This window comes from Mesocricetus auratus, unplaced genomic scaffold (assembly GCF_017639785.1).
Source record: "Mesocricetus auratus isolate SY011 unplaced genomic scaffold, BCM_Maur_2.0 Super-Scaffold_100024, whole genome shotgun sequence".
Lineage (NCBI taxonomy): Eukaryota > Metazoa > Chordata > Mammalia > Rodentia > Cricetidae > Mesocricetus > Mesocricetus auratus.
In genome coordinates, this window is record NW_024429205.1 from 2,427,194 (window position 1) to 2,499,282 (window position 72,089).

Genomic DNA, 72,089 nt, shown 5'->3' on the forward strand with positions numbered 1-72,089 from the left:
TGTGCTGTGCAGGCTGCTGGGGGAGGGGAAGAAAAGTCATCAATAGTCTTAAACAGCTAGAGACCATGCATGCTGCAATACTGACCCACCAAGCAAGACATGCTCACTGATGCAACAGTGGCATGACTGTTTTAAGGTAACCAATCACTCTGTGATTGGATCAGAGACCTGCTCCATGGGAGGGAATGCATATCTGGTACTATAAGCCTGATCAAAAGCCTATGCCTGGAATACACTACTGTTGTTTCCCCAAGTGAACATGTTGTCATGCTCCCTTCTAATTATTTGTTTTACAGACTAGTTCTGCTCTCAGCCTTTACAGAGAGTGATTACTAACACAAAGACTCACACCTGGTCAAAGTGGTGAAAAAAAACGTGAGTGTTGAGCACATGTCTGTAAACAGGGCATCTATCTCACCTCTTCAAGCCCAGGAAACATCAAGGAAGATGGGAGAAAAGAATCAAGAGCTGGAAGAATGCCATGAAGCGCTGCCAACCAGATTATGGTAAAGCCTCTGCAACCACGAACATGCAGCAGCAATGGACAGCTGCCTATGACTGAACCCTTTGACATCCCATTATACAGATGTGTCCATATGCCTCACAGAACTGAACATTCAATAATCTATGATGAGTAGAGAAATTATCCCTGAGGCCCCAGATTTTCTGAGGAGCTATTAACTACTAATGGTTGCTGGGGATGTGGGGGATCCAGGGTAGAGGTAGGGGTGCTGTTATTTTCTTCAATGGTATAGCTACTAGGGGCTGGAGGTGTGGTGCTATCTTTCTTGTACAAATAAAGCCTGTTTGGAGGATCAGAGAATGGAACTTGCCACTAGCTAACCATAGAGGTCAGGAGGTCTGCACAGACAGGCAGGAAGTGACATAGCTGGGCAGAATCAGGGTATAGGCAGGGACAAACAGGGAATTGTTCTCTTCTCTGCAGAGATGCTGAGCAGTCATCATGCAACAGGCAAAGGAGTTGCAGGTCCAGCATTCTCCAGTAAGATAAGACCACTTGGAAATACATGGATAAGCAGTTATGGATTAATAATTAAGACAGAGTTAGCCAATAAGAAACCCAAGCCAACAGCCAACAGCTGTATAACTAATATAGTGTCCTGTGTTTCTTTGGGGCTGAGAAGGCGGCAGGACCTACCAGGCCAGAAAGCTCACATCACACTGAGGTTGTGAAGAAGAGGTTCAAAGGGAAAGGAAGTGGGCTAATAGAAGGTAAAGAGAGTGAATATACTCAGAGTGCACTGCGTATATGTATGAGACTGCCCAAAAGTAAAGAATTAAAAGATTCAAAGAAAAGATTTGAACTCTTAGGAACAGACTAAACGCAATTAGCACTAATGGAAGTGGTCATTAGACTTTGGAGACCAGAGGCAAAATGTTAGAGTATGAAAATGAAAGTCTTTTGTAGATTCATGTATTGAACACTCAGTCTCAGCTGGTGGGGCTCTGGAGACTTTAGGATATGGGACCTCATTGGAGGAAGCAGGCAGAAGAGTAGGCGTGCCTTGAATCAGCCCCTCCTCTGTCTATGGTTCCTGTCTGCTGTGTGGTAAAGGGGCTCCTTTATCACATGCTCACCAACATGATGTTCTGCTCTAGGGAGCGGAGCCAAGCACCAATGGGCTGAACCTCCCAAAAGTACTACATAAAATGAGTCCTTTGTTTGTTTTCTCTGTACAGATAAAAGAACAACTAACCCCACACTTGAAGACAGAACTCACTGGAACGAGTGCTTACAGTGACCTCATCTCTCTAGGATAAGATGACACACACGGTGATTTGTGTTGTTTTTAAAACCGTGTCCTGTGTTTTCAAAATGTCAACCTGACTGGGTGGGTGCTTAATGTGGAAAAATAAATACATAAATAAACATATAAAAGGGCTTTGAATTCTCCCGACTAAGCAACTTGTAAGTATGCTTGATAGGACCTGATAAAGACCTAGCCGGGAAGCCAGACATGGCCAGAGCTGGGGAGCAGGCAGAGGTCTTCACTGGTGTACAAAATGGTTGCTGTGGCGATCTCTGGGTGTCGTTCAAGAAAACTGACTCAAATCTAGAAGTCTTGGCTGTGTGGGGATCTATGGTCACAAGTGGGACCTAAAGATCCTCTGTGCACCTAGTATTTTATCCTCATGCTAATGTCTGTGCCTCAGCTCAGGTCCATAAACTCCAAAAATCACCCACTACCTGGTTATTGAGAGCACACCATTTTAGACTCAAATGAAAGGGGAAAAAAACAAACTATAAAAAAAATGTGTTCACTGAGAGGACTGGTTTCAAAGAGCAAGCATATACACAGGAGCAGTCTAGCTATAAGAGAGGACATTACACTCCAAAAAGGCAGCATGCATATTACCTTGATCGCCCAGATTGCTTCCATTTATAAACTGTACACAGCACTCAAATCACATCTGTCTTACACACATCTCCAAGTGGAGCGGGGGGCAGCTCTTATCTGCCCTTGACAGGAGTGGAAAGTGACCCACAGAGCGGCCACGGCCCACCAGGGGCCCTGACTTTTGTGTCTTCCAGGTGGCAAGGTGATAAACCCAAAGCCCTTGCTCTGTGCGGCTGCTGGTGCTGGGTTAACAACTAACAGATAAGCAGAGCTGTGGTGTGCTCCTCCCAACGCCAGACCAGAGAGCAGTTCATCTTGTGCTCTCCATCCCCCAGGATTGGATTTGGCATTTTTAAACCCTCAGATTATAGCCTTTCACGGCTGAGTCTGGGCTTTATGAGAAAATGGATCTGAAGCCAGCAGCCTGTGCATGGGAGAAACCTCTCCAGAAAGGCCAACCTTTTCCTCTGTGTCTCCATCGACCGGGGTTGCAAATGTCTCCCCTGGTGGGGCCAGCCGGCTTGCTCGCCCGCCTGCAGCCTCAGTGCCTTGGAAGTCTGCCAGGCCCCTCTGCTGTTTAACACTTTGCAGGAGGCAGTGCCTAACACTGGCTCAGACATTTTGGAAGAAAGGAAAGGATCGATGAGTCTGTAAAGCCAGGAGGGGAAATGTGAAACACATTTGGAGTTAGCAGCAAGGAAAGGTGTGTTTTAAAGATAGGCATGATACTCTGTAGATATGAGAAATTAAAATTCAGAGACCTGGAGAGAGGTTTAAGAACCCTTGCAGGTGAGTGGGCTAGTCTGTGCCTCTAAGCAGACAACTCCACCAGGCCCTACCCCTCAGATGCTCCAGTATTACTCTCTAGTCCTCCCTCTCTCTTTGGGTTCTGGTCCTCCCTCTCTCTTTGGGTTTGACTATTCAGAGCTGCTTTATCTTCCAGGACTCTGATTCTTCATGTTTTGTTTCTGCACCTAGCATGAGGGTAAGCTCGAGGCTCCTGAAGTTAGCAGAAAGTCCATGCACTGACCTTTGTCCACAGACAGTCCATGGAGACTCTGCAGATGTCCTGGGATGCCTACATCTGCATTTGATGCAAACTCCGTCCATAAGGAGCTGGACGGTTGCCCTTTTTCACCCAGTCTGCCTCCCTTCATAAGGTCTGGCACCTGCAGGACTCCACACTACCTAGAGTCCCATCCATCCATTTTCTCCTGAGTGATAGCCAAGTCCTAGATGCTGTTTTTAAATCCCCATAGGCTCCCGATGGATGACAAAGATTGTGGAGCTCATGGTGACATACTACCCAAGGAAACAGCAAATAGCCCATTATTGCTGTGCTCTGCCTTTCTATGTGCCTTGCAAGGCCCCTCTCAGCCTCAGTCTCCTATACCCTCCACCCTTATGCCAACCCAGCATAAGTTGCTCCTCCTTCCATAAGACTAACGCAGCCATAGCCTCCTCCCTCCATTACTTTGAAGCTGGGGATGACCCTGGAGCTATGCTGTACCCCATCACCCTCCTGAGGCATCCCCTAGGCCTCCTCAGACCTTAATAATTTCTTCTGGTGTTTTTTCTGTCTGAGAAACCCCATGTGCTTCCAGTATGTCCAGTCCATGCGAAGATAAAAAACATAGCAATTTGAGGACAGACAGGCCTGACTCCCAGCCAGACATGCTGACATCCAACAAGCTGCTCCATCTTCCATGTCTCAAAGGGAAGAGGCCGTAAACTACCTCAAAGGGTCTTTAGAATAGACCATTATCCTGCACCGGAAAACACATGTGGTGGTTGTCATGGTGACAGCCATTGTCACAATAAACACGTGTTTCCAGGGTATCTGCCCTCTAGGTCTCTTTAGCATCCCTGACTGACCTTCTACATGAAGCCATGGTCCCTTGTGACCAGTGAATGGCCACTCAGACTCCCCTTTCCTAAGGCCTCTTATACCACGCCCATTTGAGAGATCCCTAACAACTTCATCATTCTGCTAGCTGTGGGGCAGTGTGTGGGGGAGATGACTTCAGTGGTGCTGCAGCCTGGAGAAGATCAGGCTCTGCGGCTTCTCCAAAGCACTGGCTGCACAGCATGGAGTAAGACTTCAGTCGCCTGTGGGACCTTGCATGTTATGGGGTTAAGATATTTGTTGGGAACAGAAGCAGCAGCCATGGTAACTAGCTTGGAAGCCCACAACTTTATAGGCGAAGAGCAAAGAGAGGTTTATGCCTGGCATTGTTAGCAGAGTGAATCCAAATAGTCATTTCAAAACAGACCAAGTCAATAATCTTAGAGAATATATGTGGTGATATATATTTCTTGCACAGATACTGTCTGGGGGTCAGAGAATAGAACTTGCCACTAGTTAACCATAGAAGGTTGGAGGTCTATACAGACAGATAGAAGTGATGTAGTTAACCATAGAGGTCTGGAGGTCTGTACTAACAGGCAGGAAGTGACATAGCTGGGCAGTAACAGGATATAAGCAGGGACAAACAGGAAATAGCTCTCTTCTCTGTGGAGACGCTTAGGAGGTAAGGTTACTGTGGCTTGCTCCTCTCTGATCTCTCAGCATTTCCCTCTGTATCTGACTCCAGCCTTTTATTATCTAGACCAATTAAGACCTCATTTTACAATTATATGCTTGTATTAGAAAAATATCTAAAGTCTAAAAAACAAAAATGGTGATGGTAATGACGTCCTTGTCGGCAACTCATTCTATGATGCCTCAGAAGTAGGAAGCCGTGGTGCTGAACTAGGTCAGGAGACAGAGTCAGGTGCTCCAGGGATGCTAGAATGGCTCTGAATTTCCAACAGGGTAGGGACCTGTGGTCAGCATTGTATGTCTGTTTGATTTTCCCTGTTACTGTGGTAAAACATCGGACAAATGTAACCTAAGTGAGAAGGGGATGTATTTAGCTCACAGTTCAAGATGCATTCAGTCCTGTTGAAAGTGTCAAGTCCACAAGAGCATCTTATCACATTAAATCCACAGTCTCGGATCATTTGACCAAGAGAATGGGCCTACCCACAATAAGGATGGGTCTTCCCATATCCATTGATATCATCAAGATAATACCTCACAGGCATGTTGAGAGGTACATCTCTCATTTAAGTCTAGATCCCATCAAGTCAGAAATTAACATTAACCATAGCAAGGCAGGAAGCAAAGCCTACATGCCCATGTGAGACTCATACCCTGGTGGTACTAGCCTGGAGTGGGGCTAGTGGCCTGAAGGTATACTATGTTGGAACAGCACAGAAAATAAGAGTTCCTAACAAAGATGGGCTCATTGCTAGGGCTGATAAATCAACACAGCAGAGACTGAAACGATAGGCTGTTGTGGTTACTTTTCAAAACCACAGTGAAGGTGTCGTATAGCAATTTTCTCTGAGTTGAAACCTTCCATTCTGAATGTAAACAACTTACAAGTCTCAGTAAGTCCCTAAAACTTAGGAGATCCACAAGGCTCTTCCATTTCCAAATGTCTTAGTTAGTGCTACTATTGCTGTAATGAAACAGCATTACCAAAAGCAACTTTGGAGGAAAAGGTTTATTTCAGCTTACACCTTCATTATCACAGTCCACCAATGAGATAAGTTAGGGCAGGAATTTAAACAAGATAAAAACCTGGAGGTAGGAACTGATTCAGAGGCAATGGGGGAATGCTACTTACTGTCTTGTTCTTTAAGGCTTGGGCAGCCTGCTTTCTTATAAAATCCCATGAAGAGTGCCACACTACAAAAGAACAGATGATGTTGTGATCAGAGGGAGCATATAGCACAAGGTACAATATACCTGCCTGTCTGTCCTTGGTCTATATAGCACACGTACTTTTGTTGTTTGTGGTGGTTCCATTTAGGTAGACCATCCTGGTTACTGCCCAGATTCTCAAACTTACAAGGCTAATTAATCTTATCCACTAAAGCTCAACTCTGCTATATAGTGACCGTGTCTCCAAAGGGCCTGTCCAGTCAAAATCCCCAGATCCCTGGATGCTTCCTTGTCTGAAAAGTCTTTGCATATGTGATCAACTTGTGAGTCTCATACCCATGTACCCAAGTGTCTTTAAAGACAGTCACATAGGCATGCCTAGAGGGAAGACAGCAATTTGACAGTGGAAGCAAAGGTTGAGGAGGTGAGGCCATGAACCAAGGACACTTGGAATAAATAGGAGTCACGACTAGATTCATTAGATTAGCACCATAAAGAAATAAATGCCTGAAGAACACTAAAGGAAGGAATGGTTCTGTGGTTCAGCTTCTGAGGCTTCACTCCCTTACAGCAGGAGGGCCCGGCACAGAAACCCAGGATCAGAGTGCAGCCATAATGTATGAGGCCAGACCTTCAAGGACACCTCCGACCAGTGCACAGCTTCCTCCCAACAAGCCCCACCTTCCACCCTCCCACCAGAGTCCTGCTAGTCCCCTCCCATGTGGTTCCATCAGATGGATTGAACCGTTCATCACGTCTGAGCCCTCAAGATCTGCCTCGTCTCTGATACACCCTCACAGACAGACAACACCCGGATGCACTTCACTAATCTGCGCTCTCTCGGTCCAATCAAATTGACAGTAGGATTCACCATCTTGCTCTCAGAGGCTTCAGGGGGATCACTGTATTGCCAACACCTGGCTTTGGGATTTCCAGCCAGATCTGTGAACGAATCAGTCTTGGCTGCCTTAAGCCTCTGCATGCTAATGTACATAGCAGCCTCTACAAGAGCTCTCACTCTGGGGACCTCAGCTAGGTCCCTGGTCCCACTCAAGGGCCAATCTCCACTTCCACTCTGAAGACTCTTACTCCAAACTTGAAATCTTCTTTGCATGTCATTTATAGCCCCAGTAGTCAGAGCCAGGCATGGGGACTCGGGATCGGGCTGGGCCCGGTTCTGCCACAGCAGCTCTCTGGAGAGGTCAAGATGACATTACATCTGCCAGGACCCGCTTCCTAAGCACTCCTGTGGTCCACCCAGACTCAGCACTCCATTCTGTCCCTGGCAGTTTCAGTAGTAACTGTGACGGTTGAATAGGATGAACAATGGACAGGATCAAGCACTCTTGCAGTGAGCTCCCAAACAGCAAATTTCTTCTCCATTCTCCATCATTCTAATACATATATTCCTTAAAGCTTACTTTTTCCAAGGGTTTCCCCCATATCAAGTTATTTCAGCATTGTGGGTACAGTTTCAAAGCACACAAAACCTTCAAAATGGGACAGAAGTGGGCAAAAGGCAGGTGTGCTTTGTCTTAGAAAATCTATTTGTGTCTCTAGTCCCTTGCTCTACCTCGAAGTCCTTGAGGATAAGCCCAAGCCTCCTGCAAGATCTTAATAACAGAGAGTGAGCCTGGTTCCACCAAGGGCAATGCTGAGCTTTCAGGAGTTGGGGGAAGCACACCCAGACTGCAGCAAATCCAGGCATCCACCACTCCCTCCGGCAGGGGGCAGGAAGGGCAATTCTATGTGATTCTCAGATGTTGGTGGGCCTCTGGACATCCAAGGCTTTGTACCACTGTCCACTGGCATACTCAGGAAGGTCCCTCTGAACTCTTGTAGCCCAATGCACTGGCTCTTTCACACACCGGGCACACTACTCAGATGCCTGCCACTCCCTGAACAACAAACACAGCCTGCCTTCTCCAGGAAGTTCCCGGCTCTGGTTCCCTTACTGGGCTGAAGATGATAGCTTCCCTGGAGAATCTGATCTCGACAGAGAACTGACTGCTACAGAGCCTCGGGGCACCTGTGAGGAGAAGGGGCTGTCTTTAATCTGCTCCGACTGAGTCAGAACTTCCCCACTAAAGCCCTCCCCTCACACTGAAAGACCCATCTTCCCACCTCAGAGTACACATGCGGTGCCCCTCCCCCACAACCCGGCTGATGGGCTCTGCACTATGGCAACCTAATTCCCTGGTGTTTCACTAGCATTGTGCCCAACGCATGGGAAATAGACAATAAATATTGGTTATTTGTAAAGTACAATACCGAGCTTTCTTTCACTGGAAATAAAAGGAACACCTCCTCTCCATGGAGCAATAAGATGGAGTATAACTCAAATTCACGCCTGTGACATTTTTAGGAGGGAGAAACCTCCTAAACCTCGTGGTAATGTTCCTCCTTCAGAAACCCCTTCTAAGTGTCTGCTTGAGCTTTTGTGAACATCAGTCATAGATGCTAAATTGTGCTCTCCGGTAAAACCTGGATAAAGATGCTGGGGAAATAAGGACCATCTCTCCCCTTTAAGGAAGCTCTATGTGCAGCCCTGGAGTGTCCCTGAATTTGCTGGCTGCCCTGGAGACCAGGCTAAGGGTACCCATAGGAGAACCTGTTCAAGACCCCAACCTGCATAGGGAGGTTGCTCCTGGGTACTTAGCACAGTCATGCTCTGCAGGGAAAGGGCCAGAGTTTCCTGGGCCTGAGTCCTTACAGACTTTAATACTCATTCTGTAGGGAGGTAGAGGTAGCTCCAGGTACTTAACAGGAGGAAGTGTATGCACAGGCCCTGATCTCGGTGCTTCTTCTTAATGTCTTATATTAGAAACCAATGCAAAGCTTCCGGGATCATCCTTGAGTCCCATGCCTTCTGTGTGGCATCTCCATGTTTGGAACAGCACCCAGGTCTAGGTCATCTTTACAATGTTCTGTGAGCTTACAGCATGACACCTGGACCTGATTATAAAAATCACCACAAGGAGAGGAACCATCTGACCGAGGAGGCCAGCGAGCAGCTGAAGGCTGCTTGCAGTTGCTGCCCATGTAGGTTCAGGCATGAATGTCTTCCCGTAGAGAAGTGGCCTCTAGGTGGCTGGATACCCTGGTGCCACCCCTTTCTGGATGGTGTGACCTGCCTTGATAGTCACATTCTAGGTAAGGTCAAGAGAAGAGAAACCCTGAGTCCTCTTCCAAGTCCCTCTGGATGGATGTGATATAGATCTGCATTCTTCTGGTCTGTACCAAAGTCCATAGTCCAATGCAAAGAAGAATCAGCTATGGATCTGACCTCTAATGGGCTGGGTAGTCACTGGGTTGGGAAGATAATGCTCTCCATGTCACAGATACGTCACAGAGCTGCAGAGGAGTGAAACAGCCCTTCCAGAACATCGCCTCCTGGCATGCTGTGACTGTTCAGTAAATATCAGCTCCAGATTTTAGACACTTGCAGCCAGTGCTTAGGAAGATACTGTTCAATGTAAGCGTCAGGTCTGAGGTCAAAAGGACTTGGGCCTGAAGTATGATGGGCATCTCCTGAGTTTCAGAACCTAGTTTCTCTCTGAACCTCAGTGAAGACAAGAACCTTGCAGGGGCATCATTAAGTTTAACCACACATGGCTTCACAAACAGCATTCCATCAGTGGCTATCCTTCCGTGAATGGTGACACAGTCAGGGGAACTATCCTATAGCCAGTGGTGCTTCTGTCTCAGAGCTCAGACATCCTTAAGTCCCTGCATCAGAAATATGATGGGGTTGTTCTTCTGTGTATATGTTTCCCTTGTTGGTTGATGAATAAAACACCGATTGTCCGGTAGCCAGGCACGAGTTATAGGCGGGGCTACCAGACCAGAAGATGGCTGGGGAGAGGAAGGCAGGGAGGAGCTGTCGGAGAGATGCCATGTAGAGGCAGAAGGAATAACATGCTGGGGTGTCACCGGGTAAGCCAAGAGCACATGGAAATACTTACTTTAATAGAAATGGGCTAAAAATTAAGAGAGAGCTAGCCAGTAAGAAGCCCTAGCCATTGGCCAAGCAGTTTATAAGTTAATATAAGTCTTTGTGTGTTTATTTGCAGGACCAGGCAGGAAAGAAACTCCGTCTACAGAAACATGCTTCTCCCTCTTCCCTCACTTGATGAGTACTAGGCTCATCCAGGTCAGGTCTTATGATTGGGAAGAAACTGGACATGCACTGACACTAGAGAGGGTGCAGGCTCCAAGGCAGCCCATAGTTTACAGATCTGGAAGACAGACCTATAAGAACAAGACTTGTGTGAGCTGGGAGCCACTGTGTTAGTCCTATAGCATGATTCTACAGATGTCCCCAGAGACTGCATGGATCCACCCTGAGGGCCATCTGTCTCAAAGGGCATCTCAGTGTTTGGATAAACACCCAGTCACTAAACCATCTTTGCAATACGCCATCATCACCCAGAATATTACCTGCTCCTGATTAAAATCACCAGCTTGAGAGAAGCCACAAGACAGATGAAGCCAGAGAGAAGCTGAGGGCTGTCTGCGGTCAAGTCGCTGCTCCTGCAGGTTCAGGCAAGTAATACACTTCCAGCAGAGAGGTGGCCCCTGGGTTGTGGCTGGACACTGTGGCAAAGCTATGAGATTCACTAGAGGATCTGTGATATGTTTTAAAGGATAGCATTCTTGCCACTGTGGCCACATAAAACTTTCCTTAGGTCAATGCCCAGTGATCCCAAACAGCCCCAGAGGAAATCTGCCAACCTCTCAGTCTTCAGTGACCAGTGTCTGTCCACGCCCTTGACATCTGATCACAAGTCTGCATTAATGATCAGGGCTAGCTGTAATCAGTGGGCCCTACGCCGGCACTCTTCCCACACATTGCTGATAATTCATGCCTGTAGACTCTGGTTGAAAAATGCCAGGCATTCCTCCTCCTTTACCCAGCAGAAGAGCCCACTGTTCTAAATTCCCACCAGTATTCACAGCCAGTGAGATGTGAACATGCAATGTTAGAATGTCTAGAACACACAGAGTCCCACAGCTAACCTTTCATGCTTCACCACCTGTCCTACCCAGTTCCAACCAAAGCTTAGCTAGTTCCCAACCCAGAGTAGAACAAAGTAGCGGAGGCAACTGGAGGATCTTGGGAATATTGGCTTGAATCTGCCACAGAAGAGCACTGGCCCCTTCCCTTGACCATGGAGATGTGGCACTCAGTTCACCAGAAAAAAGGCGTTCCCTAAGGCCCAGCCTTTCCCTTCCTCTCTTGTGTTTCTGCTCAGTGAAACCAGCTTGGTGAGTAGGAAGCATGAGGCATCATTTCAATTATGTCCATAGACCCGGGAGAGGAAAGAAATCCTCTATATCCTTCAGAGCTGGAGAATGGAATGATAATTCTTCCCAGACCCTTAGTTCCAGTCCTTAGAAAAGAGCTGGGTAAAAGCATCATTCCTTAGGAGCTCCGTCCGTCATGCCATCAGTGCCTCAAGGCTACATACAGCTGGTTCCAGCTAGTCTAGCCACTCATTGGCCAACCTTGGACAGTGACCTGCTTACCTGAGCCTTACCGACCCTAATCAATGAACCTGTATCTGGGAACATGACTGCATGTGCCGGCCATGGTCACCTGGCAGCCACATGATCTGGGGTAAGTCTCTAGTCACCAGGATCCCAGAAATTCCAGAGGAGCTCTCTGGGTGTTTAGGGCAAGGAAACATGACAAATTAGGCCTGGAGAAAGGAGGGCATATTTGAGGAATAAATGAGAGAATGGTACAGAACAAAGAGGGGAAGAAGATGAAGCCTTGAATCAGGGGAAGAAAGATCGAGACTTCGGGTGCAGTCACCTTGGCCTCCACACCTCTGTTCTCGTGCCTCAGAGATGAGGATGGTGGGTTGCACCTTAGGCTCCAGGCAGCTCTGGTGTCTCCTCACAAGGTCTGTGTTTGTCTCCGAGCTGGCTCCGATGTATATCTGCATTACATGGTCTAAGGCAATCACTGGCTATCCGAGGGATAGTTTTCCTCCATGTATGTCATATGTAGAAGCTTTTTATCAAACCCAGCCTCCTGCATTATTTGACTTGATTTTATTATGTGGATTTTTTTAAAAACCCGCAAGTACATTGCATGAGGCCACGTGAACGACAGCCAAAGAGGAAGATGGTGAGTCGGAGGCATTGGGTAGTCCAGGATACAATTTATGCCAAGTCCAAGACAGGCTCCTGATCACTGCATTTTCTGTGCCAGGCCACGGGGAAGAGGCCTAAGACAATGTTTTGCTGGGCCATCCTTAGCTCAACTCTACCTCCCTACTCTTCCCCACCTAGACTTGGTCCAGACTGTTTCACCTCCTATCCCTTAATCTCTACAGCCAGGAACACTCTCCAAGCTGCAAACGCAGCCATGCCATTTCCCCTTTCCTGCTTTGGGCTCCCCCAAAACCAACCCTCAGTCCACATCTGTACTCTCCAAGACTATTAATTACAGACTAACCCCTACCTGTGCATACCACCCCCACCACCCCCAACTCCTGCTTCACAATCCAGCCCTGGTTTCTTTCCCCCACGCCCTATTTTGCTGACATTTGGGTACTGGAAGGGAAAGGCAACGAACAACTAACCAAGCAAAATCAGCAGCTACAGAGTTTGCTAATATTTATGTGTTGTATGAAACGTGGAGAAAAGTGACCTGCAAAACCCCACTGGACAATCCTCTGGCCACCATTGAGAGGTGACATCTGAGGAAAGCTTGGAGGGGGTAGAGAGAGCCGTGGCGCACCACTCTGGAGAGAAAGGTGCAGTCAAGGAAGAATTCAGGCAGGCATGTACCTAATGCATGCAGGTGAGAGCAACAAGGACATGGTGGGTCCTGTGCTGGGCTAGCATAGCGCAGCACAGGAGCTGGAGTTGGCCAGGTGACAGGAGACAACACGAGGGCTTGGCCACTACAACGAGCGTGGCTTTTCTTCAGAGAGGAGTTAGGACCATCTGAGGATTCTGAGCAGTGGCATAACAAAACCTGCTAAACTAAGTAGAGAATTCTGGTCACTGTGGAGACAGGCTGTACAAGGAAAGAATTGTGTCCACATGCTCCTTGAGCTGTTACAGAAACCCAGCAGAGAGAGGACGGCCCTGGAGGAAGTGAGAAAGGGCTGAGATTTGGTGACAGATCTCCACCAGTGTTGGGTCCAGCATGCGAGGCCAAGAAGATGAGTTGGCATTTCTTCACCCCCTTCCTCCGCGTCCTCACCCAGAGTTCCACTGTGTCAGCCTGACGCATTCTGGAGTTATCTGAGAAAAGGGAGCCACAACTGATAAAACTATTCTATCAGACTGGCCAGTAGGGAGACCCGTGGGGGTACTGCTTCCTAATTAGCAGTTGATAGGAGGATAGCCTATTGTGTGTGGCGCCACCCCGGACTGGTGGTCCTGGGGTCTACAGCAAAGCATGGAGAGCAAGCCAGTGAGTAGCACTCCTCCATGGTTTCTACTTCACCTCCTGACTCCAGATTCTTGCTTTGAGTTCCCGCCCTGACTTCCTTTAGATAACGGATTGTGGTGTGGAAGGGCAATCCAAATAAACTTTTCCCTACAAAATTGCTTTTGGACATGGTCTTTTACCACAACAAGAGAAACTCTGACTAAGATACACTAATATGTCTATGTAGCCCAGGGTGCCCTCCAATTGAGATTCTCCTGTATCTACTCCTGGAATCTGAGATTACAGATAGGTGCCACCAGCCCTGCCAATGCTATGGTCCTTTACATGAGAACAATGAAGACAAGGAAGCTATCAGCTGAGACGAGGAGGGTAGAAGGAGGAGATTCAGCAAGAAGGAGGAGACGTGGGGCACTGGGTGTCGAGTCATCGGGATAGAGGTGTCATTTGGACAGGTGGAACAGGCAGAGTCCAGAAACGTTTGTGAGCTAGAGAGGTCAAGCAGTGAATCCTCCTCCATAGAGACATTTACAGCAAAGGGAAGAAAAATAAAACAAGCAAACAAAACCCCAAAAGGTGGAGACTTGTACCCCACCAAAGTGGCAAGGTCAAGACTTTAAAGCCAGGCACGGTGGCACAAGCCTTTAACCCCAGCACTAGCAAGGCTGAGATATATCTCTGTGAGCTGAAGACCACCTGCTCTATATGGTGAGTATCAGGTTAGTCATGGCTACGTAGTAGTGAGATCCTGACTCTCACACACACAAAAAAATGGAAGAAGTAGAAATTGAGAGAAAATAGTGAACTGAGGAAGCTAAGAGGAAATGATAAAAGTGTCCTCTAAGTCAGAAGGAGAGGGCAACAGGAAGACTGGACCTCATCAGTAGAGTCCTAGTCCAGTCAATGACTATGGATTGAACACTGTGAAAAGGCACTGGAAAACCTGGGTGAAAGCCATCCGAGATGTGCAGTGTGTTCATGGCGACTCTACTTCACAATAAGGGGAAGGGCAGAAGATCATCACTGCCTGGGTCTTCATGGGCTGCTACCAACAAGACACCATAGCAGTTTGTAAACACAGGACATTTGCCTTCTGGCTGTGGATGCTGGGATCCAGATTAATGAACCCACAGAATCTCCTCTGGTGAGGGTTGAGCTCTGCCTCTAAAATGGTGTCTGTTGCCACACCCTCTTGTGGTGAAAACCAGGAATGCCGGGTGTCTCTACTTGCCCGAGGACTTTTGTCGGGGTCTTAGACTATGAGTGTGGAGCCCTCATTACCCAGTCATCTATGAACCTTGGAGGGGCACAGGGGCATATGTTATGTGTTCAAGGTACAGGGGGCTGAGAGGCTCTGGGATGAGGGCTGAGAGTAGAGGGGAGGGAAGAGGGGGTATCTAGCTGAGCAGAAGCAGGCAGCTGCAGTGTTGGGCAAAACACTAGGAAGCCTAATTTAATTTCTATATAAGGCAGTGTGAGTATTTCTTCTACAGTACCCTCTTAGCAAGCTTGAGACCACTAGAGGAAACCGGGGTTCTTCTAATACCCAAATCCAGGGGTGAATATACCAGGTGGGCCAGGGGAGGGTGGAAATCCTAAGGACTACATAGCTTAGAACCACTGTAGCCCTGTGAAAGGTTCTTCACTGGGTCCCTGGAATCACTGTACTCCTGTGAAAGATTCTTCACGGGGCACCCCACACTGCTCACTTGGTGAAGGCCGCTCCTACAATCCCCATCACCCCTGCCTGGGAGAGCTCCGTGATCATGCTCCCCTCCCCTATACCATCCTTAGAGAATACCGATACTTACTCTCCTCTCCCTCTCACGTTTGAGTCTTCTTCTTCGCACTGCTGGCACTAAGCACCATCTTCGGGCCCGGGTCAGAAATAGGTTGGGAGAATAATTACACGATGCTATAGTTTGCAAGGATCTCAGCTACTGAGTAGCCTCGCACCCCCATGCCCTTGCAGAGAAGAATGGCATGCCAGGCAGTGAAGGGACTCCAGGGAGTCAACAGCCTGCTTTGAACTCAATATCCAGTTCATTTTCCATCGCTTTCAGGACACCCTGTCCACGTCCGACATGTAGGAGAAGGAGACACCCATTTCACCACTCTCATGAAAGATGGGGGGATCACTTTAAACCCCAGCACTGCTTTTGGTCAAGGGCTTTGAGGCCATCATAGTCCTATGCTTTCTTGGTCAAATGGGACAGAAATGTCCTGCTTCAACTCATCCTGGCACACTTGTCCAGGCCCACCCTGCCAAGAAAATTGAAAGACACAGGCACGGTGGATTCTTCAAATGTTGCAAACACAAACTTTTTCCAAAATTCATTTTCCATTCTGCATCTGTTTCTTCTATTTCTCTGGTCTTCTCGGCAGAGCGCCAGGGCCTCCTTGTTCATTTTTAACTTACTAGAGCGTCTCCCCCTCCCCCTCCCCCTCCCCCTCTCCCTCCCCACACTGCTGCTGGGGAGGCCATTATCTTTTGAGCAATCAATGGTTGGCAAAGGCCCAGGCAGAGGATCGCTGGGTCTGCAGGCTGTTCCTTAGTAGAGAACGCGGGATGCTATTCTAAATAAATGTGCAGGCTTACAAAAAGGACAAATATCAAGTAAATCTTACCCATAATGTCCCATCAAGTAATATTCGTGAAGATTAGCTGCAAGAACCTATGAATTTGGGGACGTATAAATAACCCTGCTTTTGACAAGCAACACATATACTTTTTTTTCTTTAAGAGCGAAATGTCAGGAAATTCATTTCTGGAGGTCCACGGAGACGTGCACATCAACAGGCTGCTACCTTGGTAATAAACTTGGGGATATAAAATACGGCTTTGCGTCTTTGAATTCTCACACCCTCATCAGCAGCCTCGCAGAATGGAAGCTGAGGGAGTCCTGACTTAAATCAGAGGCTGTGACTTTCTCCAGAAGCAATCTCCACCCTGATACTTCCCTCTGAGACTGGACTATAGGGAGAGAGAGAGGGCAGGGAACAGAAAACAGGTCCAGACTTCTCAGGATGAGCTCGAGAGTGGAGGCAGAAGCAGTTTGGCATTGATTGCAGACAGCACTATCAATAGATCCGTCGATGCTCTCCCACTGGGAGAAGCACCTGGGCTCCGTGAAAGGGTTGTGTGGACATTTTTTAATCTATCTTGTCATCAAGTGCATGCAAGGTGACTCTTCCTGGAGCATTTAAAGTGTGAGTCATTTCGCCCAGTACCGTTTTAATTTGCAAGTCCAGATCTGAATCTAAATCCACGAGGATAAAAATATTTCTCAACCTAAGAATTTGGATAATTTCTTATTCTTTTAATTTTAAGGCCTTACAGATCTCTAACATCTACCATTAAAAGCCTTGACCCCGAAATCTCCTCTGGGGCAGCAGAAAAGACGAAGGAGGTCTACAGCAAGGCTTTGGGAGGCCTTCTAATGAGTTAATGCATGAATGCTTTTACTTCCAGTGCGTTTGCTAGTCTGTGGCTTAAGTCGGATGGTAAAAGGAAGCTCAATTGATCGCCTGATTGGCCTTCTCCCTTTTGGGTTTCTTGTTTTGCTTATTTGATTTCATCCATCCCGAGGAATGTCTTCATCCACCCCTGCTTCCCTGCATCTGCGATTCGTGTAGCAGACACAGCCCCAATGACTCTGTATGTGCTAGCTCACCGCTGCATCAGACCCAGCAAATGGGTGCTGTCTCCACATGGAACACAGTCAGCCGAGGGGCAGCCGGGGGCATTAGTTCCTGGGCTGATGAGGGCAGAGAGCCTCATTATGAGGCTCTTGTGGGCCCGAGGATGAATAGCCCCGCACTGCACCACCCTTGGATGCTCACGCAGTTGGCAACCCTGGGATTCAAGGTCAATGTGATAAGCGACATGATGCAGCCCATTAAAAAGGTCAAGGAGAATCAGGGGTAAGGGCAGCATTTCCTGCCAGTGTCAAGGGAGATGCTCTAGGAGGCAAGCAAAGCTGCGGGCAGGGGAGGAGAGCTCAGGGACAGCTACAGATTTTCCCATGACAGGGCTATCAGCGCCTCAGATAGGGACGCATGTGCACGCGAAGTTATGTGCTAGCATACTCATGAGCAACTCAGTCGTCTAATTGTGTGAAAGCATGTACATAAGCCACAGCAGATTCATGGAGAGAGGTTGTCACACTGCTGTGGAAGCCCCTATGGAGGGGAGGGTGTGAAGCTGTGGGGAAAAAATGCAGAGAGCAGAAGGGATAAGAAAATGAGAAGAGCAAGAGGGTGGCAGGAGCAGAGGACATTCCAAGGTCATCCATGTGAAGACTCAAGCAAGGTGAGGATCGGGGTGTGTCTGTGCCCATTATATTCAGGAAATGGCGTCAAAAAGCTTAGCGGAACTTGGGATTGGGGCAATGGCAGAGGAGGAGGGCAGAGTGGAGGAGGAATCCATGGGCAGGGGGGTGAAAGGTCAGGGGGAGAGATGGCTCTCTGGTCGAAGAGCCGTGAACGAAAGACATGAGCTGCCCCTAGGGTGGCTGGACCAAGAACATCCTTGTCATCAACCCTTTGATCATCGTGAGATGAGGTAACATAGTGTGTCCACAGGGAGGACTCCCCCAAGAAGTGTGGGGGAATGTGCAGGGGTCAGGCAGCACCTCATCTTGGAGAAGACAGGAGCTGGGAATGAGGCATGAGGGACAGGGTGCCTGGGGTTAGGAGCACAGCGTGAACGGGGGCTACAGCGAATCCCAGTGGTGGGGTGTGGACAAAGATGCCATCAGGCAGAACTTACATGGGGAGGAAGTCTTACTGGGGAAGGGAAGGGAAGGGAGGAAGGGAGAAAGAGAGGAGAGAGAAGAAAGAGGGAAAGAGGTAGACTGAAAGAAATAGATCTGTCTGTCTGCCTCCTTAGAGAGAGAGAGAGAGAGAGAGAGAGAGAGAGAGAGAGAGAGAGAGAGAGAGAGAGAGAGGAGGTGAGGGGAGCTTTCCTATTAAAGAAAACTTTGCACCTGCATACAGACTTTGTAGTGACACAGCAGCCATAGACCCTGGACTGTCCATGGTACTGCCTGAGCGCATCCTGCCCAGTGACAGGGGGCAGGCCAGCATAATGCCTGAATCCTAGCACCTGGCTGTTCAGTTAGGTGCCTCTGATCTCACCTCAATGTCTGCAGATTTCATCAGTGCAGATTCTATGCCGTTTGCACACATACCTGTGCCACAGACATATGTCCCTTCTCTGGCTGCTCACAAGAAGCTCTTTGAGACAAACAGGGCTTTGGTGTGCAAAGCTCTGCACAAAGCTCACAGCGCCTCCTTATTAGCCCAGCTCAATGTTACACTCAGTTACCTTTCTTCTTCTAGGGCCCACCTCTGAAAGGTCCTGCCACCTTTAATATCACTGATCCTGGGGACCAGACCTTTATCACATGGATCTTTAGCCCGGCCGCCTCCTTACCCTCACACCCTCATGGAATCGCTTTCTGTTCTATCAAATGGAATCTTCCAGAGGCGTGACTATCACGTCGCACATGTCACATGTGCTTGCTCTCTGCTGCCTGAACATATTCCCTTTCTCCCTCCTTCCCTCTTGCTCCCCTGCCCCTCTTCCCCCACCTCTCCTCTCACTCCCCCTTCCCTCCCCCTCTCCTGTCTCTCCTCCTCCTCCGCCTCCTCCTCCTCTGCCTCCTCCTCTGCCTCCTCCTCCTCTGCCTCCTCCTCCTCCTTCTCCTCCTCCTCCTCCTCCTTCTCCTCCTCCTCCTTCTCCTCCTCCTCCGCCTCCTCCTCCTCTTCTCACTCCCCTCTTCCCTTTCCCCTCACCTCTGCTTGTCTTAATGGATGAACTGTGGAAGTCTACTGGGAATGCCTATATGTCAATGAATGGAAGGTGATCTTGAGGAACTACCGCTGACTTTTAGTAGTAAAGGATGACATCCGGGAGCTTAGTGTGACCTCCAGGAGGTAACTGGCTATATAATCAAAAGGAAATGGGTTATGCCTACAGCATGGGCAAGGTTGGGAGTGGACTACACATGGCTTAGCATCCAGATGAGATGCAGACAGCTCCACATCAGAGCAGTGACCTCGTGAGAGACTCAGCCAGGCCCTGGCTGGCCAAGGCATGCTGCACGGTAATGAATGTGGGTTCCTGGAAGCCATGAAGACGGTGGTGATGGCTGCTGGCAGCAGGTGTCTTGCACAGGCAAGAGAAGGACTGACACCAGCTCCCATGGCTGTTTCTTCCTGTGTGGAGGTCTCTCTGGTCCATCTGCCTCTACCTGCCTACATCGTGGACAGGGGCTGATTGGTCACAGGACCCTCCCTAGTTTTGTTTGGGGTTTGACACCCTGCTTTCTCACCTGAAGACCTAGACACATCACAAGACTGTCTGATGAGCCATAGCACATCATGTCACTAGTCCTTATAGTCTCCACATGCTACCCCCCACCCTTGGGGCAGCCATGGGTTCCATCACCAAGCTCCCCACCCTTGGGGCAGCCATGAGCTCCATCACCAAGCTCCCCACCCTTGGGGAAGCTATGGGCTACATCACCGAAATGCCTCTTCTTCTGGATACCCCTGTCCAGATTTCAGAGCTTCTGCTTTCCAAGGAAGCTGTTTTTGTAGGTGGAGCAAGCATATGACTTCATGAAGTCTCTGAAAACTGTTTACTGGCTCCGATGGCTAACTGAAACATGGTGTCCCAGTTGAAAGGAAGAAGGAGGTGCAGACAGCAAGGAGCATCCATCCCTTGAAACATGGTTTCCCGGTCCCCACCTGGGCTGAGTCCTCTGCTGCTCTCTGACTGTGTATCTCGCCATTAAGTCAGAGGTAGGAGAGGCATTCTATCATCAAGACGGCTTCTTTGCAGGGCAGAATTGATCCCTGGGGGATATTATGTCTTTGCCTCATCTGGCCTTCCACATCTCGGGGAGCTCCACAGCTCCTCCGGGGACACCTTCCCTCTGAGCAATAGTGTTCACCACCTGTTCTTCCTGATTTCCCAACTTCTCCTCTCCCAACTCTATAACTTGTGTCTTACCTCACATATCACATATAATGATTCTGCTCACGGCCTCCCGTGAACTAGGGCTGCCAGTTCGCACGACCTCTTCCCCTGTCACCCAATTGTCATTTAATATGACTTATTGTCGTCGCTTTTCTTGAACCCCCTGGTGACTGTGCCAGTCTGGATTCTGTGCACTTGAATGGTCCACTGCCCGTGCTATCTTATGAAACATCCTTTCTGTGGGCAGGGCATGCTATCTAGCTGTGTTCTGCCTCTGCAGCGATGGTCTGGAATATACTCAAGTCCTCTGTACACAGGAACATTATCCAAATTTCTATGAATAGTGAGCAGAGGTCTTACTTGGGCTCCACACTCGATCACAGCAGGGACACAATGCTGCATGGAAACCCTGCAAGCCTGACGAGGACAAGGTGATGCCGTCAAGTTTCTGACCCAGGGCCAGGACCATGGGGGATGAAGTGACAGGGACCTCAGCATGGCACGTTCAGATTTGTCTATATCGACTATTCCAAGTTGCTAGGCTTGGGGAGGAGACACTGTGCCATATCTGTGAATAGGACACAGAGAGAGCCAGCCAGCTAGGCTCTAAGAACCAGCAGCAACCTCTAAGTACCTAAGCCTGCCAAGCTGCTGATACCTGACATGGCTCCAGGAACATTTCCAAAGCCTACACACGACTTCTCAGGTATGGTTTCAAGCTGGCCTCCCCATGCTCAGCTCCAGCCCTTCAGGCAAGGGCTTAGGAATGAAAAACTGGCATGTAAGATTCTGAGGTCCCTTAGTGACCTCATCTGGAAAACAGTGTCTGTGCCAATATGTCTGCTTCTGGAAGGGAGGGGCTCAGATTTGTTTCTCCAGCCTGGATTCCCGCTCGTCCTCTTGCCCCTGCTTCTCCACAGGATATAGTGCCATACATACGAGACACACACACACATGCACACACGCACGTGAGACACAGAGAGAGAGACAGACAGACAGACAGACAGACAGACAGACCGTCACATGTTATTGAACTGAGCCATGTCCACCAGGGGCCAGACTAATGCAGACAGTATCTTGACCATCCTCGATACACCCAGAGCCACACAAGTCCATCCAAGACATGCAGTCCTCCAGAGAATACTGGCTGGTACAGATGAAAGTCTAAGAGGGGAAGGCTGCGGGTCAGGCCCATTCCTTGGGTTTTGTGGTTATCAGACCCCTGAGTACGGCAGCACACGGCTCCACGCTCACAGATTTCTCAGTCTCAGATAGGAAAGACCATGTGAACAGAGAAGGGAAAAATGCCACAGCTTGTCAGACCTTGTGAGGACCACAGAGAAAGAGAGGAGCAATGCTGCCAGGAACAAAGGGCTGAGGCAAGCTCCTTGAAAATCGTAACTTTGAGGGAGCAGCTGGTGAAATGGGGAGTGGATCTGACGTGCTGAGCCTACACGAGGACACCTCTGAAAGCCGGCAGGTAGGATCCTGGGTCTGGAACTGGTTAGTGATGGACAGGTGCAGGAGACAGAGCTTGGTGAAGATGAGTGAGTGCGGGGCCAAAGTACACCAGGTACCAAGAAGCCATGCACACTGCGAGGAGTCAGTGTCCCACCTTAGGGCAATGGACACTCTGGATACACCCTGTAGGGGGTGACAGCCGCATTTACACCTTGTGCCTCTGTGATGGACTTGAGGAGCCAACAGCAGCTACCCCCTTCAGCTAAAGACCATGTCCTAAGCTTACTGAAGACTATGGATGTAAAGGGGAGCAGGGTGGAGTGATACTGCTCCGCACTGAATTGTTGTGCATGGGGTTCTGGGAAGAAATCAAGCGGGAGTTGTGAAGTAGAACAAGAAATCTTGGGTATCATAGGAGGAAGTACCAGGTAGACAGGTGTGACCATGCATCAGTATGAAAATATCTCTTTCATTCCAAGAGATTGGAACTTTTGCTAGACTTCACAGTGACCGTTGATAATACACCTGGAGGTCATGTAAGACTGCTGTCCCACTGTGTGTTCAGCCTGTTAGTTTGGACTGCGTTTAAGAGAACCATGTAACAACTGCCATAATTCCCCTGGGTTTCTCATGTAATTAGTGTTTATGACCTAAGCTAATACATAGCTAAAATCGGAATATATATATATATGTGTGTGTGTGCATATATATATATGTATATATATATATATACCCTAACATAACCACAGACCCACAAGTAATGCAAGTGTATAACAGAAAATAAGCCAAAGCAGCCTTATAAAGTGAATATTCTCCATAAATGTTCAAGATAACATATGGCTATTGTTTGATAGCATTTCTTTGTTTATCTAGGTCAGTTGGAGTCAGTGACTTAATTCCCAGAAAAACCTTGTTTAAGATGTCTATAAAGTATTCCTCCTCCCTTCCTGATGTGATGCCTTCCATGTTGTTCAAAAAAGAGAGAGTAAAGCCCTATTTTGGTGGGTGGGGTGCAGACAGACAGAAGGATGCAGACAGATTCACAAGACAGCATTCAGACAGGCACAGCTTCAGACTCACGTAGCAGAAAGAAAATTACAAGAGACACAGGGAGAGGGAAGTAGAGAATTCAAGTCTGGGCTCATTCTTGGTTAAATTGCACCAAGGGGAATTGCTTCCTAACTTCTTTTCCTGAATGAAACACCCACCCATTATTGGTGACTCTGAGTTCATCATTAATGGATGCAAGCCGATTCACTGACAGGGAAGATGGCTACTTCAGAGTAGGTGAACATAGACTTCAGCAGAGTCCAGGTCATTGAAGGGGCTGGACCCCATCTCCCCATACAGAGCCGTCTTCAAGCCCCTCTGCACTGAAAACATTCCCAGCCATGTTGATGCTGATGCTCGTCCTACTCCTCCCCTGAATGCAGAATTGAGGAAGCCATATTATATCCTCTTCACCTTCTTTTATTACTATATTATACAACCCGAGAGAAGCAAAGCCTCTCAGGTAAGAGGAGAAGGAGAATGAATCAGAAAAGAGATATTGAGTATGCCAGTGTCAGGGTGACTCCCAACAGCCTCCATTGCTCCTGCAGACCCGTCAGCCATGAGCAGCTGCCAAGTGCCAGAGGCCAGGGCTGGAGCATAGGAGGAAGCATCCTGAGATGGCCTCTCAGCTGCTGTGGCACAAAGCCCCGTGAATGTGAAATCTCTGGCTGGCATCAGAGATGGCAGAGACTGGCATGAGCAGCGAGCCTGCTGTAAAGCTGCAGATGATGCTGCAATTATCAGGGAGAGCACGTTACCTCCCCCCGGCTGACAGGGAACTCATGTATCTGGGCCACGTGGAGCCTTATCTTCTACAGAGTAAACAGCACTGGCAGTCTCGCTAGCTGCTTTGAGACAAGAGAGGCCCGTTCACATGTAGATCCCTGCTTTTCCTTGCTAGAGATGCACACCTCCTGTTCACACGGGGAGGGGTGCTGCGGTCCCTGTGACCTGTGCACAAACACACACGTGTCACAGAAAGAGGTACTGCTGATATCTGAGGGCATGACCAGAATTCAACTCTGAGGTCCAGGAGCACAAAGGAGGACAGCTCCCTCTGTGGATCCCAGTCCCCCAATCTTCCATCTCAAAGCCCACCCCTTTCTGTCCTTAGAAATGCAGAAAGGACGGTTAATAATTAATAGGCAAAGGCCTCTGCATTATTAAATGCCAGGATGCTAGGCCAGCCCAGCCCAGAGCTGGAGACAGCATGGATGGTGCAGCAGTCCTGGCAGCCATCTGGAGTCCTCTGATCACCTGTCCTAGGAAGCAAGGGCAAGCCCAGAGGCCATGTAGTATACACCGGCCAGAAGAAGGCAGGAACTTGTGGGCAGGGTTGTACAGAGGGGACCATCATGACTGAGAAGCCCTGGGCACCTGCTGGGTGCGGTGACAAGGGTTGGGGCAGCGAGATACAGGAGTCTTTAAAAGAAAGTAATTCAGCCGGTTTATCAAACAAACCCTCTCTGACCCAAAATGTATATCATATAACACACTGGGTACAGGCATTTGGGAGCTCATGGCCAAGCCCATTTAACAGATGTCTCAATAGAGGTGCAAGCAGAGTTTGTGCAGAGGGCTTTGATTTGCCCAAGAGAAGGATCCTGTCATTCTGAGACGCATGCCTGTTTTCCCCATACGCAAACATGGAGGGCTAGAAGGTTAGATTCAGGGAGCACCGTGTAAGCAAATATCTCGTGATCAGCAGAACTGGTCTCAGACTGCTTCCTCCCCTTTTAACTCTTCTTCTGGTGCTCTGCTTGTTAGAAAACAGGAAACTCGGGAGAGTCCAACCCCAGATTGGAGCTCCTCATCCTCCCTTCTCCAGGACAATGCTTGCATGTAGAAATCAGGCTCTTTGTAAAAAACAAATTGACCTTGGGGTGATAAGTGGCACAAACTCTGAACCAGGTCTCACAGAAGCTGAGCCCCAACCCCCTGTGCTACCTCGGAACATGGTCCCACATTTGACAGGGAACTCATCTATCTGGGCCACGTGGGGCCACCACTGGACACGCCCAAGAAAACACTCAGGGTGAATCACTGAGTAGGGCCTCATAATGACTATATGTGGCAGTCAGGATTATGTGGATCTTACTGTCCAGAAAGCCCCCAAGGCACAGAGTACACAGCACTGGCGGTCTCGCTAGCTGCTTTGAGACAAGAGAGGCCCGTTCACATGTAGATCCCTGCTTTTCCTTGCTAGAGATGCACACCTCCTGTTCACATGGGGAGGGGTGCTGCAGTCCCTGTGCCCTGTGCACAAACACACATGTGTCACAGAAAGAGGTTCTGTTGACATCGGAGGGCATGACCAGATTTCAACCCTGAGATCCCAGGGCACAAAGGAGGACAGCTCCCTCTGAGGATCCCAGTTGCCTCTCTTCCATGTTAAAGCCCATTGTGACTTGAGGGCTTTCTGGAAAATAAAATCCACAGAATCCTGACTGTCATGTGTAGTCATTATGATGCCCTACTCAGTGGTTCACCCTGGCATTTCTTGGGCGTGTCCAGTGGTGGTGGGTGCAGCTAGAATGTCTTTACTTGGCTTCAAGCTTCCTGAAGGCAAGCATGGTCTCACCAGTCCCTCTCTAAACCCAGAATTGTGCTTATAATTGACAAAGAAAGCTTTCATCTATGTTATGTGATCTCATTTCTAATACTGCCGTGCCTAGCTGGACTGGTAGCAGTACTGTTTCTTTGTGATGAGCAAAGCCCCTATTAGCTTACTCTAGATTCGACAGTTAATATTCCAGCAAGACTTCCATAGGAACAACCCTACAACAATCTTTCCAATGGCCTCTACACCTCCGGTGACCTCTCCCACTCATACCTTTCCCCCACAAGATACAAAGAAAGGAGAGGCACTAGCAGATCAGCCAAAGACGGGAGGACGCCACAGGTCTCCTCTGCAGCTGACTGAGCAGGTCTAAGCCTCAGGCCTGTGCTTCTCTTTGAAGGGCAACTAGCAAGTGAGTCCCGGACTCAGGCTCTTTGCAGCAGTAGGCTGTGACCCTGCTTTGCTGATTCGGCCTGGAAAGAGTTCTCCCTTGCGACCTGGAGGCGCGTCCCACATCCTCAAGGTCTTGATTATTCTCAGGCACCAAGTGAGGCCAGCAAAATCCTTTCACAGGCTGGTGCAGAATTGAGAAAGGTCACATGCAGCAGAGTGGGGAGCTACAAGAGGTCTGTGGAGTGGTGCCGGATCATCGCTTTGAGTCTCAGGGGTGTGGGTAAGGCAGATGTGGTGGCGGAGGCGGCCTAGGGCTGACAGGCTGTCCATTTACCCAGCCTGGGTTTCAGCCTGCTACCTCAGACTCCATCCTGCCTGGCAGCTAAAGTGGCGGCTGGCTTCCTCCTCAGTTCTCAGCCTGAGCTATTATTGATCCACAGACACTTTGAATGAGGCCAGGGAGGCAGGAGGGGAGAAAACAGCAACCAACCAGAAATAATTAGGAAGAAGGAAAGACTCCCCAAATCCATCTCCTCTCCATAGCACCTGGGTAGTGCTCCCTACCACCCCAGGCCAACTGTCTTTTGTCTTTCAAACACACACACACACACACACACACACACACACACACACACAATGCACAAACATTCCACACATGAAAAATACAGACATATATGAAAACACAAATATCATAAACAGACACATACACCAATAAACATACATACACATACACCCCGTCACACACACAGAGTACACACACACGCACACACAGAGATAAACACAACACATACACATATATACACATGACACCACACACACAAATGCACAAACATTCCACACATAAAAATACATATGTGAATACACAAATATCACAAACACACACAATGCACCCATAAATATGCATACACATACATACACAGATAAACACAACACATACACATATATACACATACAAACATCACATACACAAACATTCCACACATAAAAAATACATATGTGAATACACAAATATCACAAACACGTGTGTATGCACACACATACACACACAACCATAGACACATACATACAAACACATATGCATACCCATTATCACACATACAAACACATGCACACAGACACTAATAACACAAACATGCTAACACACAAAATGCACCATAAACGCAAATGCAACACATAAAACATACTCCTATAAACACACAAGCATCTCACACACACACACGCACACATGCATGCATATGCACCCGCACATACATGCACACATGCAAAAACATTCCATACATAAAAATACACACATATATGAATACACAAATATCACAAACACACACAATGCACCCATAAACATGGATACACATACACATACCCATAAACACAAACACATAATACAAACACGTATGCACACCCATTAGCACACATACAAACACAGACACACAGACACGAACACCACGAACATGCTAATACACAAAATGCACCATAAAAACAAACACTACACATAAAAGCACACACATAAAAAGCACCACACCCAGGTTCCAGGACAGCCTCCAAAGTCACAGAGAAACCCTGTCTTGAAAAACCAAAAAAAAAAAAAAATTGGAGTTAGATGATGCTTCTGGCAGTTGTCCAGTGTATGATAGAGGTAGCAGCTGGTGTGGCCAACAGTGGTCATTTTTCCCATGCTCTAATCCCCGCCTTTTGCCCCAGGCCATGAATGATGTTCTGTGAAACATAGCCCTGCGTCCCTGAACCAAGACAGCAGCAACAAAACAATCTGTAGCTTGGAGAGGGGACTGCATGAAGATACTATCTTAAGCATCCTTTCCAAGCTAACCCCCAAAGCTGGGTTTGAATGGTCAAATGTTACAGATTAAGACACCGAAGGAAGGAAGGAAGGACCTGCTGAGGTTGACTCTTGGGGGGCAAATAGCCAACCCAGCCTTTCTCTCCTCGGGATCTCCCTGAGGCCTCTCCACACCTGGGCCTTTGCACTGTTTCTGGGAGCATTGAGAGGCAGGAAGAATATACAGCCTGAGTTCTGGGAGGCAGAGCAGAAGACACGCAGCACACGGGAACTTCACGTCTAATCTTTGACACTACAACTAAATTTGTCACCTACAGAGTTCACCATCAAGAACTATGTGATGAAATTTCAAAAACAAAATATCACCAAGTCTCATGATGTTTCAGGTAAGTTTGTCTCTCCTTGGCCACATGCAGCCCACGGGCAGTGGGTGGGACACCCCTGTTAATCTGAGCAAACAGGCCCAGTGTGGGTGCTGGTGGAGGGGGCGGGGTCAAAGACTGGTCTGCCACTCCCCATCATCCGGGTCTTCATGTGGAAGCGCTCCCTCCCTGTCTCTTTTTCACTAGGGAGTGTCCTCTTCCTGCCTTCGTGTCAGCAAAACCTTAGCAGGCTCCTCCACTTCGCTGAGGTCAGAGGGTAGCCCAGGAGGACAAAGCCAGGCCCTGAGAAGGGAAGGAGGGAGGAGATCACCATGAAGAGCCCCCACCCCCGCAATCAACCCACCAGCCAGGGGTCCCTCCCTTATTCTTCCTCATTGGCAGCTGGGGTGTCTCAGGCTCTGTCTCATGCAGCCTCAGTGTACAGAAAGACAAGCAAGCACACAGACACCATGGCAAGACACAAACGTGTATTCAATAGATAATCTGAGCAAAATACAGTGAGAGCCAAAGGGGGGGGCAGAGATGGCCTTTCGTGAGCACCTGCATTTAGCATCCACCTCAGCCATAAGTGTGGGAGGCATGGCCTGGGAATCCGCGTTCTGCTTCCCGGGACTCTTATTGCTAATGAGACAGGAAATGAACTAGACCTGAAACAGCAATTATCCAAAGCAAGAGAGGCATTCAGAATAGTCTCCCTGGGCCTAGCAAAGGGAGAGGGACACCCTCTGTGCCAAGTTTCTTGGCCTGTTGCTGTGGGGGCTGTGTACATGTGAACTTTGAGCTCCTTGGGGGAAAGATTCTGGGCTGACCCAGCTCTCTCTACCAATATTTTGCAATGAAAAGGAGAAAATGGGTGTGGTAACTTTGGGCTCTGGAACGAACTCAGCTAGGAACATTGTGATTTGGGGCGGCATCTGGAGGAACTTTGGAGAGGACCCAGGGTCTCATCAGAAAGGCACATGCAGACAGATCAGGACACTACAGGAGACAAACCTAAAGAGAAAGAAGGTGTGGCGGCTTCAAAGCATCCTGTAGGCCTAGTCCCTAGGATGTTTTGACTGTGGTACATGAATTGGATAAGCGTCCTCAGACATGACCAGGATGGGTGTTTGAGTCAGGGATAGCACATATTAGCATATTGTATCAGACAGTGGGGTTTACAACAGTAGAGATGAGACCAAGTGACATTTTAGGAGCAAAGTCAAGGCTTCTTGCTGCTTGGAGCAGAAGACAGCCCACAGGTGTGCATGTCTATAATCCCTGCACTGTAGAGGCTGAGGTAGGAGAATCTCATCACGAAGCTATCCCAAGCTAAAAAGGCACACACTTTTTTGTTTCTGTATTTGTTTTTTTTTTTTTTGAAGGAGAGACAAAAGTTTGATACTTGTTTGTTGGCTATGGATGGTTTGAAAGACATTTCTCCTTCTTGTGTGCTAAAACCTTAACCTTGTACTTGCTAGGGACTAGTAGGTACTAACAGTCACCCGAGACTGCTGAGTTCATTTATTGTCTTGTACACTGTGCTGCCTCATGGTTTGACTTTTCCCGAAGCTAAGGGACTGTAGCTGTGGAGCTGCCAAGAAAGCACAAGGCCCAGTAGGAGAAACACAGTCATACAAATGGGCAACAGGCCGTGTTCACCTGTTTCAGCTCATTTCAAATGATGACCTTGTCTATAGGAAGAGCTGAGTAGAGTTTGACCTCAGGGTTAAAACAGCAAAAGTGATGGATGAAGTCTGAAGGCAGAGGGCGAGAGCCTTTTGTCTTTTGCTTTATTAGTCCTTCGGTATCTGTAGGCTCTGGTGGAGTCAGTGTAGTTAGCAAAAGCAGCCAGCAAGCGACTGCTATAACACACCTGTCTGAAGCACTGTCTCCGGCCGGCCAGGAGGAAGTGAATCACATATTGCCCAGCTGCACGAACTTCAAAATAAGTGTTATTTTAGCTAAAAGTGAATGGAGCTAGCCGACTTATTTGGCCGGGATTGTTTCCTGGTAAATGTCTTCCTTTGGATGGGTAACAAGTCAAGGGGCCAGAGTTTGCCCAAAGATGTTTTGCCTCTACCTCAAAACTTCTGCATCATGTCTGTGAACGTTTACCTTCAGAGTAATAAAACTGGCTTCTTTCTGGGGTTCCTATAACAACTAAGCCACGCAAAGCCATTCCCAAATCATGTGCTGGTAGGGGAGAGGGCTGAGGGTGTGTGGTGGCAGGGAAGCATCAGCATTTGGGGGCAGCGTCAGACCCATCGTTAGCCCCAGAAGGTAAGACCCAACCAACAGCTTACCACGTGGATACGAAGCCTCCAGAGGGCAAGAGACACATGGAAGCTTCCTCCTATAGGAACAGAAGGCCTGGCTTCTTGACTCACCTCTGCCTCCCAGGGCAGCCTTGGCCCCACCTCTTGAGTGCCAGACAACCCTCTATGTGTTCTGTGATTGGCACACATTCTTTAGGAGAGAATGAGCAGAGGTTCACCGTGGAGCAGCTGAGGGTTTATGACAGGTAGATGTGAATAGGAATAACACACACACACACACACACACACCAGCACACCAACATACAGGGGTGATTTGTGCACACGCATCCCTAGCCTGATGCCCTGTGCTGTATTGTAAGATGCCCCATCCTTTCTCTGGCTGGCAGCCCTATTGACTACTTGTGATCACAGGCCTGATCAACAAACCCAGGCAGTATTTGTCCAGGGGAGAGAATCGCTAAGGGACCACAGGTCCCCCAGGCAGCTCTGCAAGAGACAGGGATGCTTTTAGGCAATCTCATTTGCATGAGCAGAGTGCTGTGTCTCTGGGAAGATGAAAGGCCACCCCTTTCTTCTCTAGCTTCCCTGATCAGGCAGAGGCCAGGCACCGACTGTTATGTGGGGGGGCACAGCAGCACACTCTGGCTTTCTCTCTCTTGCCCAAGGAGTCTCCGACTGCAAAATTGAAACCGAGGAAATGAAAAGCGGACGGCACATATGTTTTCATTCCAGGTACCTCCAACAACTCCAAAGGCCCTCTCGAGCAGAACCTGTGCATACATTTCATGCCTGGCTCACTGAGAATTAGCGTTAGAAATCATCGTTGTGAATGCAGGGAGCTGGATGGATTTCAATCTGGTGCAGAAACTGGTCACTTCTGTCGCCGGGTGTCATGGTCACATCAAGTCAGATATCTCTGCAAGACCAGCAGAAGCTAAAGTGTCACTTTTGACATAGCATCTTGTCCCTTTTCCCTGCTCAACTGACAGCACAGCCAGTGCCTGCCTGTTGCTCTGCACCGAACAGACCTGGGTGCCCAGGATGAATCTCTAGGGCTCTCTGGGAGATGTCAGCTCAGCTCTGTGTCTTGGAGGGCAGAACTGCTGGACCAATTGATTTGCCTGCCAGCCGCTCTGGCATCCAGGAGGGGAGATGGCAGGAACATCCACAGAAAGCTGAAACCTCCTTCAAAGGAAGTCACATTGATTTGAGAGGGGGAGGGAGAGGGAGAGAGGGTGGGGGAGGGAGGGAGGGGGAGGGGGAGGGGCTCAGCCTTGCCAGTACTGACATTATTTTATTATTTGTCTTCACTCAGTCTAGGCTAGCAGATATACCTGGTCAACTTGTAACTAGGTCACCATGGCTGTGACACCTGCAGAAGTGTTTTCTCCATTTTACATATTTCCATGTGTTCATTTATTTGCACAGAGGAAACCTCAGCACAGAGAGGAAGAAAACCCACCAAGAAATGTACAATTATCCCTTCCTGGGCAGCCATTTTGTGGGAGGGAAAGCTCCCTTTTTTTCTTAGGGTGATCTCTAGACAGAGCACCACCCATGTCCTGGGGCATTGCAGTGAGTGTATGCAAGATGCCTATGGGGCTGGGAGCAGTACAGGGACATGCATCTGCAGGCTCTGTGTGCATAAAGTTGAGACATGTGCACCTACGCATGCCACCAAGAATGCGCATTCCAAAAGTATCTACACAAGGTATTTACACAGTTTGGAATCAGAAAGATGTCTATGTTCTCCTGAGGACATGTCCTGCGGCCTGAGGCTATTCACCCTGCTTCTATGAACTGTAGACCTTTTCAACAATTAAGACAATGATCCTTCTATCCCTACCCCTAACACAGCTTTCCTCACTCTGGCCTCTGGGAAAGTGAGGCTGAGGCAGCATATCAGAGAGATGAAATAGTGTAAAACTCTGTGTGCACCTCTCCACCAAGCTTTACGGGAGCCCACAAAGTCTGAGGTTCATTCTCAACCTGCCAATGCAGAGTAGGACACTTAGGGAAAAGAAGTCAGTTATTCAGACTGAAGCAGTGACAGCAGCAGCCAGAGTCATTCCAGCTTGCTCTGCTGGTGGCCATGGGAGTCCTAAAACAGTGATTGCTGAACTAGATCTGGACTCCTGGGTCAACTGACCTGTCCATCTGGCCCAGACCCAAGGCTGACTATGGGATGAAGTTTGGTTAGCTTTGTTGGGATGAGCCCAGAAGGAGGGTATGCAGACAGGGAATGAAGAGAGGGTGTTTGCCCCCCCCATATCGATCATGCTATGTCCTTGTGGATGCCAGACATCACCCGGTGGCCACCATGAGTCTTGTCTGCCTTCCCATAGTCTCCCATGTGTAGCAGCCTTGACCAGCCCTGTGGTTAGTAAACCACTGTGAGTCTCTCCACAGCACTCTCAGCTTTCCAGAATGGCCTCAATTAAGTGTGACTTTAAAGTCTGGGCTTTTGGCCTGGGAATACATGGCAGAGTGCTTGCCTAGAATGTGTGAGGCCCTAGGTTTAATAACTATCCCCCAGCACACACAGTCTGAACTCCCATATCCTGGAGACGTCTCTGACCTTCTGTCCATGTTTCCTAGGGTAGGAGGGCAAACTCAGATGAGCTGTGAATCTGGGGGAGCACTAGTACTGTCTCCCAAAGTGGGAACTACGCTAATGACATGCAGGCATTTTGAGAGATGCAGAGGTATAGGAAAGGGGATTTCTCTGAGAGTATCCTGTGCTGCTGGAAACAACTGTGGGCCTACTATGAACTGTTATACATCATTTGGGTGCAAGAAATGGGATGCTATCATGGGGGTTCCTTTACTGATCAGAGCTCTGACTGTCCAAAGGAGGAAGGAGTCCAGCAGAGCTTACCCCTCCCCTGTGAGCTCAGCCTTCTTCAAGGCTCCCCACTCCCCACCCCTCAAGAGGAAGTTGTACCTGAATCAATCCCCCTTCAGATCTGTTATTTGCTCCTGGCGAGGTGAAAAGAGCAAAGCCCTTATGAAAAAAAATACTGCAAAGATTGGGTGTGCACAGCCTTCCTCAATGACATGAGTCAGATGAGATAGGAAAAGGCTCCCTATCTGTAACAGGACATCTAAGGGCCTTTCCTGTGGACCGAGTCACCCATATAGCTCAATGGTATCCTTGCCCATATTTCACTCTGACTGTGTACTTGGGACAACTGTCCTAGCCACAGATATTTGTCCCATTCTCTACGGAAACACATAGACCAGAAGCAATAACTTTCATTGGGGACATTGTCATTCCTAGCAGCCATTTCTCTTCTTTTAGTTCTGGGGTTCCAAACCCACCCCCGTCATCCCACAAGATTGCAAGAAATTCCAAGTCCCCCGTCATCCCACAAGATTGCAAGAAATTCCAAGTCCTACAGCAGCCATCCAACCAGATACCCTGGGGAGTGTGGCTCCTAGTTTATGTAGTCAGTTTTGCATTCTGTGAGTCCTCTGGGTAATAGGACAACACTGACAAGATCCAATGTTAGTTACTTTCCTGGTTATTGCAACAAAATGCTCGACAGAAACAACTCAATGAAGTGTTGTCTTTGAATGAATATGGTGCGTCATGGCAAGGGCAACACAGTAGCAGAAACACAAGTCAACTGGTCACATTGTATCCACAGGAAAGAGAGAGACAGAGAGACAGAGACAGAGACAGAGACAGAGAGAGACAGAGAGAGACAGAGAGAGAGAGAGAGAGAGAGAGAGAGAGAGAGAGAGAGAGAGAGAGAGAGAGAGAGAGATGTCCAGAGGCTTGTCTCCTATTCTGGATCCTGTCGAGCTGACAATATTAACTATCGTGATAGCATTTACATATTCCTGATTCCTTGGCCTTCTAAAGTTTCCATGTCAAGGGAAAGGTCAAGGCAGTAGTGAAGAGCTATTGGATGGAAAGGCAAAATGGTAGGCACAGGATGACATGTGCATTAAAAGAGTGTCTGGGGTAATGACTGAGGTGCTTGGGACTGCTCTCAAGATAAGGAGGTACTAGTGGCATTAGGAATGGAACTATGATGGCATTATATATGCTTAGTTGTGCTCAAGTATTGTTTGACTTTCTCTGGAAAAACCAAACTCTTGAGTGATGATCAATGACTTGTAGGTGCTTTCTCTGCGCAGCCATGTCCTTTAGACTGGGGTAACAATGAGCCCTGATTTGCAGGAGTCCCAGATGGCATTGTCCTCTCCTTCTGTGTCTCCCTCCTCCACATAGCCTTTCGAGGTTCCTGAAGCTGTCTCCCCATGCTGAGTCACCATTCTTCACTGGGCAGACCCTCCCCATGGCTCTCAGACCAGTCATTTGCCACCACATACCACTTCCCACTCACTCTTTACCACAGCTTAGATGGCCTCCTGATGCCCTGGTCACACCAGAAAAAGTTGTCATCAGTTTGTGCTCCTTCCTGCAGCTAATCACTAACTGTTAGTCATCACCCCCAATTCTTCCAGCATCCCCCCCAGTGTGTGTTTGTGTATGTGTGTGTGTGTATGTGTGTGAGAGAGAGGGGGGAGGGAGGGAGAGAAAGAGAGTGTGAGTATGAATGAGAGAGAAACCTATATTTTTCTCATATCTGTTTCTGTTAGTGGATTGGTATTAGAAAAAGAGAGTCCACATGTCTTCCTTTTCTTCCATTTATGTTTTTATTTTGTTTTGAGATAAGATCTACATTTCCCTCTGTTTTGTTGTTGGCTTTCTTGTTTGTTTGTTAGTTGGTTGGTTGGTTGGGTGTTTTGTTTTGTTTGAGGATAGGGTCCACACCTTGCCTCTTGTTTGTTTTAATTGTATTTTGGTATGGGTTTGGGTTTGAGGGAGAGGGCCCATATGCCTACTCTTTTGGTGATTCATTTATTTTAGTTTGCTTTTGGATAACAAATCTATATATCTCCCTCAACCGCTGCACTCACGTAAGCAACTACCTTTTTTGATTTCTTCTCGGTTCCCTGCTTTTAGCTGTATATTAGCCTTTCTGGTACTGACTTCAATTGTCTCAGACTGAACCAGGCCAGGAGGATCCTGGGGCCTGTGATTTGAATGACATCTTCCCCCCTTTCCCTGAAATGCAGGCCACATGGTGTAGGAGCTGAGGTCGTCCGGCTCTGCCATGCTTCCCTAGGTGGCTTGAGAACTCCCATTTAGGGTACACTGTTCGTCCCTTCTCTACTCAGAACATGCTGTACTGATTTCTGGCTGAGCCTTTATTCTCAGCTGTGGTTCCAACTCTACCTTGTAGGAGGCCTCCCCTGAATGTCATGAAGGACCAGTTTCTCCTCTCAAAAGCACAGTGCTTGCTCCTAGCCCTTGGGAAACTGTTTCCAGAACCACAAGCCCTCATCTGCTCTCACCACACACTCCAAACCAGGAAACAATAATTCCTTAAATGTATGTTAGCCCTTCCCTCCTACAAGCACTTATCTTCCACCGAAGAACGGCATAAACTACATTTTGTTCACTTAAGAAGTTAGAGAAATAGAAAGGAGAAGATAAATTACCCATAAGCCTCCTTTTAAAGCCTGCCAGCTGCTGCTTATGATAACGCAAAGGAGATGAATGTCCCATGAAGACTCAGCCACTCCGTGTTGAGATCACACAGAACTCAGATGGAGTCACACTATAGACACAGAGACGCAGACACACAGGAAGACGCCAAAGGAGCCACGCACTGACAGACGCAGACGTGCACTGCGCCGCATCCTCAGGGAGTCCGAGAATCTTCAAGTGTGTATGAAAAACATGTTTGGCTTCCAGAAGGAAGTGAGAACAAAGTTAAGAATACAACAGGGCAGAGATTAGCAGCAGCAGCAGCTACTGTGTAGTCCAAGACAGCCTGAGAGACCGATGCTAGGGAACCGTGGGGACTGTGTCTAGGGAGCTTGCACCAGGAATGCATTCTGCAGGGAACTGCAGCTATCAGGGACACAGAGAGGGGGAGGCAGAACTGGAGCTTCAGTGGTGTGGTCCAACGGGAATGCTGGCCTTGACCTTACTACGTAACTGAGGATGAACTGGAATCCTTTCATTTTCTTGAGTCAACCTCCCAAGCTTTGGGATTGCAGGTTGCACCTTGACACCTGGCTTGTGAAGTACTGGGGATGAGAACCAAGGCTTTGTGCATGCCTGACGAACTGACTGAGCCTAGAGTTGTCCCCCGCGGCACCTTCTCACATTCCCACACTGGCATCAGCCTAGCAGCCTCACCGCCATGCCCCTTTAGCTCATCATCTGAGTTCCAGTTCAAAACTAGCAGTGACCAGCCTTGCACACGTTCGCATTCAATCACTGAAAGGCCATGTGCTCACTGACCAGCAGAAATACCTAGGAACTGGGCTGAAAATTACACAGGACATGGTGGTGAATAGGCGGTGTTTTCTCAAGATGTTCCTCGAGAGACAATATAGCAACCGTCAAACGGGACAAACACAGCAGCCACTGAACACAATGGAAGGAATGACGTGGTGGGGTCATCATCTTAGAAGAAAACATTAGACTCGGTGCTACAGGACAACAGATGGGGCTTGCTCGGGAGTTTGCAATGAGACATCTTCCTTGGAGTGGGAACTAAAAACTACTCCTACTTCCCCAACAGATAACACATAAACACACAGACCTAAGTGACACACACACATCACACAGAAACTTACCACACACACATATACACATACATACACTCCAAACACACAATTACACAGACATATGCCACACATATATACACATACCACACACACATACAACATATACACATATACACATCCCACACATATGCACAATTATACAGAAACATACCACACACAACATACATACATGTACACATCCCACACACTCACACACACACCATATACACATATACACATCCTATACACATGCACAATTATACAGAAACATACCACACACAACATACATACATGTACACATCCCACATACTCCACACACACACCACATACACATACCACACACATACACAGCACATACCACATACCACACATCATATACACACCACACACACACACACACACAACATACACATATATACACATCCCACATACTCCACACACAAACAGCACACATATACAGCACATTCCAATTCCATACACACACACACATATACACCACACACTCACTATGTACATATAACACATATGCATATTTACTACACACACACATACACATGCACCATTTATACCACATACTACATATACTATACACATGCAAACACACACATCACACACATATACCACACACACACCATACACATGCACACACACCACCCAACACCACACATTCACACACCACTCTACACTACACACGTGCTGTGATTTCCACAAAGCCAAAGCTAGAGCAGTGTGTCATCACTTTCTATCACAATCAATTTCATCTCCATCGAATCTCCACGTTTGTGGATACACGGTTCCCTCTTCGCCACTGGTATCTTATGATTAGTGTGCACGGGGTATTGCAGAGAGTCCTGCACACAGCTTGTTCCTTCAGTTCCTGTGGAGGGATGGCATAAAATACTCAGGCTTTGAGGGAAATGACAACACCCCACACAGAGATATCAAGGACAAATTCCCTTCTTCCGGAAGAACTTCAGAATTTTCTTTGTGGCTCTGCTCCTCAAACACTGCACAAGGTTGGTCATCTGGCATTTCCTGCCCTGATGCTTCTGTCCCTGCCTCTATGGTGACATCCCCACCGTGTTCACCGGAACTCTGTTTCTTCCCCGTGGAGCGAGCTCTTTGTGAGTGCATTCTCACCAAGGCCCTGGTGTGACCCTCCCTCCTCACACCTGGACAGCCTCCTTGTGCTCCCAGCAGGGCCTGCTGCATGGGCTCTCCTGGGCCTCTCCTGCTTCCCATTCACACCCCAAAGAGTTAGCCCTCGAAATTCCGCGGTAAGTCCATCTCACCTTCACTCCAAGACCCCAAGAGGGACTCCAGGGCCTCCCCCTCCGGCTCCACCTTCCCCCTCACCTCCTCTCCCCTATCTTCCCTCTGCCCACTCCAGCCATCCCCCAACAGTCCTCCTGATACTGACCAATCCCGCCCGCACGACCTCACTGGCCTCTGGGACACCCTCCTCCTTTGCTCAGGGACTCCTTCACTAGTGGTCTCAATAGCCCTCTCTGTAAATTACGCGGAAGCCTGGACGCCCCCCACCCCCCACCCCGGAACTCTCCTCCCCTGCCTGTGATCCCCTTGCTTTTAGCTCTCAGAGTCCCATAAAGGAAGCATCATCCTACAGCTTCTCATCTGCCTTCCTGAGTGGCTGCAAGGCCCAAGGACAGGAAGCTTTTCCCCTTCCCAACCTTGCATTCCCCTGAAGGGACCAGACACCCTGTCACCCGCACCCACACCCCCGCTTTAGCAGCCATGACAGAGTGCAGAAAAGACACATAGGCCTCTGACTCAGCACATGAATGACCTTGCTGGACCTGTTCTAGTCACTAGGAGGTCAGATAACCCCCTCACAGCAAGGAACCAATCAGAAGGTAGCTGGCAGGACTGTGCTTTACAGCTCTGGGCATGCTTTAAGGTACAAGTGGCTCAGCAGTGGCTTGCAGAGCATAGCAACCACCATGGGAGGGCCTATGGGCCATAACAACCAGTTACCAATCAACATGGGACAGGTCATCCAAGCATGGAAGCTCACCAATCCTGAGACTGTTGCTACCCCTAGACACGCCCCTTACACTACCATAGACACGCCCCTTACACTACCCTAGACACGCCCCTTACACTACCCTAGACACTCCCCTTACACTACCCTAGACACGCCCCTTACACTACCACTAGACACTCCCCTTACACTACCCTAGACACGCCCCTTACACTACCCTAGACACGCCCCTTACACTACCCTAGACACTCCCCTTACACTACCCTAGACACTCCCTTACACTACCCTAGACACGCCCCTTACACTACCCTAGACATGCCCCTTACACTACCCTAGACACGCCCTTACACTACCCTAGACACGCCCCTTACACTACCCTAGACACTCCCCTTACACTACCCTAGACACTCCCTTACACTACCCTAGACACGCCCCTTACCCTACCCTAGACACGCCCCTTACTCTACCATAGACACTCCCCTTACACTACCCTAGACACTCCCTTACACTACCCTAGACACGCCCCTTACACTACCCTAGACATGCCCCTTACACCACCCTAGACACTCCCTTACACTACCCTAGACATGCCCCTTACACTACCTTAGACACGCCCCTTACACTACCCTAGACACTCCCTTACACTACCCTAGACACTCCCTTACACTACCCTAGACACTCCCCTTACACTACCCTAGACACTCCCTTACACTACCATAGACACTCCCTTTACACTACCTTAGACACTCCCTTACACTACCCTAGACACTCCCCTTACACTACCCTAGACATGCCCCTTACACTACCCTAGACACGCCCCTTACACTACCCTAGACACGCCCCTTACACTACCCTAGACACTCCCCTTACACTACCCCTAGACACTCCCCTTACACTACCTTAGACACTCCCTTACACTACCCTAGACACTCCCCTTACACTACCCTAGACATGCCCCTTACACTACCCTAGACACGCCCCTTACACTACCCTAGATACTCCCTTACACTACCATAGACACTCCCTTTACACTACCTTAGACACTCCCTTACACTACCCTAGACACTCCCTTACACTACCATAGACACGCCCCTTACACTACCCTAGACATGCCCCTTACACCACCCTAGACACTCCCTTACACTACCCTAGACACGCCCCTTACACTACCCTAGACACACCCCTTACACTACCCTAGACACGCCCCTTACACTACCCTAGACACTCCCTTACACTACCCTAGACACGCCCCTTACACTACCCTAGACACTCCCTTACACTACCCTAGACACTCCCTTACACTACCCTAGACATGCCCCTTACACTACCCTAGACACTCCCTTACACTACCCTAGACACTCCCCTTACACTACCATAGACACGCCCTTACACTACCCTAGACACGCCCCTTACACTACCATAGACACTCCCTACACTACCCTAGACACTCCCTTACACTACCATAGACACTCCCCTTACACTACCCTAGACACTCCCCTTACACTACCATAGACACTCCCTACACTACCCTAGACACACCCCTTACACTACCCTAGACACGCCCCTTACACTACCCTAGACACGCCCCTTACACTACCCTAGACACTCCCTTACACTACCCTAGACACTCCCTTACACTACCCTAGACACTCCCTTACACTACCATAGACACTCCCCTTACACTACCCTAGACACTCCCCTTACACTACCATAGACACACCCTTACACTACCCTAGACACTCCCCTACACTACCCTAGACACGCCCCTTACACCACCCTAGACACGCCCCTTACACTACCCTAGACACTCCCTAACACTACCCTAGACACTACCTTTACACTACCCTAGACACTCCCTTACACTACTCTAGACACTCCCTTACACTACCCTCGACACTCCCCTTACACTACCCTAGTCACTCCCCTTACCCTGCCCAGTAAGTTCCCTAGCTGGTGGTTCCCCTAGGTCCTTCTCCTACCATTTGAGGTGATGAATGGACGAAGGGCCCCAGTTAATGCAGTTAGCTCATTAAACAACAATAAAAGGCTCTTTGCTTTTGCATCAAAATGGGTCTCTTGGTGATTTTGGGGGTTCAGAATCTGGGCACAACACCCCAACTATCAATTACGTGGCCTGAAGTACTCAAGGAGAGTCTTTGAGAAGCCAAATAAATGTTTCACACCTGTGTGGCTAGCTCAGGGGCTGGGCCCTGCAGCCAAAGCTTTGCAGATTTGCTTTCCTGTGGGAGCCTCATTTGCCATTGCCCCAGTGTTAGGACTAACACCCAAAAAAATGTTACATCTCCATCATGACAGCACTAGTGGGTGGTGTTTGCAAACTGGATGTTTCTCTGAGGCAGGGGAGACACTTGAGACTGTCCCTTGAGAGGTAAGAGTGACTCACGTCTGGTTGAGTAAAATTATGGATAGCCAAGGAACCTGGACATTGGAATGGAAACTAAGAAGCTGTGTGGTGACATCACGGGTCCTTATAAGGATTCCACCAGCAAATCTGACTCACCGAGGACTGAAGATAGGGAACTCTGGTGGGGAACTGTATGTCCAAGGGACAGGAAGCTGAGACGGAAGGGCAGCTTAAGAAGAGACACTTACCCCAAGGGACAAGGGCTAATGATTAGATCTGCCCGGGAAAGAGAATAGAGAGGTGGGGGACCTTGGAGACCAGAGTGACAGGGGAGTCATCTGACTAGAAAGGTACACGGGGCACAGTACCCTACCGCTGTGGGAAGGCAGAGTCCCTGCCCTGCTGTACCGGGCCAGTGTGGAGAAGAGAGAAGGCCATTTGAGAGAGCCAGCAGGAGCCATCCAGGCTGGCAGAAGAACCCCCAGCACTGGAGGAGAAGTTCACTATTTTTAACCTCTAATCTTTCCCTTCCGATTTCCTCTTAGAATTTATAAAGGATTTTTCAAAAGTCACCCTGTCACCTCAGAGATAAGAAGACCCAAGGAAATGGGATTTTAGAAGAGCAGAGGGACCTCCTGGAGTGTCCTGGTCGGGGAGGGAGGGAGCCAAGGCAGGGAGCTCCCTGGAGAGGGAAACACACTGCCACACTGCTGGGGAAAATATCATCTCTTCTCACCTGGAGTTTTCTCTTACCTCCTGGGTCTCTTCTGAACTGCAGCTTAGGGCCGTCTGTTTGGCTGCTCACTGAGGTTGCCCGTCCTTTCTCAAAGGTTGGGCTGCCCTCTGCCCTTGTACTCCTGCCCTGCACTAATGAAGAACCTCTTCCCCCCTGAATCTTTGGAGTGTGGGATACCAGCCCTGACCTGTGAGCACAGCAAGTATGACATCAGTTTTTATGACAAGAACATAATAAATACACCGGACACAAATCTCTAAGTTATAAAGTCATTGCTTTGGGTCACCGGGGACACTTTTCTTTATCCAAGACACATTTCTATGTAGCTCAGGCTACCTTTGAACCTGAGACCCTCTTGCCTCTGCCTCTCAAGTTAAAAAGATTAGAGGCATGTGACACCATACCTGGCAACTCTTTGGCCGCTAATTTCATTTTAAAAAATATGATTTGGGAAGCCAACATGAATGAGCTACAAGGTTTTTCAGCTTGCAATGACTGCTCACAATGGTACCATGACTTAAATCAGTATTTGAGTTAAGAGTGCTGTGGCTTAGCTGTAGCTTCTGTATGGTCCAGAGTGTCATGTGCTGGAATTAGGTTCCCCAGAGAGTGCACTGCTCTGGTCTCACCAATCCTGACCTGGGGAGGCTCTGTACAGCCTTTGGGATCCACTAGCAAAAAGGATGCTGCCCTTCAACTGGTTCAGGAAGTAGAAGCCAAAATATCTTTCTTTTATAACTTTCCCATTTGTGACATTGTATGATTATCAACCAAAAATGGCCGAAGACCTCAGATAACACCCATTAACGCACTGTAACAAATTTATTGCACGTCTGAGTAATTTCATCAAGAAATCTCTCCAGCCAGGTCCAGCCTGACTCTACATGGGGAACTGATAGTGATGGCTATAATCCCAGAAGGAGGCAGGTGAGTCATAACCAGGTTACACAGCCACTAAGTGGCAAAGCCAAGGTTGGAATAATAAGAGCCAAAGTGTGAAACCCACTCTGGATACAACACCGTACCTGGCACTACACTGTACCACCACCAGGAACCACCCTGTATCCCCCATCTGTTAACACTTTTGTATTCTTTAACATTTAGGGCTTCGCTTGGGGAACACTTAGGAAGAGGGAGGTGAAGGAATGTAAGAGCCAGAGGATGGGAGGAGTGCTGTGAAATGTTGACCCCTCTGCCTGGCGTGGCTGCCCCACAATGAATGCTCTGCACCTGCCGTTCCCCGCACAAGACCTGCACAAGACCAAGCCAGTTAAAAGCTCCACCTAGAGTACCCATCGGTAGGATGTGGCAGCTGCTATCGGTGAACAGCTAAAGGTGTCTGATGAACCTTGCATAAGGAAATTGGGCGGCCCGCCTTACAAATGCTCAGATTGGAGTTGGCTTGTGTTATCTATGATTTGCAGCTCCAGTTGGTAAATGTTAGATGTTTGGGGAAGGCTTCTGTGTACAGCATCCCAACGTTCCACAGTGCTGGGCAGACGAGGCATTCCCAAAGCAGATCAGGCACTGGTAGGGATAACAATAAATAAAACTTATTTAGACTCTAATGAAGTATCAGTTACAGTCTTTTAGGGTTTTCACGAAGCTGATTCGGGGCAGTGTTTACAATAATCCCTCTAGGATCAGCTGTGGTATGGAAGCAAGAATACATCAAGCCACAATGAGCTCCTCCAAGTGGTCAGGACTCTGGTGGGGAACCAGCTGGACTTGCCATTTTATTAATGGCTTAGAGGACACTGCATAGATACCATTAGTTTAAAAATTCAGGATTTAAAGTTGTCCAAAAGACCAGCATATGAGAGCAACATGCCCTTGCTTTTGTAGAAGGCCTTGGGGCTCCAAGCATATTCAATCCCACATTGCTACCTTGGTGTGGTGGGAAAAGCAGTGCTGGTCTCATTATCCGCACCACCAGAAACTTCTGATGGGGGCTTACAGGAGGCTAGAAACATGGCTCAGACCTCTGACATGTAACTGTGAACTAAGGTCATGCCACAGAGAAAGAAACAACACAAAGGTGGGAGAACTCTGACTCCTGGAAAGGAATGAGGATAACACCTAATATGTCTGACGGACAGTTGGTTCATGGAGGCTGCACCGTACAGAGAAGGTTGCTTCACAAACGCAACTTATTCTAAAACTCAAGTATTGTAACCTGACTCTAAAGACAAGGAAATTAAGAAGGGTTTTACTATTCAAGTTATTGTTTGGCAAACTTATTCTCTTCTTCTAAGGCATTGATAGTTCTATCGTATATAAATCTGCCAGCAGCGTCTCAGGAGAGAAGACAAAGAAGCCTTCTGAACACTCACCAGTCACTGGGTGTCTAGGTCATTTGGTGGAGAGAGAAAAGCTGACAGCATTCCACAGCCACCTAGAGCATCCGCTGGCAGGATACAACTGCTGATATTTGTAACATTGGCAATATATATTGCATATCACAACTAACAAATGCACGGATTTATTAATTCTGTTAAGCTCTCTCATTCTTTTATGCACTGTGCTAGGCACTGGCGAAGGATCGCACCCACCCGATCATCCGATTGCTGCCTTCGTGGATGGAGTTATAAACAGGCAATTAAAATGCAGAGTCAGGGAGAACACCATTGCAGGCAGAGTAAACAGCGTGAGCAATGATCTGGAGGTGAGAGGCAAGATGGCTCGTTTAATGAACTGAGAGTAATTGGCTGTGGCTTCAACAGAGGATAAATGGGAGCAGGGAGTTGAGACATGGCTGGGAAGACATCCCTGGGGCCAAGGAAGGCATTTGTTCTCAGTCCCATGAGAGGTTAGACACTTGGTTCTCAGAGAATTGGATGGGGCTAAGCCAGGGAGCAACTGCAGAGGGTTCCAATTGCCTCAGGGTGCACGGTGGCAAAAAGGAGATCAGAAACAGAAGAACTTAGGTTAGAAGCCACTGTAACAGTTTGGGCAAAGAGCACATCATTAGAGAAGAGACTGACAAGACACTCCAGGTAGACCTCCCTGTCTTTAAGTATCTAGTACTTAGTACCCAGTACCTAATACCCAGTACCAAGGACAGAATATGGCAACAGAAGGTATTCAGTGGGTGTCCATCAGAGACAGAAGAGAATCAGTCATTGGACTGTTATGTATAGCTCAACATCCTGTCTTTTCTTTAGAAATCACAGTGAGACCATGAAAGTAATGGGAAACTTCAGTCTGGGAGTTTAGCTCTGCAGTTACACCAAGGAGCACATTCGCCCTGCAGGGAAATGGCTACAGATGGGCAGGAAGATAAACGTCCAAACTCTGGGATGGTGTGACATGCTCTGAGAGGACTTTGCACGTGTGTGTGGGTAGGATGGGGAGTAGAGGATAGTCCACAGCAGAAACCATTGAAAGGCAGAGTTCCTTCCCAGAGGCTCACAGATGCCCCACAGACATGGGCGGATGCCCATGCTTCCTCTGAGATCAGTTGGTAGGGCTGGTGTCAGAGAGCAAGCTGCTCCAGGTCCACATGAACTCACAGCACATCTGTGGCCATGCCACAGGGCCAGCTGCCCTCTTCCCTGGTACAGGTTCTCAGTGTTATGTCAACAGGAGAATCCCACAGATACAATAAAGTGGGCTGAGCCTAAGTATCAACTCAAGTCTTTGATGTCTTAGTCCAGCTTGCGCATGAGGATGTTTAATGATTGTCAAGGTTATCTTAACACACTGTGGGAACTTCCACCATGGATCCAACAAAGTATCTGCTTAAGCAGGGCCTTTACTCAGCTGACCTGGGATCTAGGTCACACTGTCTGCTCTCTCAGGTCTAGATGGTCTCAGATCCAGGGCCCTAATTAGCTCTGCCCCAACTCATCTTCTGAGAAACTGAGTTCAGGTTGCTGGTCATCAAAGACCTTCAGAGTAGAGAGCCTGTCTGAGGTCCCCATCCTCAAGGTCATCTCACATTTCTACTTTGGCTCAAGTCACATACGGATGTGGTTTCTGTAGCCTTCATCGATGGGGAATGTCCTTCTGTATATACGTTTCTCCTATTGATGAATAAAATACTGACTAGCCAATAGCCAGAATGTCCAGGCAGGAAGATAGGCAGGGCTGTGAGAGGAAGGAGGAAGGCAGAGAGGAGCAGCAAGTATAGAGACGCCATGCTGCTGAAGGAGTAACATTCTGGATTACGGGTAAGCCACAGCCTCATGACAATACGCAGATGAACAGATAAGGGTTAATAATTTACAGGGAGCAAGCTAATAAGAAGCCCAAATTATCAGCCAACAATTTAATAATTAATAAGTGTCTGCTTATTTGGGGTTGAGAAGGGCAGCGGGACCTGGCAGGACAAGACCCACCACCAACACTTCCCCCTTTAGAGTGTCCACAAACCTGGCTACAGAAACATGTGGCAGGTGCAGAGAACAAAGTAGATTCTAAAGATACACCACTGTTAGCCAGAAAGTAGATATGCTGTTATCAAGATCCTTAGCCAGCCCTGCTATGGCCCTGCAGGTGTCTTCACAACTGTATGTTCATGAACCGTGAGCAGAAGCCCATCATTCTAGACCATGCTATCAAAGAGATACTAACTCAGACCTGGAACAGAACTCCTGGTGGGCATGAAGAGCTCCAAGATTCCTTATTATTTTTATTATTCTAGATGCCTTCCCCATCATTCCCTGTCCCTGTATGCACGCTGCCCCCCTGCCCACTAAACAAAACAAAATTCAAGAGAGAAAAGGTAATAAAATAAAATGAAAAAATATAATTACGGAAAAAAAATCTCATCATGGAAGCTGCTGTGTGACCCAACATCTCTACTTGCAAGTGTTCATTGCAAGGAGTCATTGGTCTGGTTTGAGGCCCCTAGTCTCTACTATATGTTTAATTCTGGGCCCCCACTAGGACTCCTCCTGGACATCCTGCAGCTACCCTATGTTGTAGTGATCTTACAGCTTTGGGTCTGTGTGTCAGGTCCCTTCACATGCTCCAGAAGATCATAGATGGGGTGGATGTTGGGACAGACCAGGTCATAACCCTGGGTTTAGGCGTGGGCAGTTGTAGGGTTGGTCTACCAGATGAGAAATGGGGACAGCTCTCCCATGCTCACAATTACAGGACTGGCTCACCCACACCTCTGCTTACAGGGTCGGTTCCATTGTGCTGCCCTGGCAAGGTGCAGGGCCTGCTCTCCCAAATGTTGTCAGGGACAGTTCTCCTGCTTTTATGATCACAGGCCAGCTCTCCCATCTGCCCCAGGAATTGATGGGCACAGGGAAAGGGCAAGCCTCCCCAGCCTTGCCATCTCATAATGGATGAGTAATGGGGACAGCTCTCCCTTGTTCACTATTTCAGGGCTGGCTCACCTACACCCGTGCTAATGGGGTTGTCTCTATTGTGCTGCACTGGTGAGGTGTAGGGCCTGCTCTCCTGAGTGTTGCAGCTGGTGGGAGTCAGATCCAGCTTTCCCATATGCCCCAGGCATTGATGGGTAGGGGACAGGGCATCTCTCCCCAGTCCATGTAGCTATGTGGCAGATGAGGGGTGGGACTAAGTCTCCCATACTCGTGTCCTCAGAGTTGGCTCACTTGTGTTCTCATCAACAGAGTCATCTCTGTTGTGCTGTCCTGAAAAAGTGTAGGGCTCACAAAAGGGGGTCAGCTCCCTTACCATCTCAGCCCGCTCCCTTCCTCTCTCATCTCTTCAGATATGGCTCTGTTCACAGGTATAACATTAGTTTTCTGGCCCAGCGGGTACCATGACCCTTGAGCCCCCAAATGAACACATGGACACTATATTAATTATAAATCTCTTGGCCGGTGACTAGGGTTTCTTATAGGCTAGCTCTGTCTTAATTATTTAGTCATAACTACTAATCCATGTATTTCCCCATGGTCTTGGCTTACCAGAAAATGCCAGACCTGCAATTCCTTTGCCTGCTGCATGACGACTGTTCAGCATCTCCGCAGAAAAGAGAGCCATTTCCTGTTTGTCCCTGCTTATATCCTGATTCCTCCCAGCTATGTCACTTCCTGTCTGGAAAATCAGCCAACTAGTGTTTTATTCATTAACCAATAAGAGAAACATATCCGCAGAAGAACACTCCCCATCACACAGGACCTTGACCATTCTGTATGTCTGTCTGTCTGACATAAGCCACCATACTGTAACTCTGCTCACTCTAATAGTGCCCATCTGGCTGGTGCTGCAAGGTACTGTGTGGGCCCATGTCTTCTCCTCAGAATCTGGGTTGGGCAGTCCCAGGCTTGCATGTGGGGTATCCGTGTTCCACTCAGGTCACCGTGATGCTGGGCTGGCCCCTGCTTCCTCATCACAAGGAGATCATTGTAGTGCCCAACAGCCCAGCTCCTAGTTGGTGTGTTTGGTTGATTTTGGTGTTAAGTGGGCACATGGCTGGAGTTCTGCTGCTGGTCAGAGTTAGATTGTTAGATCCATGCCCCTGCTCCACTACCAATTCAGGCCCAGGTTGGCCAGCGAGTCTTGCTTGATTGTCGCGCTCCAAGATTCTTAAAGCCGATTGATCCTGGAATACAAATAATCCCAGAATCACTTAACCTTCAGGACACGCATCTTCCCCGCTAAAGAAGGAAAGTGATCTCACACCACTTCATTTAGACTCTGCCATCACCCTTCATGTGTGTCCTGCATCAGTCCACACGGGTGATGAAGGACCCTAGTTTTATGGAGACGTATGTTAAATCGGGATTCCCCATAGCTTGTTATTTTCAATGTCTTGATTCTAAGCACCTATCCCCTGACCCCTACATGCTTCCAGATCATTTACTCTAGAATAGTGGTTCTCAGCCTTCTAAATGCTGCAGCCCTGTATATAGTTCCTTGTGTTGTGGTGATCTCCACCCTCCCACACAACCAGACAGGCTCCCTAGAGTCAAGTCTTAACCAATGACTTTAATGTTTTTAAACAGCTTTAATTCAGTTTATTTTTCTTATATAGAAACCCTTATGTGGTAGTCACAGCTGGTGCCCTCTGAACAGAGACTGTGGTATGGGTTTTCTCAAGATGGTCAGTGAATTCCTGATGAGGAGATTCGGTGAACACAGTCTCTTTTAAGAAGCCGGGGTCGGGTAGGCCTTGGAGACAGCATCAAAGGTGGCCTTGGCAGTGTTGTCCAGGGGGATCGTGCAGCCATTGCTGATGTGCAGCAGCCATCAATACGGGCCAGCAGCAGCAGCTTCTTGGGCACAGCACCAGAGACTGCAGCGCCAGTGCCTCTGGGGACAGGGATGAGAGGCACCAACACAAAACCACGCTGGTCTGTCACTTTGCACGCCACGGTGTGGGGGTTGCCGATCTTACTCCCCCAGCAGTCTATCTACACAGGGGCAATGGATACCTTGGCTAAGATGACAGCCCCTCAGATGGCAGTGGCTACCTCTTTGGAGCACTTAACACCAAAACCAACATGGCCATAGTAGTCCCCAATCATGGCAAAAGCCTTGAATGTGGTCCTGTTGCCAGCCCCAATCCTCTGGCTTCTGCCCTGTCATGATCTTCCCAGCAGTGCATGGCACATTTGGATACTGCCACATGATAACATCCCCTTAAGGCTGCTCTTTCGCAGCCCCTCCTTACCCTAGCCTCAGGCCTGGCCCCCCATGCTCTCCTCTGTGTTTCTCTAAAGGCGGTTCCTTCCGAGCCGTAACCTCGAGTCTCACCTATGCTCTGATGACCTACTTCTGCCTCTTATCGTGGGCAACTTTCCTGGCACCTCCTGATATTGCCTGACCCCTGACAGGAGACATTCCCAGCTAAGCTTCAAAAGCAGAGTCCTATTTTCCATCCCTAAGTCAGTCTTCACTGTCATTCCCACCTTGGCAAATGACACCAGCATTCAGGACGCCTTCGGCAAAACTTAGTCGTTCTTTATTCCTTCCTTTCCCTCGGGTGGGTGTTCCATTACGTCTGCCAATGGGGTTCCTGTCCTAGGCAAGGCCTCATCCTTGCTTCTGCCATAGCACTGTGCTCCACGGCACTGCTATCTGGATTATAGACACACCACGCTGGCCTAATCACCCTCTCCCATCCCTTGGTGGTCTAATCACTGCACAGCCAGGTTCTAAAATGTAGCTCAGTTACTTCTTTGATCAAAGTCCTTACTCTAGTAACCAAACTTCCACAGCCTTCCGTAGGCCTGAAATGGAAGATCCCTCCATCCAGCACCAGTACCCTCTGATCCATGGCCTCTGCCCTCATCATATCGGTTTTGAGCACACCAGCCCCTGTGCTGAAGCCAAACACGTCTGCTAATCCCAGTTCCGGGACACCAGACTCCCACCCACTGACCACAGGACACCAAGAAGGTTCTCCAGCGGCCCAGGGATAACAGCCTCCCCACTATCCCTGCTGCTCCCACCTTCTCATTCCTTTGCAGTGTGTATGTCCAAGCTCCCACGACACACCACGCATTTCTCTTGTCTAGTTTATGCATGTTTGCTAGAACAGAGCTACTTGCACTTTCAGTTTGGGTTTGAGGTTTTAACTCAATCTTTTCTGGCATTCCAGTACCTAGGAAATTTTCCAGCATGCACATGTTAACCCACAGAGAAATCACAGACACCAGAGAAATGCAAATTAAAACTATACCGAGATACCATCTCACCAATCAGAGTGACTCCCACTGGGAAGAGTGACAAGAGATGCTGGTGAAGATGCGGAGAAAGAAGAACACTTATGCACTGCGGGAGAGGGGGCAAACTGCTGCAGACACTTGGAAACCTGTATGCAGTTTCCTCTGAAGATTACAAAAACAGACCTACCGCCTGATCCAACTGCGTGCCTGGGTGTAGACCCAAGGACTCAAAGTCAATACACCACAGAGATATCTGTACATTTATTGCTGCACAAGTCCCAAGAGCCAGGTTGTAGAACCAGCCTCAATGCCTACCACCAGATGGATGAAAGTGTAGTATACATACACAATGGGATTCTAGCTGGCCACAAGGAGGAAAGAAATTATGCCACTTGCAGGAAAATGAATAGAACTGAAGATTACAGTAGTAGGCAAAATAAACCAGACTCAAAAACCCAGGGAAAACAAATACTGTGTAATATTGTGTGCTTTCTCTCATGTGCAGAATATAGATTAATATGTGTTTGGTGCATATACAAGATACACATGAAGGGAGGGGAAGGGAGTGGAGGGGAGGCAGTAAAGGAAACTGAGGATCCTAGGAAGCTCTGGGACAGAGGCGAGGTGAGGCCCAAAGTCCCAGAACATCCAAGGATATCTGTCTCATCCTGATGACTGGGTTTAGATGGTGAGTCCTGCCTCTGATCATGCTGCCTGCCTGCCTGCCTGCCTGCCTGCCTGCCTGCCTGCCTGGTCGGTGTGTGACTATCCTGAACATGTGGCATCTCCATGCTAAAGTAAGTGCTTAGTGACACACCTATAGGAAAAGCAGAGAATAAATAGCCTTGAGATGAGGTTAGAGCTAAGAATGGGACTGCCCTGCACTGCGGGGGCTTATAACACCTATCAAGTACTGCAGCACCGCCTGGAATTGGGATCATGGCTCCCTGTTGGCTAGTTGTTATGCCAACTTGATGCAAGTTAGGTACTTCGTCTTAGAAGAGGCAACCCCAGTGGAGAACATGTTCCTACCAGATTGGCCTTCAGGTAAGCTGTCATATATTTTCTTAATTGATGATTGCAGTAGGAGGGCCCAGATAACTATAGGTGGTGCCATCCCTGGGCTGGTGGTCCTGGGTTCTATAAGAAAGCAGGAAGAGCAAACCAAGAGGAGCAAGTCAGTAAGCAGCACCCTCCATGGCCTCTGCATCAGCTCCTGCCTCCAGATTATTACGTTAAGTTCCTGCTCTGGCTTCCCTGATTGATGAACTACAAAGTGTAAGACAAAGCAAAGCGTTCCTTCCCCAAGCTGCTTTTGGTCATGGTGTCTCCAAACAGGAATTGAAACCCTTGACTCCCATGTTTATTGCAGTACAATTCACAAAGGCAAAGAAACAGAAACAGCCGAGTTACCAGTGTGTGTGTGTGTGTGTGTGTGTGTGTGTGTGTGTGTAAGTATACAAACATATACATGTGGATATGTGTATGCAGCTTTTCAGCTCTAATTACACAAGGGGATTCTACTGAGATCTGGTAACAACCATGAAGGAAAAGTTGACCTCCTCTGCCCCGTCTCTACCGGCCACTGACTATGGACACCCTACCCTGCAGATGACTTGGGTCTGCCAGTAGGTGACCTCCAAGTCCTGTGCATACCTGGGTTAAGACAGATGCCCTGTCTTACCCCTCCCTCTACAGATCAGTGAAAGGACTGCACCCCAGATCCTTCCCAAAGAGAAAAAGTCTGGATTCAGCACCATCCCTATTTAGAACTTCTGGGCAGACAGTCAGTGGTCTTTGTCTTACATCTCCCAACAGGACACAGAATGAGATCTGCCCACAACTAGGAATCAGCTACAAAGTGTTAGTAGCTGTTGAAAACTGAGAATCATACTTTGAGGGCCCCATTATCAAGGAACGTGTCATCTGCCTCACTCATTCCAATCTCCCCATATACTTAGGAGAGCCATTTCTCCCTGCGTGCTGTCTCTGCCTTTGTGAAACAAATGTCACCATCATTCTTTGTATTTGCCCAGTGAGAACCAAGGAAGTGGTACACACAGTAGGCAGCAATGAGAACCAAGGAGGTGGTGCACACAGTAGGCAGCTATGATAACCAAGGAAGTGGTGCACACAGTAGGCAGCTATGAGAACCAAGGAAGTGGTGCACACAGTAGGCAGCTATGAGAACCAAGGAAGTGGTGCACACAGTAGGCAGCTATAAGAACCAAGGAAGTGGTACACACAGTAGGCATCTATGAGAACCAAGGAAGTGGTGCACACAGTAGGCAGCTATGATAACCAAGGAAGTGGTGCACACAGTAGGCAGCTATGAGAACCAAGGAAGTGGTGCACACAGTAGGCAGCTAGCGAGAACTGGAACAGAAGTGGTGCACACAGTAGGCAGCTATGAGAAGCAAGGAAGTGGTGCACACAGTAGGCAGCTATGAGAACCAAGGAAGTGGTGCACACAGTAGGCAGCTATATGGGAATCCATCACTTGAGGAACAGCTACTTCTGTCTTCAGGTCATGCACTGTGGTAGCAGAAACACAGCACTTGTCCAATCTTCCACGTCCAGTGACTTCCCCTCTGGAGGACACAGCACATAAGCAGTCAAAGGAGGACTGAAGCCATGAAGAGCTTTTTCAGGACGCTCCAGCACCCCGTGAATATCATGCCCCCTTAATCCTCACACTGATGGCAGCTGGTCCTTGGACACATGGCCGAAGGCCAACATGTAGGGCTACTCACCACGGTACACACGGTGGCAGATGACAGCAGGAAAGGTAGAAAAGCCACACACTGGGGAAACGACGCTGGGAGGACAGAAGATGAGGGTCTGCATTCTGAGAGATGGGGGAGGCTTTCTGAATGGGGTAACACCGGGGACACCCCACAGTCACACAGTGGTGGGGACCCCTAATGGTGACCTTGCCAGCGTCCCCTTGAGATGACAGGGGCACAAGTAAGCAGACGTGGGCACCATTTAAGGAGGTGGATACCCTAAGACCTTTGGTGTGCGTGGTCGACAGCTGTCCCACATGTGTGGCCTGGACAGCACCTCAATGTCTGAATTAAGAAAAGCGGGCATTCTTGCTACCTTCTGAAGGAAGTCTTCTGTGGCATGTGACCTTGCCACCTGGCTGTAGTAGAACGCAACTGATGGCTGTTTCAAGACTCCGTCTTCCTAAGCCTTGGTTTCCTCATTTACTAAGAAAAAACATCACAGGAATTATCCCTTTGCCTACTAACTCCTAAGTTTACTGGTGAACCAATAAGATACTATCCATGGATATATTGTGCATAGTATAAACTGCATTGCAAAGTAAGGGCTTTTTATAATTGTACAAATAAATGCACAGACATATCCACTCAGGCAGCAGATGACAACTATGTAGTAGTAAGTATTGGGGGGTGAAGGAGCTGACTCCACATCTTCTCTTCCCCAACTCCCCCACCTACCACCCCACACCATGATTCTATTAAATGCATGCACAATTAACCTGGTATTCAACAGCCCGTTTCCTCAGTGAAATACAGGGGCATTATCATGATATATTGTGAGATTCTGCTGATTTGAGGTTGCAGAGTATGCAATTAGCTCGTGTCACTCTACATAGTTACCTGAGAGTAAATGGCACCATTCATTATGGTGTACAATGAAACATGAAAACGATAAAGGAAAACACCCCCAATTCCTTCATTACCAAGTTCAGGGACAATAAGAAGCTAATTGCAAAATTTCATTTATTTTGCAGAGTTTGTTGAACAAAAAGAAAAAAATCTGAGAGTTGGGAGTATGCTTTGAGACCATTCTTCAGTGCCAGAATGTGATGGAGTTCTCTGAGGCTATGTGTGTTCAGTGTGTGTGCCGAGTCCTGGTGCATGTTTTCCCTTCTTTATGGGAGCTAGCTTGACATATGTACTGCCAGTTCCACACCACAGTGACAATCTCCGATTCACAGGAGGCAAGTTCTCACTACAGAGCGACACCGGTGCTGGCTCTAGTCTGTGGACCTCCCACTGGATGTCTTTTCTAATGCACCCAAAACAAAGAGTGACACAGGCTCTGAGCCACCCTCTCCCATGTGGTCCCCAAGCTGTCCCTCAGAGAGTAGGGAACTGACATGGAGGGTCTCCCAGCCTTCCATGACAAACTCGGGTTCTGGCCAAGTTTTGTCTCATATTAATTCCATAGACCCCCTACCCCCAGAAACAGCTATGGGTGTCATGCCAGGAAGACTATGGTAGCACTAACAGTACTACCATACAGACCTCACTCCCCAAGTGCACTGATGGTATTGGAGACTCAGTAGATGCCACCCAAACCCTGCCAGGGATGGACACAGCTTGAACTCTGTAACAGCACAGGGCCAAGGCATTTTTCAAAAGCCATCTGGGATCACTGCCTCTCATTTCTACAGATAGGAGACATAGATTAAAAGACTCTGAAACTGGAATTACTGCAAATCTTACACATCTAGGAAAACCTTAGACCTTACCTTTAAACTCCAACTTTAAATATGGACTCTTTGAAAGCTATTTAAAAGGTATAGAGCAAAGCCAAGCTCCTTGGCTACCATCTTTATCTATCTATTTATTACTATAGCAAGAATATTTAACATTACATCAGGCCTCTTAAAATTTTTTCAAAGACTTTTATCAGATCACAAGCCACTGCAACAAAGCACCAAGTTTTCAGTCACAGACTAGGTGTTCAGAATGGTTAATATTCCAGCAACAATTGTGGCTCAGATTGGACCCCACTTCTGCAAAACAATAGTCAAAGTCAGGAGTTAACAAGGGAGACAATGAGAATGCTGTGTGCTGTTGATGGAAATACAGCATGGTGCACAACCACTGTGGAAATCAGTACAGAAATTCCTTAGGAAGCGTGTGGCAGAAGGAGCTCAACCCAGTTCTCCACTGAGCCTGGATATTAGTTCTTAGAGATAGGCAACACCTTACACTTAAACAAAACAGACTCAATTGGAAGTCTGTGGCTGACTGAGAAGTGGACAGTGTTGGATAGTGTTAAATGCTGGCACCTGGGCTGGCCACCCTTCCTAAGAACAGCACTCACTTACATGTGCTAGGCACTGTCAAGATGGGTGGATCAAGCCCCCACTGCTGTTCAAAACACTTTGGTAAGCAGATAGACTTTAAAGGGCCATGGGAGATCTGAACGTGACTCGATTACAAGCGTCTGGCTTTGATTTCACTTGTAAGTAACCTTGTAAAAGTCATGGGCTTCTCACCAGTCTGCCCAAATCAGTTTGCATATACCTAGTTAATTCCTCCATACCTCTGAATCCCATGTTCATATCTGTAAAATGAGGACTTGGTCTAGAAAATTCCTTCAATATGACCATCCATTAATGATGAGGCTACTATATATAGAAGGGCATGTCCAATTACAGGTGTCAGAGTCCTGTTCACAGTGTGGGGCATGTGGTGTGGGCCTCTCCCATACTCTTCCTGTTCCATGGCCTTTTGTGCATCCAAGAAGGACATCTGAGGGACTCATCAAGCCCAAACCTCCCCCAAAGGAAGACCAGGTTAGACCTTCCTGACAGGGACACTGACTCTCAAAGGGCAGGGAGACAAACGGTGACAATTAGCTGTGATGTCCCCCAGCAACAGTCAATCTACACAGCATTGTTCATTTCAGCAATGAATATTTAACAAAAAGAGGTGTCATCAGGACAAACCCCCACAGCAAGGGAGTTAATATTAATGAGGCAGAAGCAGAGTGTCCTTTGAACTCCTGGCAGGGGCAGTAAGGCATTGACGGTGGAACTCTCGAGTCTCCAACTGACCCTCAGCTGGAAAACACTCTGCAGGAGCCTCAGGAGAAGCATTAAATATTCATTGACGTTCTTCCTCTGGCCCAAATCTTGGGCTTAGGTGTTCCTCCTGATGCATTTTCAGGCTGATCTGCTAAAAGCCTGACAGGTTAGGAGGAAGGTCAGGAATGGTTCTGGAAAACAGCAGGGTGCCCATAAGGCCAGCACTGTCCCAGAGCCCCACATCCAGTTAGGAGCAGATGGAGCTGGAGGCTGCTGGTGTGAGGCAAACATTGCTTCCCACAATTCTGTTCTTTCTAGTGCAGAAGATAATGAGATAGAAAAAATATATAATGGGGTGAACTCTCTCTCAACAACCACAAAAAAATAAGCATGAAAGGCAGATAAAAATAAGTGTGATATAATTTAGATAGGGTGTTGATGGAAGTCTCACCAAGATGCTGAAACTAAGCAAGAGACAAGAAAGAAACCAGAGAGAAGGAGGGTGTAGGGGCTGATGGAGGGCCGCCTGGTGGAGGAGAAGGAAGCTGATACAGGGTCACCTGTATGGATGATGGGGGTCATCTAAGGAAGAGGGGGAGGCCGATGGAAAGTCTCCTTGAAGGGAAGAGTGTGAATGATTGAGGGTCACCTGGTGATGGAGAGTAGGGTCTCAGGGTCACCTGAGGAAGGAAGGAGACTGGTGGAAGGTCACCTGGGGGAAGAGGGAGGGAATGATGGGAGGTTACCTGGAGGGAGGAGGGGGTGGGATGGATACATAATTGGACCAAAGAGAATAGCATGTGTAAAGATTCTGAATCATGAGCCTGCCTACCTTGTTAAGAGAAAGAGACATAGAGGAATTGTCTACAAATAGGTAAGACAGATGATGAACTAGGTGGTGGTAGCACACACCTTTAGTCCCAGCACTCAGGACACAGAAGCAGATGGATCTCTATGAGTTCGAGGCCAACCTGGTCTACACAGTAGAGTTCCAGGACAGCCAGGACTATATAGAAAAACCTTGTCTCAAAAAAAGAAAAGAAAATGGAGTGATGAAAGCCACATCACACAGGATCTTGTTGCTGCAGACATTTTTTTCTCCTAAGCTCAAAAGATCTCTTTACCAACAATAGGAGTGGCCAAGTCTTACTCATGTTTTATGGAAACACATTGACTCCATGTTAGGAACTGACTGAGGTCCAAGGCAGCACTGAGAAGATATTGCCCAGGGCCATGTAGCCTCTCAGTGTAGAAATCCTGGCTTGAAGCTGCAATGTAGCAAATGGTGCAGGTTGCCATCTGCAGGTGTGGCCCACAGAATTTGGTGAGGAATGGTGCTTTAAGAGAAAATAAGAAGGGGGATACTCCATCAAGAATAGGATTGCCATTGCCAGGGATTTAAAGAAGAAGCATGTGAGAGAGAAACATATGACAAACAGGGTGTGGATAAGGAAGACCTGGGTTTGGTTTGGGCATGGGATATTTAGACATCCTGTGTCCAAATGAAACATCAAATGAATAGCTTGATGAATAGGCCTAAAGTTCATTGAGAGGAGGGCTAAGTCGGCATTTCTGACAGGACTCATCAACATATGGACTAAATCTATAACTATTTAGATCTGAATGGAATCAATGAAGCATGACAGAGTAGAATTCAGATGTCCGAGGACTCAGCCCTCAAGCCTCCAATTTTCAGATTTTGGCGATGTGGGGAAGGGTTTGCAATAGAGAAGGAGCCACTATGTCTGTAGAAGGAAAAGCAAGCAGGGTGTAGATCAAGGGCCACGTGAAGAAAGAGCCTCAAGACGGAAAGATAAACCTGCTGTTGCTATGGCTAATGTCAGGCCCAGAGAAATGGGGACAGAGCTATTATTGATTTCAATATGGTAGAGGTCATGGGTGACTTTAACAAGAGCGATTTTTGGAGGTGTGCATTCAGGAAAGTATGGAAGAGAAGACGTGGACACTAATGGATATAGGCTACTCTTTGAAGGGCTACTGTTTCAAAGCAAACTAGATGAACAGGATGATATCTCAAAGATAAAGAAATGCCAAGGGGGTAAAAAACTGTATCTCATTTTCTGCCATTGAAAATATGACAGCAAAGACAGAAATTCTGTGATGCAGGAGATGGAGCAGAGAATTGCAGAGAACAACGCCCTTCAGGAGAGTAATGTGAGATCTAAAGAACAATGGAGAATGACATTTATCCAGAGGGCACCACACCAAGAGGAGCCCTGAGTGGCTGGGTGAGCGGTGGGTAGGTGAATGGATAGATGACGGTTAGTTGAATGGATAGATGGGCGGAGGAGTGGATGAATAACAGAGTATATGATGAATGAATGGAGGATGGACAAATGAATGTAGGGACAAATGTGTCTGTGAATATGTCACAAAATAGAGAATATGTAAAACCTATATGTGCTATCTGGTGGCACCAGGCCATAGATGATAACCTCTCTTGCAGAGCACCCTAAATTGTCAAGGGCCTAAACCCCAGGGCAGTTGATAAAATGTAGTTAATGCGCACCTCAGCCCTGCCAGAGACAAAGAAGTCACACACTATTTTGTTGTGGGTTTTTTTTTGTTTGTTTGTTTGGTTGGTGGTGCACGCCTTTAATTCTAGCACTTGGCATACAGAGGCAGGTAGAACTCTGTGAGTTCGAGAGTAACCTGGTATACAGAGTGAGTTCCAAGACAGGCTCCAAAGCTACACAGACAAACCCTGTCTCAAAAAACAAACAAACAAAAATTTAATGTCTACTTAAAATACTAAACATTAAAAAGACACAGTTTTGATAACACGCTTCATTGTGTTTTGAGCCCTTCCCTTCTGAGCATGCCTTGGTGCTCCAGGCCAATCTCCATTCCCTGCTTTTGTCCTCAGTAGTAATTTCTCTAAGGTTCTCACCTTTTGAAGGTGAACCCTTGGGGATTTCTAAGGAACAAAACAGGAATGACAGTCCAAGGAGGAAGCCCTCCTTCATCAGCCAGATGACTCTCTTCAGGAAATAGCTGAGTTGCTTTCCAGGCTGGCCTACCTGTCCACAGCTCTCCTCAACCCCATTTCCCCAGAGATTGGCAAAGGCAGCATGCTTCCCTCTGACGGAAAGCACCAGGCATAGAACCTACTGGCAAAACCACACATTTTGCGTGTCTTCTCTGGTGCACAGCGCTGATTTCTTGGGAAAATCAATGAATAGATAAACTACCTGGGAATAACCTAAGATTTTTATTTTTTTTTAATAAAACAGATCTTGTTCCAAGTGGTGATTACCTCACTATCTATGCCTGTACCAGCTGGAAACCTTGGCCCATCACCAAGCTTCCAAGCCACAGCCTCTAAAAATAGGGACGGATGCGCATGTACCAAGGGGTCATAAGGAATGAACTAGAATGCTGCCAGGCACTTAGGGAAGTCTCAGCACAATGTAGATAACCAGTAAACACCAGTTGTATCCCTGTATGCCACACTAAGAACAAGTGTTGATTCAGCCCCCCATTGTAAGTCCCAAACCTGGAATACAGGTCCTTTCCAGAGGTCCTGAGGCTTAATCAGGGGTGTTCCTTGGAATTTCTAGCCAGCCCTGAGTTTACCAGTGCACCTAGCTGATCTCAGGAGGGCAATCCACCAGAAACTAGTCAGGTTTTATTGCCCACAGATAAAAAGATGAAGCAATAAGTAAACCAGCTTCTGCAGTGGCCACTAGATCTGGGTTTAGCATGACCAAGGAAATAATCAGGCCAATAGAGGGAAAAGGAACCCCACAGCCAGACATCCCCCTCTATCCCTCCATCTTTCTCTGTCTTCCTCTCCCTCCCTCCTCTTTCCCCTCCCCATGCCCTCACTTCCTCTGTGAAAAGTAAAGGTAGTATACAACAGTGTTGGCAGAGTACACACTTGGCACCAATCCTGAGGATAGGCATACCTGCACACTGGTTGCCCTCATTCAGGATGAGAATTCATAGTTTTGCTTTCCTGGAGCCCCATGCCACTGAGGCTCAGTCACTGCCCTGCCTTTTCCCACCGTCCCTGTCACCAGCATCTGCCATAATACATAAGGAGATTGCCAGTTAATACGCTGACGTTTTGCCAGAGGCAGGGCCATTCCGCATGCCTTTCCTGCCTTTCCGCCTCAGGATTATCGGCCAAAAACAGTGGCCAAGGACAGTTATCTGGAGCCATGCAGAGCAAGTGTGACCAAAGCTTGCTGAACACATCCTACCCCCAGGCGGGAGGCTGGAGTGGAGGGCTGCATTCTGGAAAGTAGAGAGAAGCCAGAGGCGGCAGCAAAAAGGGGGTGGGTATACTTCAAAGTCTGGGAAGGAAATTGAGAAAGATACTAAATCTGGAAGGTGCCTGTCAAGTATGACAACCACATGGGAACACCGTGAGCTCTCAGAGTTGAGGCACACCCAGGATAGGCAGGGGGTAACCACGTGGCTGGAGGTGAGGATTCGGCCCACGAACCCTATTGTAGTCACAGGCTCCAGTGGCCACAGGTACCACAGGATGTGCCAAAACAAGAGAGAACCTAGTGCCTAAACAAGAGGGAAGTGTAGACAGTGACAGGGTGCTTGCAACGAGGGAGCTGTGCTAAGGGTAGGCGCTAAGTACTAGGTTAGCAATTACAAACACAGCTTCATGCTGATCTCCATCTCCCTATGAATTTAAAAAACACCTCCCCTGGAAAACAAATCAGCTGGCTTAGAAAATTGCATGAAGCAGGAGCTAACCTTCATTGATAAATTAGAGGACTCTTCAAGACAGGCATGCTGCCCTGGCAGAGGGTCATAGTCAAGGACACACTGCTGTGATGGAAAGAGGAAGTTCTCGGTCATTCAGCATCCTCCTCCCCCTCCTCCTCTTCTTCCTCTTCCTCCTCTTCCTCCTCTTCCTGCTCCTCTTCCTCTTCCTCCTCCTCTTCCTCCTCATCTTCCTCCCTCCTCTTCTTCCTCTTCCTTCTCCTCTTCCTCCTCTTCCTGCTCCTCTTCCTCTTCCTCCTCCTCTTCCTCTTCCTCCTCTTCCTGCTCCTCCTCTTCCTCCTCTTCCTCCTTTTCCTTCTCCTCTTCCTCCTCCTCCTCCTCCTCCTCCTCCCTGCTCAGCTGAACTTCCGGGGTCAGCACCTTTCCCAAGTGATACCAGTCCCCAGGTACAAATGTTAACTGTGTCCTCAGCAAAGCCAAGATTTTCATTTGTTTCCCTTGAGGTTTGTATTTACCAGAGAGGAAGCTGGATCAGAGCGTGTAGGGAAAAAAAAAGGAAGAGGAACTAAAGGTCAGTCAGGCCCCATGTCCCTGTCTGTTCCTCCCTGTCATCTTATACCCCGCCAAGTAAACTAGAGTCATGTGTGTACCACCCTCATCTTCAATAGCAACGCCACATTCAGAACAATGGGCTCTCTGCTGGCCATTTTAAATGCAGCAGCCCCTGAATCTCCTTCCGGTGTAGCTTCTCCAATGCTCAAGCTGCTTCTTGGCCCCCATGCTCAGCCCTGGAGCCATGGTATGGCCTCTGGACACCTTTCTTCCCTGCCTGGATCCCCTGCCTCTTTTCTCTCTCTCACCATGCCCTTTGCTATGGAGTTCTGGTCCAGTGAATAACCCTGGGCTGTACGTTAATATCCCCTGCCACACAGCAGCCTGCAGCCCCTTGCAGATCTCTAGACTTGTATTTGTTCCTTTTCTCAACCATTCTGGCCACAGGATGCCTTAACTGTAACCACTCCCAAGCCCGGTGGCACCAGTGATAGAGATGGATGAAATGGGCCCCAGAGTGGAGACCTCGGCAGGCCCTGGAATGCCAGGTAATATGGCAGTGCTGACTAGCCAATGGTTAGCTCAGTAGGTCATCCCTGCCTGTGATCAGTGCTGCTTGGGCTGACAGTGGGTTCCTCCATTTACCTACCAATGCCTGACAAATTACTCCACATCCCCCCAAAGGTTTTTAAAAGCAATCGTTCGCTATTATGTTTGTAGGAATTTGGGCAAGGCTCACATGACCATGGTGGCCAGGCAATCATTCAGGAGTCAGTATGGCCATCAGAGTCACTGTGTCTGGCACAGTGAAAAAGTAAAAATAGAGACACCAGGCTGTCTCCAGACCATAATATCTCAACCCCCAAGAGGCCATGCCAGCAGGGAGCAGAAGTTCTTTCATTGGGCTGGGAGATCTTATGTGCAAGCTTCTAGGAAGACCGGGCAGAAGTGTCAGATTAGTCTGAACTAGCTTCAAAGCCCCTGTGGTTGGGACAGTTCAGAAGAAATGACTATGGGTGTCGGAAGGGTCAGTCACAGCACAGTTCTGAGAACAACCAAGAGCTAAGGACTCTGAGATTCCCAACAAGACAGGACAGCAGGAGGTGGGGGGCTGCTAACATATGGTGAGCGTTTACCCCACACACACTGTGGGGACTGGCAGAGCCTTCCCTTTCTGTTCTGAAGCCATATTGAGGAAAAGATACACTATATCCTCTCCTGAGGAGATTGGAGCATTCCGTGTTAGCACATCCCGGTCATGCCAGAGCCATGGCTGCAAAGTTGAGCAAACCCCAGTGCCCAGGAAAGCTTAGAGTGGGGCCTGTGCACTGAATACTCCCCACAAACCAGAAGATACATCTGAGACTCACGGATTCCACAGTAGACAGAGAAAACTGCCCTCCACACCAGCATGCAGGTACTGAATACATGCATATATACATATATACATGCATACATGTATATATGCACACACACACACACACACACACACGCCCACGCTCCTGTCGCACCTGTTGTGCGGCCTGCATCCGAGAATGTAGCGAGGTGGTCGGTATAGATGACATAGAGACCGTTCGGTTGCTTTAAGAAAACTTTACGCTTCCCCAGTCAGCTTAGGAGGAGAACTCAAGTCCGCTTAGGAGAGAGAGCTTAGGAGAGAGAACTCAAGTCCGCTTAGGAGAGAGAACTCCCAAGAAAAAAGAGCTTCCCTTTTTAAGGACTTCTACCATCCATCTACATACAATTCTTTCCAGACTTCTCACCCTCCTGGCTGGTGGTTTAATCTCTGGCCCCAGAATCAGGGAGACACCGCAGGGGGGACAGGAAGAAGCATCTAGCCATAGGGGGTGTCAAAGTCATGGTGTTTCAGTGAGCAAGCCCTTATCTGAGCCCTATCAAGAGCTTTATAGCACTGAATTGTTTTTAGTAAACATTATCTCGCAGCTGCCTGCTCCCAGGCCGAAGGGGAAGTGGGTCTCTGTTCAAGGTCTGGTGTCCCCACACGCTCCCACACAAACAATAAATAAAATTCTGAATTATATTTGTAAGGGAAGTTTTGCATCCTTATCATAAATGGAGCATCAATGCCCTTTGACCTTTGGAAGCATAAACATAAGATGAAAGTGGTGTGGTAATGCTGGCCAACAGGCCTGCTATTCAGGAAGTGGGGCAGAAGGGAGGGAGGAGGAGAGATATAGAGGGAGACAGAGAAAAGGAGAGGGAGAAGGGGAGAAGGGGGGACAGGAGAGGAGAAGGGGAGAGAGGGATGGGGTAAGCAGGGGGAGAAAGAAAAGGAGGAAGGGAGAAAGGGGGGAGAGGATGAAGACTGGGCCTCCTGCTAAAACATTGCCTATTGAAAACATATTAAAGGCCAAGGGGGTGGCACACACCTTTAATCCCAGCACGCAGGAGGCAGAGGAAGGCGGATCTCTGTGAGTTCAAGACCAGCTTGGTCTACAAAGCAAAGCTCCCAGACACACAAGGGCTTCACAGAGAAACCCTGTCTTAGGGCGCGGGGACGGGAGGGGGGGTGGTAACTCAATTTCAAGCCCTGAAGCATGAACTATAAGGACCTCCACCTGAGTACCTGGAACTTCTACATAAGTGACCAAGAGGCCGTAGGAACAAGACCATCTATCTAATGCACACCTGCACTCTGAGAAAACTTGCTTCGGCAAAAAACCAAGGTAAATACCCCACAGGAAGCCAACCAAAGTCTATGCCTGAGCCATGAGGAAGTCAATACTGCTCTGGACTGGAAGGCAATCCACCTCCCCTAGTGAGATGATCAAGGGCCCCAGGAAGACACAAGAGCTCTCTCTCCTGCATTTCTACAACATCCTGCGAGTCTCAAACTTTCCTCAAGGTACAGAGCTATACAGCTCACTGCAGGGCTACTGCATGCTATGTGGGAGCAGAGGGCGAGCTTGGGCCAGACTGACCGCTGTGGAGCCGAGGCCAGAGCAGACCACAGACCACCGAAGACGCTCGCTCTCAAACCCCTGCAGTTGGGTAGGTATGAGCGCACAAAGGCTGCCAAGGTGACGGGAGCCATTCCCACACTGACCTTGGAGGGGGCTAATCCCACCTTGTCTTCTCATGGTGGAGGCTGTGAGAAGGCTCCAGGAAGAGCAAGCCGGCCGTCTTCAGCCGCTGCTGTCCTTTGCTATCCTCCAGCTACTGCCCCCACCCCGACTCTGCCTCCACCTACCCAGAAGCTCCTCCATCCTCTGCTCCCACTTAGAGGGCGGGGCTCCACACACCAGCTCCAGATAACCAAAGGCCTATTTCTCTAGAGCAGATGGAATGGCAAGTTTCTCTCATGAGATGTGAGCCGTGAGGTGCACATCCCAACCAGTGAGTCCTCATTCTCTCCCTGCCTCAGCATTAACATTTTTACATGTTCCCAGACAATCGCACACGTTATCACAGTCCTCAGGGGCTCTGCTAGGATGTGGCTCTGTCTTCCAAGGCTCCCCCTGCTAACAGACTTGGTCCCCAGTTCAGTAGGGAGTGTGTAAGTCCTGATTGCTGCTTGCAGGGGGAAATTTAGGACTTCGCCATTAGCCGTGTGGCTAACCACACCCACTTCGGGCATGACTAGAGGCAAAGCGGTGGAACTACCCCACTAGCCAGGCCCACTTTTGGGTGTGGCTAGGGGCGTGCACAGAGGAAGGAATAAAAGACTGCACAGGAGAACGTGCTTGCATGCTCTCTCTCTTTCAGCTTCCGGTTCGGTGTGGGGGGGAACTACTCGACTCATCTGGGTTGCTCATTTTTTCTCTTGGGAATAATTTCTACAATAAACAGCTAACTGTACCCTCAAAAAGTGTGCCGTTTATCATTGCAGCATCACTTTTGTGACATCACTGAGCCTCAGTCTTCCCTTCTCTAGAATGGGGGCAATGATGCTCTCCCATATGAGGTTTGTTATGAATCCTTCCAGTGAGGCACTGGAGAAAAGAGGAATTTGTTAAATGCCCTTCCTCTATAATGAGATTGATGACTACATTAAATGCCATCCTAGAGCCTTCATCCAGTAGCTGATAGAAGCAGAAGCAGAGATCTGAACTCCTGGAATCCAGTTGTTGACAGGGAGGAGTGATGAGCAAAGGGGTCAAGACCGTGCTGGGGAAACCCACAGAAACAGCTGACCTGAGCAAGTGGGAGCTCACGAACCCAGATTGACAGCTGGAGAACAGGCATAGGACCGAACCAGGCCCCCTGAACATGGGTGTCAGTTAGGAGGCCTGGGCAGTCTACGGGGCCTCTGGTAATTGAATCATTATTTATCCTTAGAGCCCATTCCCCATGGAGGGATACTCTCTCTGCCTAGATACATGGAGGACGGCCTAGCCTCTACCCCAAATGATGTAACAAACTTTGATGCCCCCCCATGGAAGATCTCACCATCCCTGGGGAGTGGATGGGGGTTGGGCTGGGGGATCAGTGGGGGTGGTTGGGAGGCTGGGAGGGAGAGGGGATTGGGGTTGATATATAAAACGAGATTGTTTGTAACTTGAATAAAAAGTTATATAAAATGGAATGTGTTGATTTCCGTAGCCTGGAAGCTACACAGGTTCAGGGCACTGCAGGCCTTGGCGTCTGTCCCTATCCTGTGGACACACTGCAGCTCATTGCTGCCCGACTTCATCTCTCAGAGGTACATTCCACCACCAGTCCCTGTGACCCACAGCTCACACTGTGAGAGCCCTCTTGGTCTCCCTCTGACAACCCATGCAAGTCTTCTGGCCAGCTCATCGTGTCTCACATCTCCCAGAAGTGCCAAGACAAGAATCGCCACACACTGGCACCATGCAGGCTTAGTGAAACCAGCTCAGGACTTGGACATCAGCATGGGCTTGCCCACCTAGGAGGCGAGGCCAGTGCTGAACCAGGGTGAAAATGTGTGGGCAGGAAGGCACAACAAGGCCAGGTACAGGGGTCACAGCAAGTGTGCGGTATGGTATCAGGTAGGAGAGGGGATGACCCAGCACCGATGGGACAGCCGAAGGCCACAGCCCTGCCCAGACATCATCGGATGTCTAGGGACAGGCTGAGCACCCGGGACATCCCTGTGATGTGTTAGACCTGACATCCTCTATCCTAAATCACCAAGAGTCACCCAGGCATGGGGCTGGACACAAACAGGAGATCTTTAGAGATGACCCCAGCCTTCCTACATCTGCACAACAAGTGCCCTGGTCAAGCCTGGAAGCACAACAGACAGAGCTTTGGAGAAGCAAGAGAAAAGCAGGTAATTGACTATCATTTTCCAAATTAGCACACAGTGAGATAAACACACTCTGTGTTTTCTCTACGGTGAGGAAAGCGTGTCCAAGCCCGGGCCGTGACTAATCACCTCTGACGATGGAGACATTTATCCTGAACGGCAATATTTACCGAGTATTTACACACAAGCTTTCCCATCAGTCATGATAATGCACTGCACTGCCTCCGATCTATGACGTTATGCTACTTTGACATCAAACGTCAGATCACCTCCACCAAGTAGGATTCTTCACACATGACTCAATGTAATCTTTGTACCACATCCACGGGCTTATTGGCCACAAAGTAGAGCCAACCCAGTTTCATCGCATTGAATGTAGATGGCCAGTTGGACAGGAACAGAAAGATACTGACATTTCATGTTCTACAACTAAAACCCTGCATGCATTCCCTGAGAAATAGACCTTTTACCTCCTCCGGTGAGAAGCGTGTCATGGGCTGAATCACTTGATACTCCCACTGGTACTATCTGGTTCTTGGTAGTGATGCTGATCCCTGAGTAGCCTTATTCAATACCAACTCTGTGGGTTCCTGCCACCCCCAGAAGGAGGAACCACGGAGAAGACCTCAGGCGAGGAGACAGGGACAACTATTACTGGAAAGAGACAGGGAAACCATAGAGTAGGGTGTGCGGACCTCGGGAAGTTGCTTTCCGTCTTTATGGTATGTGAGATGGAACTCTCAGAAGATATCTAGCTGAGAAAGGAGAAACTTTTCACTTTCCTGGGACCTTCTATTCATCTGTCTACAGAGCAGGACGACCAGCCTGGACATGGCAGCAGCATACCATCCTGGAGAGAATACCCACCAGGGTGACCAGCAGGGTCAAAGGTCCCGAGTGGTTGGGAACATGCAGGTGGGACTAGACCAGCTTCTTTCAGTTAGATCCTGAATAGACGCTTGAGTTCTAAATTCTTGGACAGGGTCCTAGACAGGGTCATAGTTGTGGCCCTCACTGAGAGCTGACGGGTCCTTGCCTTCTATAATGGCTTCCCAGGCCCCGTGTGCCTCGCTTGCAAACCATCCCTGCTATGGAGCAACCCTGCCTCCCGCTCCCCAGTGCCCCATGTCCAGCAGGTCTGTCTAGGCCAGCAGCTGTGTGTGGGCACCCTGCCTCAGACCCTGACAGATAAGCAGCAAGGCCTTTCTCCAGAGTGCATCCTCTGTGTGTCTGGAAAGAAGGTACCATCCATTTATGACTCCCAGGCCTGTTGTCCACAAGACTTGACTCCGTGATGTTGCTCCCAATGTCTCCAACCAGCCTCGCTTGATCCTGATGCCAGCACAGTACGTGACATAAAACAGATGGACTAATGGGGTGAAATGAGGGGTACAGCAACCAGACAGGTCACCCAGCTGCTGGCAAGCTAGCTACAGCAGGAAGCCAAGTAAAAGGGAGGAGTGTTTGGCTCTGATTGAAGAAGCCTCCACCCACTGGATGCCCGTGCTGACCTGACTGATGGGGACAGTTGTGGGAAAAAGCCAGCTCTACCCACAGGTTGAAAGCAAGACAAGGCTTCACAGACTCTGGGGTGTGAGAGTTTGTGGTCATGAGTGAATGGACCTACAGACAGAAGAGTTGTCCAGATACAAAGGCAGACAGACCCTGCCAATGCTACAAGGCTGGAGGGACTTGAGTTCTTGGACTCTAGTGGAGCTGGAAGCAGGAACCAGGGTGAGCTCAGGGGCACTCGGTTCTTCTGGGAGCTCTAGGAACAACAGAGACTCTTAGAACTTCAGTCCCTCTGTGCGGGGTCCTCTCCGTCTGAGTGGCATGGAATTCCACTGGCCAGTGACATGGGGTCCTCTTTGTGCTGACCACAGCAGTGGAGAAGCACTCTGTGGGCTCTGCTCTGCAACACAGGTCAAACTATTCTCCCAAGAAAACAACCCTAAAGACTATAAAACCAGACCCCAGTGCTGTCGAAACCTCACACATTGCCACATGAATTGCAACAAATCACAGCTGCGGTAGCAGCCACAAATGGATACCCATGGCCTCTTTGATCTCACCCGAGGCCTTCTGGGGAAGATGCTCAGACTGCATGCCCATGCCACCACCCCATCCACAAACTATGATGGAGGAAACGCCAAGGAAGCTGAGGCTGCTATCCTCTTACGCTTGGGGGAGTGTCCTCCCGGTAAGTGATGCTGGAGCCCATGCTGTCAGACCTCTGCTCTGCCTCCTCTCTGAGGGAGAATGCCAATACCAGGTGAGATGATGCATTGATCCGTTTCTCACTGTGGCACGGCCATCCATCAGTGCCTCTTCCCTGTTCACGACGGGCGTCTGGATGCCAGGCACATACTCCTCCCCCTTGAAAGCCAAGAGCAGTGGGTGGCTGGTTCAGGCCAACTCTGTATGTGAAAAACACCCTCCCTGCTGGGGTGGACCCACACCTGTGCCCTCTGCCTCCTGAGAACTCTTCATCTCAGGGAAGGCTTCTGGCCTCTGCTTTTCCTCCTGAGCCTATCCCAGGCTGTGGTCTTTGTTTCATGAAAAATCGAGTAAAATCCTAGGAGAAGACTCCGGGTGTTCAGTGGGATTCCGGTAGAGATTTCTGTTCTGGTGTTCCAAGAATCCTTCCCTAACGTAAAATAATCAGTGCTAACAGGGCTAACTCAGTGGTAGTGAAAGACCCCGAATTTATAGAAGTAAAATATAAGCTTAAACAGGGAGGGCACCCCACTAGAGAACTTGGGAAGTGAACAAAGGACCCCATCCCAGGAACTGGCCAAACCACAGAATGGAATGTATGTTTTAGCAGCCTTAATTGCAGAAGGGCTGTAAACCCACAAAAGGCCAATTCCGGGCTGCTGACCACCTGTGAAGAACTGACCAGGGCGTCAGAGATGGGCAAACAAGATTTGTGGGAACCACCATTTACTTAGGGAGAGATGATTAACTCATACCAAGGTTTGAGGAATTTGCAACCTGTAGGTCAGGAAGACATCTACTTCCCTTGGTCAGTAGTCACGTACCCCTCCACCCCCCCCGTCACAAGATAGGGACCCCTCCCAAAGGCTTGTGGTTTTTGTCTTTAAGAGCTGATTGTAACTGAACCTCGGGGCCAATGGGTCTAAAAGCTGACCGAGAGGCCCATCTGCAGATGCCTAATTAAAGCCTCTTGCGTGTTGCATCAATTGGCTCATGGACTCTTGATTCTTGGGGTGAGGAATCCAGCTTGGGGACCCCTCCTCAATTCGGGGTACCCCAACAGTAGAACACTAGCCTAATATGCTCTTGACCTGGCTTCTATCTCAGCACTGCAAAAATGGATAGGCACTGAGATCAAACTAGCCAGGGTTTGTAGTACCTGCATGAACCCAAGTGATGGCACTTGGGAGGCTTCGTAACCATGCAGAGTCAGGCCATGGTGAGAAATAAAAGTGTGGGATGCCCAGGGAAGAGGCTAGGAAGGCCTTTCTGAGCTCAGCCCAACTCTGCAGGGGCGGGGTGCTGTGCTGGGCATTGTTGCTCAACTTGCCCCAAGCTAGAGTTTCATCTGAGAAGAGGGAACCTCAATTCAGGGACGGCCTCCATCAATTGGCTTGTGGGCTTGCCTGTAAGGTATTTTCCTGACTAATGATGACTCTGAGAGGGCCCAGCCCACTGTGGGCGGTGCTACCCCTCAGGAGGTGGTGGTGGCTCGGGTTAAGAGAGCAAACTGAGCAAGCCACAGGGATGCCGGGGGGAGCACACTCCTCCTCCGTGGCCTCTGCCTCAGTTCTTCCTTCCATGTTCCTGCCTTGAGTTCTCGCCCTAACTTCCCTCCAAGAGGGTCTGTGAGCCTTACATTGAAAGGCTTACATTTCCTCTCTGGTCATGGTGTTTACCACAGAGCAAACAAGGGCAGATAGGAAAGCCAATGCTACCTCCTCACTGATGCCCTAAGGAGCTCTGAGGCTTTGCAACTCACAGTCACCTCTGCTGGGGCTCAGTCCGTTGCACAGCAAGCCAGCAAGCCGTTCTGTGAAAGCCTTCAGGGGGTCAATCTAGAACAGCCAAGCTTGTTTCTAATAGGCTGGGAGTACCAACCCCTAGAGACATCCAGGTCTCTGTGGCCACCTACTTCTGCCCCCAATATAGCCCCATCCCACTCCCTCCACCAGCTGGGGAGACACAGTGGTGTTGTAATTGTCCCTGTCATGAGGAGGACCCAGGAGCCTCCAGCACCAGCTGTCCATGCATGATGGGGTCCCACATTACACACAGGGAAGCTGAGGCTTCAGGTGGTCAAATCTGGCTTCATGAGAATCTTAGCACTCACAGCATGAGCATCTGGGGTCTTCAGTGTCCCAGCTGAGAGGTCTTCCTCATACAATCCAGAATCGATGATTATATAACAACAAAAATCTAGAGTTAAGGTCCATCTACAGCACCCTTCACCCCAAAAGCCTGACCCTAGGGCAACACTGCAAGGTATTCATTGGGGTTTGGGAAGCCCAAGGCACTATGGACTGAGATTATGGCTCCCCCGCCCCAACACGTACTAGCAAAGGGTAAAGTTAAACTAAGGTCAGGAGCAAGCATCCCTGTACCTCTTCCAGACTGTTCCCCCGCACAGCAGTTGTCTCAACAGGGAACTCAGGTAGGAAGGCAGCTCTACCCAAGAACAGGGTGAAGGCTTTGAAATGGGGACACAGACACCACAATCCACAGGCTCTGTCACCTGGGCTCTCTCTCCTCACCCTAAGAAGAGCAGGTATCTGGACGTCTATGCCAGTGAGAGGCCAGTGGGATGGGAGGGAGAGAAACAGAGACATCTCCAGGCTCCCACAGCATGTCCCCACACCGACATTACCGACCAGACAAGCATGGTCTCACCGCAGAGATTTCTCAGTCGGCACAGCAAGCCATGGGGCTGGAGACCCTCCTGTCTGGAGGCCCTCAAAGAGCAGGGAGTGTCTATGCCTTCCTGTGACTGCCAGAGCCTCACTCGTCTCTGACTCCAGCCAGACAAAAACAAGAAGCAGAGTCTGGCCTTGTGCTGAGAGAATCTCACATGAAAGAGCTCAAAGTGATCTTTGGAGCTC